This window comes from Mytilus edulis, chromosome 4, assembly GCF_963676685.1.
Source record: "Mytilus edulis chromosome 4, xbMytEdul2.2, whole genome shotgun sequence".
In the NCBI taxonomy this organism is placed as follows: Eukaryota; Metazoa; Mollusca; class Bivalvia; order Mytilida; family Mytilidae; genus Mytilus; species Mytilus edulis.
Window position 1 is genome coordinate 55,348,381 of NC_092347.1, and position 72,089 is coordinate 55,420,469.

At 31.1% G+C, this 72,089-nt stretch overlaps 2 protein-coding genes and 1 long non-coding RNA gene across 3 annotated transcripts in view; 2 read left to right on the forward strand and 1 right to left on the reverse strand.

The window, feature by feature from the left end:
- Positions 1–1,607: 1,607 nt before the first annotated feature.
- LOC139519976 (uncharacterized) lies at positions 1,608–59,006 on the reverse strand. The gene is made up of 17 exons (XM_071312304.1): positions 58,989–59,006; positions 57,861–58,084; positions 56,551–56,657; positions 54,660–54,845; positions 41,429–41,534; positions 30,620–30,733; positions 25,824–25,944; positions 23,071–23,139; positions 20,274–20,336; positions 17,600–17,732; positions 16,767–16,925; positions 14,643–14,836; positions 13,660–13,786; positions 8,240–8,462; positions 5,070–5,257; positions 3,862–3,996; positions 1,608–2,448 (listed from the first exon to the last, which is right to left on the reverse strand). Exons 2-17 carry the CDS (start codon positions 58,075–58,077, stop codon positions 1,693–1,695), a joined length of 2,898 nt encoding a protein of 965 aa, XP_071168405.1. The 5' UTR covers positions 58,078–58,084; positions 58,989–59,006; the 3' UTR covers positions 1,608–1,692.
- Positions 44,303–46,933, forward strand: LOC139518608 (transcription intermediary factor 1-beta-like). Its single transcript, XM_071310084.1, has one exon. It carries the CDS (start codon positions 44,303–44,305, stop codon positions 45,974–45,976), a length of 1,674 nt encoding a protein of 557 aa, XP_071166185.1. The 3' UTR covers positions 45,977–46,933.
- Positions 59,007–68,537: 9,531 nt separating the features above from the next.
- Positions 68,538–72,089, forward strand: part of LOC139519977 (uncharacterized) — a 4,188-nt gene continuing 636 nt past the window's right edge. Inside the window, exons 1-2 of the long non-coding RNA XR_011663777.1 lie at positions 68,538–68,673; positions 69,717–69,835. This is a non-coding gene — a long non-coding RNA (uncharacterized lncRNA). The remainder of the gene's footprint in view (positions 68,674–69,716; positions 69,836–72,089) is intronic.

The following is a 72,089-nucleotide window of genomic DNA, read 5'->3' on the forward strand; positions in this document are numbered from 1 at the left end:
GCTCTATAGTCGTGCTCATTGTCATTATCACATAAAGATATAAAAGCTCTCCAGGTTTTGTTTGTATGTATTTTGGACCTCGTGTCTCTTTTTTCCAACGGGCCAACCATGCATGACACATATCATTGTGTCAACTCCACTATCTTTCATTAAAACATCGTTATTTGATCTACATTGACCAGCAATATGTTGTGATTCCAATTGGATTGGTCGGTCTAACATTTTTACTGGATCAGGATAACGCCCGAGGACCTCTGTCTCTACCACTATATATATATATATATATATATTACTACTACTTCTACGTAGTAAAATTGTGATAATCAGGCTGAAATCACATATTACTATCACACATTTATGACAAACCACTGGAGTTGCTTGCAATTTTTGTGATCAAATCTTTACGAGAAGGGAGTCCAGAATTCACCATGAAAACACACAACATATGGGGGAAACCAAACACGAGTGTCAGTATTGTTATTTGAAATTTAAAACAAAAGTTCAGCTTAACGCTCATTGCAGAAGATCACACATCGAGCTTGGTAATCAATTAAAGTGTGATAATTGTTGTAAAACATTTATTTGGTTGAGGACATACCAGGAGCACAAATTAGGCTGTGGAAACACACAAGAAAAAAACTTCAAGTGTTCAAAATGCACATCTGAATATACACATCAGAGAAATTTGCATAGACACGAACAAATTAAACACAATACCCAACAAACACGTCTGTGTACTGTATGTGGAAAAGAGTACAAATACGAGTCACGGTCAGTCACCTCTGACTAGACACATGTCAACCAAACACAAAGAAAGTACATAGATTTAGTATCCCTCATGTTACATAAAAAAAACCAAATAAAAAATGAAATTTACACTTACTAGGTAGGATCTTGAATTTCTGATAGTAGATTTAGTGAGACAAAATGTATTTTTCCACTGATTACTTCAAGGAGGCTTTTCCTGGTAACCATTATAGGTCTTTATAATACAACTATGCTATTGGTGCATGATGTTTACTATGCCCGTGTTTTCAGTGGCGGATCCAGAAATTTTCATAAGTGGGGGCCCACTGACTGACCGAAGAGGGACCCCCTGCCCCCCCTTAATTTGCCTCTGGTTTTGAATAAATAAATAAATTTAAAGAATGACATTTACATGTATACTAGTATATCAAAAAGATTAATAAGCAATTTTGCTTGATTTTTTGCTCAGGAATTGGAAATATACATTTTGTCCAATAAGTGCAAGTTTTATTTAGTTTGATTGTTTTGTCAGTTTATGGCCGGGTTGCACAAAATGAAAAACTGGCTTATATAGTTGGCCGAGGACGCCCATACTGTATAATGAACCATAATAATTGATTTCAGTAGACCATGACTAAGGGGGCAGGGCCAAATAATCACCATGAAAATAAGATGTGTTAATGATAATACAACAACATTGACCTTACTCAATTTTCTCACCATAAACTAGACCTAATTACAAACTAATACAATTGTTGATGCCAGACGCCCTGGAAACAGCATACTTATGTGTCGCTTTTTGACTCTGTCTAGTCAAGTCAAAAATCAAGGTCTAAATAAAGAAAATCGATTTAGTAAGAATGAGTTTAAAAGGATGTTTTTTATTTACATATTTAAATAAAACATATAATTTAAATTTATATATTCTGTTAAAATCAATTAGTTTTAAAACCCTGATACAAATTTCTTTTTCACTCTGTTCTTTTTCTGTGGTGACATGGACGGTGTTAATTGTGATATATTTGGACTATTAGGTAATGAATCAATTCTGACACGTTTTGAAGCAGAGTCAATTTGTCGATCAGATAGATCTTGAAAACTTGGCTTCACTGTCACATTTGAAAACATTTGTATAGTTTGTCTGGATTCCTGAGATAAAAATTCCTCATCCAAAAAATCTGCACTTGATATATCGGAATCATGTTCAGATTTTATGACCGTCTGCCTTTTCACAGGTGATTGATATTTCCTTGTTGGTGTTCTCATAAAACCAGGAAGAGAATTTGATCTTGTTGATCCCAAACTCTGAATACTAGAAAAACTTGATATAGAAGAATGTCTCTTTCTCTGATCTGACAAGTCTTTCATTACTTTTTCCTTTGTTAATACATTAATAGTTCCTTGTTTTAGAGTATCCCTTGCTGTTTCCAAAATTTCTTGTTCAGTACTTCTTATTGTTGATTTATCTCCCTTTTCAATGCTCTCGTTATTATCCTGAGAATCTTCATCAGTAAATAGGTCCATGCTATCATCTCCTGCAGTCATAAGTCCACCAGTTTCAATGTCATCCATAAAATTGTTGTCATCTGTATCTACCATCATCTCTATAAGGGCTGGAGGGAGTCCATCAATATTTATTTCTTTAGCTGGTCTTTTCTTTTTTTCTTTAGGCTTTTCAAGCTTCTTCTTTACTTCTTCATCCTGAGAAAGACATACAAGTGTAAATGAACATTTAAGAAAGTCATGTTGAACCCACTAATCCTTTATTCAAAGAGGGTAAAAATGTCCTGGAACAAAATTCTAACTCAATCATGGTGTGAAATAAATTTAAAATATCAAGTCAATATCTTCAAGCATGAATAAAAAGTGCTGGAAAAATATTACTTAAGTGAATTTTCTAAAGTCTAAGGACCATAACGCCGCACAAAATATTCAGACTGGAACAACATTCAAACTTGATTTGTAACTTGTCATGATAAGACTATATATCGCAATTTTTAAACAATACTAGTATCTAAAAGCATGACCAACCAGATGCTCCGCAGGGCACAGCTTTATACGACTGCAGGGGTCGAAACCTGAACAGTTGGGGACAGTATGGACACAACATTTAAGCTTGATACAGCTCTGAATTTGGATTGTGATTAAATAGTTGACACATAATAGGTTTCTGACACAGAATGAATGTGGTCTTAGAACATAAACTTAAAACCTTAAAATTTTAATTTGGACATTTACCTATTATGGTCCAATATCCAAAATCTAAATACATGGTTAGATTCAGCATTTCATAGAACCCCAAGAAATCAATTTTTGATGAAATCAAATAATGTTCAATTTAAGACCCTTTAGACCTCAATGTGGACCAATTTGATAACCAAGCCCAAATATAAAAAATCTAAATACATGGTTAGATTCAGCATATTGAAGAACCCCAAATATTCAATTTTTGTTGAAATTAAACAAAGTTTAATTTTGAACCTGTGCTGCCCAAGTGTTGTTACTTTGTAGCTGATCCATCATCCAAGATGGCCGCCAGCAGGGGACTTATTTTAACATTGGAACCTATGGGAAATGCATACAAATGACTTCTTCTAGAGAATCTTTGAATGGAATGAAACCAAACATGGCATGAATGTTCCTTATGGGGTGCTGACCAAGTGTTGTTACTTTGTAGCTGATCCATCATCCAAGATGGCTGCCATCAGGGATATGGAATAATCATGTTTCTGGTAAAATAATTTATTGTATCCCTTACCCATTTTCTCAAATTTTTGGCTAAAAAGACTGACTTGATCGGTAATAAAATTTGAAAAATTGATTACTCAAAAACTACTCCTTGTAAGTACACAATTTTTCACAGAGTTAAGTTTGATTATAACATTTTTTAAATTCATTGATATTTTCCACTTTATCCCATATTTTGGAAATAATTCCAGATTTTAACAAGACTGAAATGTCAGAGGAATACATCCTAAATTTATCATGACAGCCTGAAAAGTATATGCAAATAAAGCTTATCTCAATTTGGTGTTTAATATATCTCTTATTTTAGTACTCTTGTTCTCTTATAGAATTCTTAGCCTACATTGAAAAATAAAATCCATTAATTACCCTTAGAGGCAGTAAGTCATCAACAGGTTCCTCCTTCCATAACCTTGTTATCATCTGACTGAGGACATCTGTAGGGAGGGAGGCAACATTAGGGAGAGACCTCAGTTCCTCTGAAGAAATACTACAAACTCTATCCTGCAAAAAGATAAGTCAGATTATATTATTAAAGTCTTAGGCCAAAAAAAATATATGTCTGTTTACGGTTACACAACCTACCCTATTTTGAGTGGTGACCCTAAGCCATTTTATTTCCGTGGTAAAGTGAAAAATATTCTGAACTCGTGTTCAAAGTGAAGATAGTGATGCCTGATACATCCCAATGTTCATAATCATGAATATGATAGCTGTTTTAAGAAAATTTGCGACTCGTGTGATGAAATAAACATTTTGCCGCCATTTTTTTCCCAGTCAATAACAAAGGGAAATAATCCAATCCTTAAAAATACCAGTAAACTCGACCCGTGGACAACTCAGTCCACTGCAAGATGGACTGCACAACTCAAAATCATGGTGCAAAAATTAAAATGGAAAAAAATAATAAAAAAGAAATACCGACCTACCTACCCTATTTATTTTGATGATGTAACCTTAAACAGACATATATTTTTTTTTGGCCTTATTAGTTTTACTCATCATTGAAGGCTGTACAGGCCCTGTAGTTTGCATCCTTTTCCTCTGGTCCTTGGTGAATGATTGTTATAAATTTCATCTCCTTGGTTTATTTTTCAGGGGTTATATATTGTTGATTTTAGAGGTATTTTCCTTTTTTCTTGAATCAAAGGTACATCACAAAAATATCATACCATATGAGATTTTTTTTTAAATCATTTCTTTTCACTATAAATATGATAGTGTAGACAGTTGTTACCTGTAACAGAGAAAGAATACAAATCTTCTCTAATTTCTCAAAAACACTTAGAATAGCTAACTATTCCATATGTGTTTTGCTCATTGTTGAAGGTCATACAGTGACCTATGCTTGTCAACTTCTATGTCATTTGATCACTGGTGGAGAGTTATCTCATTAGCAATCATACCACATCCTCTTATTCTCTTATTAACTAAAAGAACAATAATTGATTTCTTTGGTAAAGACAGTAAGTAATGAAAATGTTAATTTTATCAACAACACAAAACAGGATACTTTAAAAACTGGAGATAAAACAAATACGATCAGAAATCGTACTTTTGTTCAATTCCTAGCTTACTTTTGCTGCATTATCAGCAATCAGTTTTCCTGTCCTTAAGTACTGTCTACAGGCATGACAAAATTCATAAGAATTATCTCCCTTGTCCTGTTTGCTTCCATCCATATTTTCATCACCAGCATCATTAGTATCCATGTCTCCATTACAAAGCTGACACATAATGTGGGATGGTTTCTCCAGGACTATCTCTAAAAACATAAAATAAGACTGGAAATACTCAATGACCAACTTCTCTAGTTCAGCTAAAATTCATTTATTCAAATTCAATTCTCAGTTATTTTATTGATTTATGAAGTTAATGAAACAACTATCCACTTGAGTTAAAATGAAGTGGTAGTATGCAATTATAGGCTATTGTACAGCCTTCAACAATGAAAAAAAACTAATATGTTTAGTTGTCTATATAAGGCCCCAACATGAAAAATGATAACAGTTTTCAAAAATTTCTTCTTAAAATAGTATAAGGATCTTCTGAACTCCAAAATTCAACTGAACAATACTTGTTTAATGGTTTCTTTAAAAGTGTTTGCTTGCTTAATAAAGGGAAAGCACCTTTTTAACCCTGACTACCCATAAACATTTATTTAATTCTGAAACAACCACTTGTATTGATGTAAAGAACAACAACAATCCATGGAAATGAAAATAAAATAAATAATCCACCAGCCCACAATGTCTTTTATTAAGGCTATAATTTTCTTGGGCTACCTGAGATAGAGAGACAAAATGACATAAAAAGGCAGTTTTTTTAGAATAAAATATTAACATAAAATTTAAATTATTTTCTTTTTATATCAATATAACATGCTTATTCTACTAATTTTTTGTAAGTTTCAATAATTGTATTTATGATAATAAAATAAAAACCAATCCAGTGTGTTACTATGGATTCATTTATTTTCATGGGTATCAATTTTCGTGGATTGCTGAAAACTTGCACATTTGTCAATATATGATTTCATGGTTTTGACAATATCTAAAGGAGTCAGACATTTTTTGAAGAGGGGTTTCAACACATGGACGTCATATAAAAAGGAGGTGTTCCACCCATATGTCTTCATAAATGAGCATTAACTGTCAAACAAAAAGGGGATGTTTTAACCCCCAGACCTAACCTTCCTTTTCCCCAAAAAAATATTTCAAAACTTATTTGCTTTCTTTGTTTCACATGAAAGCACTTCAGTTTTATAAATATCAAAGTATTTTCTGAGGATTATTGCAAATCATTTTACTTTCAATAAATTACTTTATTGGCAATTCATATATTTTCCCTTTGATCTTACTGCCTAATATTTTCGAATATCAACGTACTGGCTGTATCACTGAAAATATTAGGCAATACCTTGTGTGACATCATAATTACCGATAAACAGAATAATAGGTAGTGTCATTTTTGATACTGACTATATCATGTGGAATTTAATTATCTAAAATTTGCCCTTCAGGCTAGTCTAGATATACCACATGATAAGTCAGTATCAAAAACGACACTACCTATTATTCTATATATATTAATCATACTCAATGGATTTCAATTTTCAAAGAAATATATTTGCAACTGCAAAAGGAAAGAAATGTATTTTTTACTTCAAAAGGAAAGAAATATATTTGCAACTTCAAAAGGAAAGAAATACATTTGCCACTTTGATATGCTATGACACATATATATATATATTGCATTATAAAATTTCAATAACCCTTCTGTCTGGAATGGTTGTTACCTGTGTAAGTACATGTGTGATTCTTGTCACAACTACATTTACAAAACTAATAATACAATAGATATAGACCCAAACTGTCTGGAATTCATACACTGATATAACAACAATATGGTGTATGGTTTCGTGCATGTTATATCAATGGATATGCCTTACACTTATCATTTTCATTATTGATTTTGTCAATGGTATGCTTTGGAACAGCCTTTTACTTTATTATTTAAGAATTGAATGCTTCTTTTTGTAAATTCATTGGGTTGTAAAAGCGTTGACCGAAGTACATTTTATATGCTTCATTCTAAAAATGTGTGCACGGTCAACGCTTTTACAACCCTATGAAGTTACAAAAAGAAGCATTCAATACTTATAATTACATTTTTTAGAAAACAAGAATTTTATATTGTTTTTATTTAATTCACCTGTGAATTTTATTGTGGGACCACATGTTATCATGAATGAAAAGTTTTATTGAGTGATGCAATTGCTTACGGAATAACACGTTAGCCAATCAGAATAAAGTATTATAATGAAACATACATCTGATGTAATTATAATGAGCCAATCAGAATAAAGTATTATAATGAAACATACATCTAATGTAATTATAATGAGATAAATAGAGAATATCATATGACGTCATACAGATAAAAGGTGTGATAAAGCTTTTGCAACCGTGCTGATATCGATATAATCACGGGTGGCTGATACAGCACACTTGCCATTGGTTGTATTACACATACAATTTATTTGTATTTACTACTAAGTATATAATAACAATGCTTATATATATATCAATTATAGATGCAGAAAAATCCTCAGGAAGAGAATAAAAATGTTGATCACATGGAATTCAAATACATTTGGATATTCAAATAAATATTTCATAAATATTAGAGATGATAACTTATCCTTTGCATATTAATTGTTTTGGTATATTATACAGTAGAACTCATAAAATTAAAATAAGAACATGGAATTATTGCCAAGTAGACAACTTTCTACTAGAGACCAAACAATTTAGAATAAAAGATAAAGAATATGGGCCTTTAACTGTACACCAATGGCACTAAACTACATAAAATTGTAATCTATTATATTTTTTTATCTTTGAAAACAAAACCCCGCATGTTTTTTATTAAATTTCTCGCAATATAGATTTTAGTATCTCTAAATAATGCACATTTTTTTTTAGTGTGAAATGTACAACTTGTGTAACAAACTGTACATTTTGAACTTTTAAGTATGATAACTCTTAAATACTCTAGTTTTACATGACAGTTTTCACTTTGAATGGTTGCAGGTATTTCTTTCTTTTTTTTATGTTATAAAACAGTTGTATATAGTGTTCATGATTGTACCCTAAAATAGTGCTCAACTTTTAATGAAGGAAAATATATGAAACTGAACTGAACTGGACTGAACTGTTTAATAAAATTTACACCATAATCATACCCTCAAAAAAACTTGTGACATCTGAAGAATGTACAAATCTGGTCTCATCATCATTCCATTCATCCCAAGCCTTATTAACTCCCTTTATCCATTTTCTTCCTTTCTCTATTGTGACTTCATCAAGAACAAGGTCATTCATGCCTGGTCCTGCAGCATATGTTTTATCAGTATTTTGATTGGTTGGCTGAAATACTTGGTAGTAAATGTCCCCATGAACATCCAACTGAAATTAAAAGTGAATTCATCTTGTTGTTAAACTACTTCTTCCTTAAATCAATTCTGCATCAAAGATATTTGTCATTTCACTTTTATTAGGACGGTCAAAAGCATAAACTCATCCAATTTATTGATCCTTTATCTCATGATCTATGGAGTTCTGTGAAAAACATATTATGGTATGCTCTGATAAACTATATTCCATGGAGACAACCATCTTTGATTTCTAAGTTGCTAAGAAGTAATAATTTTCATAGCATTGAGCATGCAATAAAAGTACCACAATCTTTTTTTATTTTTACATAATGACCCTTTGAGGTTCTTTCCTGGTCTTTCATAGGATCTTTGGTATTTTTGTATAATTGCCAACTTTTCAGAATCTCAATGGGTGGTTTTAAGTGCAAGAGGACATAATGCTCCACTGATAGTGTCATAAGTGATTTTAAAGGGGCATAAGCTACAAGACTTCACTTTTAAATGTACAGGTATAAAACATTCCCCGGTATAGAATCAGAAATAAACAATAGTGTTGTTACCCACTGTCCAAGGTTAGGAATGTTTGAGTGCTCACAAACATGTTTATAAGTTCATCTCGTTCAATGTATGTTCACTTGCGTTTATATGTCTTTTGATTGAGTTAAGCCATTTCAATTGATATTTTATAGTGTGTCTTTCTATGTTGTGTTGTTACACTTTTGTTTCAGATAAGTGTGAAGGTTTGGTACCATTAAAACGTTTAAACAATTGCTGTGTGGTAGGAGCCAAGGCTCTGTGTTGAAGGCTGTATTTTGACCTATAATGGTTTACTTTTATAAATTGTGACTTGAATGGAGTTGTTTCATTGGCACTCATACCACATATTCTTATATTTATGATATTAGAACTTTCTTTATGTGTTTGTCCCAAGTCAGGAGCCTCAGTGCTTGGTTGCAGCTGTCTATCATATTTGTTATTGGTTTTGTCATAAATCACAGACTGTTGATTTTTTTTATTCTATTGTTTCATATTTCATCATGTAGGGTAGCTGGCTATACTCTATTGCTTTTCCTTATATTTGAAGGCCTATTGATGCTTAAATCCCCTTCATTTGGACTGTTGAATAATTTTCTCATAGGCAAACATACATCTTCTTATTTTACAATGAATACACCATGTAGAATATATTGTCAATGAAATATCTGACTAAAAACTCAATTATGCCAGAAAAGAAATTTAAGCAAACATACCTTTAATTCTTAAAAAATATACAAAGGTTAAAACCATATATCATGCTATAAATGGTTCAAGGTATAAACATAAACAACCTCAGATGAGGAACCTACTTAAGGTGGCTTGTGGGTACAAAAATTTCAGCAAAAAATTAAACCTTTATTATTTTTCATTACAAGTTTTATTCATTACACTATTAGTTATTCAGGGTTTCCGCTGGCGGTCGCCATTTTCGCAATTTGCGAAAAAATAATAATTGTGGCGATAAAAATTCATCATTTGCGAAAGAATTTGGCGAAAGAAATATATAGAACGATTTATTTTCCTCCATCTTGTTTATTTACTTTTTTCGAGTTTCTCGGACTCTACCCGATTAGACAATACTCGGAATTCACCTTGACCTCATTAAGATTTGGACAGAAAATCATTAATCAGCTGATTGCATTTTATAGCTATCGACAACAGTGGACTAATTAATAAAGGTGTTGATTGAATTGTTCGATAAAATGATATGGTTAAATGTCTTCCGCTAAATGTCACATACAGAATTTATTTACCACTTTGCGACGCACGTGTTTGAAGCAAACTTTTGACGTCTCCTCTCCTTTTAAAGAAACAAGAAAGCTGTTGTTGTGACAAAAAAATTTCAAAAGCAAGAAAAATCGCCGATTTAAAACTTTAATTATCCTTTGACTTTAATATAGGTAATTGATTAGGAAGACTACTTTAAAGTCTTTTGAGTGACACATGTGTTTCAAGCATAGTTTTACGTCTCAACATTTTCATTTACGATGGTCAAGAAAGGAAAACTGTAGTTATGAAGAAATCTATCCACAAAGTTGGGAACAACACCTCGAATGAGAGTAGCCCTTCAATGTTATGACTAAACATGAAATGAGGGATCAATTTCATGTGATAAAAGCTTTTGTTTTGTTGTAAAAACCACTTCTTAGTACAAAAGGGCACATCAGTATTTTTCTTTTAAAGAAACTTTCCCTACGAACTATACTGGTATTATCAGAGACATATAATACATTATTATTATATGTCTCTGGTATTATGTAATCAAAACATGTCCATTAATTTTGTTATAAGTAAATGATAAGGGTTTATTCATTAAATGTAGACTCTAAAATAAGTTTGAGAGAATAATCATAGACACAATGGGGCAAAATCACACCTTATTTAAGGAGAAAAAAAGGGGGGGGGGGTAAATTTTAAACGAAAAATATAGTTACGGTATGTTACTTGGCGAAAAAAATAATAAAGTGGCGAAAAATATAATGTTTTGGCGAAAGAGGTGGCGAAACAAATAATTGACCCAGGGGAAACCCTGGTTATTACTTTATGATATGGTACAAAAAATTGATTTGGTTTGGCTCCAGATGAATTTTAAAATGTTTATATCACTGAAAAAGCTCCAAATTATCTCCCTTTTGTGCAAAAATGCCATTTTTTGGCATTAAATTTGAAATATCTTTTTTAACTCATAGGTGACCTATATTTCTTATTATTGTTTTCAAATAAGCTGTAAATAAACTAAATAATTGTAAAATTTAAGCTATTTCTGTAATTAGGTTATTTTTTTATTTCGATATTAACTTTATTTCTCCTATCAGTTCAACAGAAACTAGAGGCTCTAAAGAGCCTGTGTTGCTCACCTTGGTCTATGTGAATATTAACAAATGAAGCAGATGGATTCATGACAAAATTGTGTTTTGGTGATGGTGATGTGTTTGTACGTCTTACTTTACTGAACATTCTTGCTTTTTACAGTTATCTCTAACTATAATGAACTTGGCCCAGTAGTTTCAGTGGAAAATGTTAGTAAAAATTTACAAATTTTATGAAAATTGTTAAAAATTGACTATAAAGGACAATAACTCCTTAGGGGGTCAATTGACCATTCAGTCATGTCTGACTTATTTGTAAATCTTACTTTGCTGTACATTATTGCTGTTTAAAGTTTATCTCTATCTATAATAATATTCAAGATAATAACCAAAAACAGCAAAATTTCCTTAAAATCACCAATTCAGGGGCAGCAACCTAACAACTGGTTGTCTGATTCATCTGAAAATGTCAGGGCAGATAGATCTTGACATGATAAACAATTTTACCCATGCAAGATTTGCTCTAAATACTTTGGTTTTTGAGTTATAAGCCAAAAACTGCATTTTACCCCTATGTCCTATTTTTAGCCATGGCGGCCATCTTGGTTGGATTGCCGGGTCACCGGACACAATTTTTAAACTAGATATCCCAAAGATGATTGTGGCCAATTTTAGATTAATTTGGCCCAGTAGTGTCAGAGGAGAAGATTTTTGTAAAAGATTACTAAGATTTACGAAAAATGGTTAAAAATTGACTATAAAGGGCAATAACTCCTAAAGGGGTCAACTGACCATTTCGGTCATGTTGACTTATTTGTAAATCTTACTTTGCTGAACATTTTTGCTGCTTACAGTTTATCTCTATCTATAATAATATTCATGATAATAACCAAAAACAGCAAAATTTCCTTAAAATTACCAATTCAGGGGCAGCAACCTAACAACTGGTTGTCCGATTCATCTGAAAATGTCAGGGCAGATAGATCTTGACCTGATAAACAATTTTACCCCCCATGTCAGATTTGCTCTAAATGCTTTGGTTTTTGAGTAATAAGCTAAAAACTGCATTTTACCCCTATGTTCTATTTTTAGCCATGGCGGCCATGTTTTTTGATGAAATGGGAATTAAAACACAAACTTTATTCTAGATACCCTAGGAATCAATCAGATGAAGTTTGGTTTGAATTGGTTCATTAGTTTCAGAGGAGAAGATCTTTGAAATAGTTTACGACAACAGACGGACGACGACGGACGCCAAGTGATGGCAAAAGCTCACATTTCCTTCTAGGAAAGGTGAGCTAATAAAGGACATGAACAAAACTGTAATGCTTCTTCCGGAGGCAGATTGTGAGCTAAAATGAACGGTGACCCCATTTTTTTATTTCATTGTTCTTTTAAGTATATGATAAAGTTGATTTATGAAAAAATATAGCAAAATCCTATATCAGAAAAAAAAAAATGATTTATACCCAGGAGCCCCCTTGAGTTATATAAACACCTTCTTTTGATGATCATTACTATTAATAGAGTATTCATGACTTTGCTAGGTATCAGCAATGATTATATAAAGTATTGACATGCTCTCTATAGTTAACATTAAATAATTTTTATAAACATAATTGGAATCAATAACGTAAAGGTATCAGAAATTAATTCCTGTTACTGACAATCTTAACAAGTTCAATAACTAAGCTCCTTAAGTTGATTAAACTAGAAGAACATGTAATTTTATAATTAATTATCAGAAGCTATGATTTTATCTCAAGGTTAAGTATAAGTAATATAATTGGATGGTATTTAGGATTTATGTAAGAATCAAAATTTAGGACAGATTTTCGAAAAATCACAATTTAATGTCAACAAATACACTTTAAGGATATTACATTCATTGTTTACATCTATGGAACTTTCACAATTTTTTTAATTGATTGCATCTCTGAACATATAAAGGCTACACATATCATTTCATTTAAATTGAGATCCAGTTTGATAAGTTCTAATGGGAGAGATTGTGAGGGGTTGTGCCTGATATTCATATGATGAAGACATAATATTTCAATCAGCTGAAGCACCCCTCCGGTAGTTGGATTTTCATGTTAAATTGAAGACCCATTGGTGGCCTTCAACTGTTATCTGCTCTTTGGTCGGGTTGTTGTCTTTCTGACACATTCCCCATTTCCATTCTCAATTTTCATCTAAAAAGCATATAACATTTTATCTAAATACAAAATATTGCCCAAATACATATAGATTGTCTTAATACGTTGAGCATTTTAAGATAACGAAAATCAATTCTGCAGCATGTGTCAAGTGTTCATTAACACCTATTTACACACTTATTATACTTGTGAGTTGAGAACGAGGTGATTTTTGTATGTTTACCTGATAAGCTACCAATCCATCTTTAAATGGTACACACTGTAAGCCTAATAAAGAATCTCTCTTGTACTTGTGTTCCACAGAAATTTTATCTGTTGTTTTACATATCTCATCAAATTTGGTGAAATCACTGAAAAATTTAATCATCATAATACATCAATTTAGGGCCTATAATTTGAAGCATGATAAGATCATATGCATTGTACAAGAGCTGCATCAGATAGATATCAACCTTATGCAAGTGCCATATACATATACATATATAAGACTGTGACTAATTTTGGAGCATTCAAATACGAAATTAAAATTGAATTCGAGTCTGCTTTGTAGGGTTATAATATTAACAGTAACAGACTTTGCATAGAAATTTTTATCCACCTGAAACAGGTTAACAGAAGTATTGATATTCATTTGCATAAAGTCGATTTCGATCTCACACAACTCATCTTTAAACACAGCTTGAAATTAGGTCGCTACTGCTGCTAGTGTGTGTTAATCGTGGAATCAACTATTCACCCAGTTTTATTATAAGATAATATTGCAAGATAATGGGCATAAATTGATATGTCATTAATGTCATTTATAGATAATTAATACTCTAAGTGGTCAAATGACAGATTCTGTCATATAGGAAGTTTTGTAAATCTGGTATACTGTAGTTGATCATTTTTGCTGTAAATGGTTTCTGTCTATCTATTAAATCATCAAGCTAATATGTCAAATCCTGAAAACAACAGAAGGTACCCACCAAGATCAAGAGATATTAGACAGTTAGTTTTCCTGTTTTAATGCTATTCACTAGTAATTTTTGGGGTCTTTTATAGCTTGCTGTTTTTTGGTGTGAGTAGAGGCTCTGTGTTGAAGACCTATCATGGTTTACTTTTACATATATACTTGGATGGAGAGTTGTCTCATTGGCAATCATACCACATCTTTCTATATCTAATTACCTTGAGGGAGAGCCACTTCAAATACTGTCAACTTACTCAATCCTTGTCAATTGCCAGGGTGATCCAATTCCTTGGAGTGTTTTGTGAGCTCCGCCTTGAAACATATAACAATAAGTTTCCATAGGATTCTGACTTGCAATGGAAATGAGGCTCTGCTTTTCCTTGCCTATATCAGCCAGAACAGACATATACTGAGGAGGATTTCTTAATAAATGTTGCCACTGTAAAAGCTAAAATTATGGTATACATTTTTAAATTTTTTCCCTGAGATTTTTTTACCACCTCATTTTTATTTCTGTGTATTCAATCTTTGCAAGCATTTTCAAATTAGAGATTTCAGGACATGGAAACCAAGTCTAAAATGCATACATGCCTAGTATACATGAAAGTGTTATTAATATATGTTTTTGTGGACCTGGTATACATTATGTAAGTGTTATTAAGTTACTTATATATGTTTTTGTGGGTGTTATATACATCATGTAAGTGTTATTAAGTTACTAATATATATGTTTTTATGAACGTGGTATACATCATGTAAGTGTTATTTAGTTACTTATATATGTTTTAGATACACCTGAATAAAAGATATCTTATAGTTTACATGGGTTAATCACCCAACCAATTATTCTTAATTTCCTATCTGAGGTGAAAAACTAAAGAGGATGATATATAACACTAGTAATTTCAAACAATTGACCAAAGGCCTGAGGGTGGTGAGACTAGGTAGTGTCAGACAAATGTTTAGCATTATTTTGTTTGACATAATTTATTATTGTTTATTGATATAATGTATGTGTACTCCCCTCATATTGTATATCAGATTAAAATGAGTAATAGTTGAAAATATTCTCCAAAATGCAGTAGAATTTTTATATGGTATCTTTTTTAAGATATATATTTATTAAAAATACACTGAACATTTATTGAATCCAAGAACTATATAGATAAGTGCATGTATCAATTTTGTGTCATCAATCAATGCAACAAATTTTAATTCCTTTTTCTCTTATCTCATTAAAATTTTTTTATTAATATATCTTATTTAATAAAAGTTTTATTTACTTTTCTTTGCGTTATAAGAAGTAATTCCATTCAAGATCTTTATACAATTCTTATTATTATACCTTAAATATATTTTAAACAATTCAATTGGGTGAAACGTTATCACGTGACATGGAATAATTCAGTTGTTTTTCATTCAATTGCAAGGAAGGACGAATAACCCTAAAAATTTGCACCAGCGGTGAATAACCTTTTCAGTTTGTTGATTTGTACTTGAGTTACCTCCCATCAAAATGACGTCACAGACGTAAATAAACAAAATGGCAGCGTTCACGTTACACTGGAAGCCCACCGAGAGAAATGGAAATAAGGCAGAGGACATGAAAAGAGTGCCAGCAGCCGATGAAGTCTCTTATAAACGGTCATTTTCAGGGCCATCAATATTTAACAAAAAGATTCTACCTTTGTTGTACATTTGAAAAATTCTAAAACACTGTTAAAGGTATTTTCAACTTGTGTGTTTGTGTTGACTGTTGTGTAAAGTCCAAAGAAGCATTTGGAAAGCCTTTCCAATGTTAGTTCGGTATAATAAAACAATTGTGGCCCCTTAGAGTCGATGAATATCCAAAATTGTCAACCCTTAAACGTTATTTCACTTCGGGCTGCGCCCTCAATGAAATAACCTTCTCGTGTTGACAATTTTGGATATTCACCTCTTCAACGGGCAATAATTGTATATTGTACTTTTTTCTAATTATCCAAAAAACACCAAAGCAAGTTCGACAGTTATATTTAGATATTATTTATTATAATGATTTTATATGAATTATTATTTGTATTTGTAGATTGAAATTCTAGGATTGTGCCAATGATTTGGAATTAAAAATGAGTAAATAACATATTGTTGTAATACTTCACATGTTTAATAAAACTGATAAAGTGTGTCTAGCAATACATACCTGTCTCCAGTTGTCTTAATTTGAAGTAATCAGAAAAGTTTTATGGTCCGATGAGCAAAGTGAAGGAGAACATAACTAGAAATATCTTTTAAATACTAAAAGTTTTGTGAAAATCTTGGTTATTGAAATCACTTTGGAAGAATGCAGAAGTTAACAGATGAGGAAATTTCATTGACCTAAATAAAGCATATCTTACAGGATGCCCAGGAAAACGTTCGTCTATAAGAATCAGCATGTAGTCTGTTGCTATAACATACAAAAATGGTGAATGTTGTTTAATTATCCGTATTCTCTCATTTGGATGTAGAAATTTACTTGGTAAGGCAAACAAGTCCACTCCATCATTGGATTTTTTCTGAAATGAAAATGTTCCCTGGTGATAAAAATTTTCAACTTTGTTAAAGAAGATAACTTTAGGACATAAAAACTACAATTGGAGGGTGTAAATCACTGAACTTTTATCTTTATTATATTTTTGTAACTGTTATATTCTTTAACTTTATTAAGTAGTGGCTCTTTTAAGATCCTGTGTCGCTCACCTTGGTCTATATGTGCATATTTAACAAAGGACACACATTATAGACAAAGAATAAAATTTATGAAAATTTTCTGTTTGGATGATGATGACTTGTTTAAAGATATTACTTTACTTAACATTCTTGCTATTTATAATTATCTCTATCTATAATGAACTTGGCCCAATAGTTTCAGAGGAAAATATTTTTGTAAAAATTTACAAAAACTTGTTAAAAAGTTGTTAGAAATTGACTCTAAAGGGCAAAACTGTTTATGGGATGAATTGATAATTTTGGTCATGCTGACTTATTTGTAGATCTCACTGTGTGACGTCAAAATTTATGGGGAACTTTTGTGATGTCCAGTAATATTTTTTTTCAAATGTGCCAGAGTGCTTTCATTAAAATTCAATATCTTTTTCATATAAAAATAACTAAAGCAACTCATGTATTCAAAAATATGTCTTTCAGAATTTTGCATTGGTAAATGTGCAATCTTCTTTCCTAAGCTTACCCTCAAATCAAGCAATTCTACTTTAGTACAGTCAGCTGACAAAAGCTGCCTTGGATGGCTGCTAAATATTGCTTGTCGCCACTGGTCTCGACAGGAAAATCTGTGCTCATTTGGTTTTAACATTTCTTCTTTTCTGAAATTGCATAATACTTTCATGAATGAAATAAATTCTACTTCTGCTTAGATTTCAAGCAAGAATGTTGGCAATTACATTTTGTGTTAGTACAATTTCACATAGGTACATGGGAACAGAGAAAAAAGAAGGTGTTTCCTCTAGTTCATTAAAATATTTGTCTTCATTTCTGATGACCTTTTCTACTCATTTTGTTATTTAACTTGTTTTAACAAAACAACAATGGCAGATGACAACAAACGTCCCATGATGGTAGCCCATGTGATGCACAACACTAAAAGATTAGTACAGTAATACTCAGTGACATGAATGATGTGGGGCTAGGCCATTTAAAAGTCAGTCACCTGTAAGAATGTAATCATGACGCCATTGTGACCAAATACTTTTTGCATGTCTCTGTACATCTCATATAAGTTTATCTCTGACTTGATACCTCCAAATTTTGTTTGACATTGATTTTTTCTGCAATTGCACCACATCTATCAGTTTACGTTTTAATATATTCAACTAAATTTTCTATATAAATCAACTTTCTCTAATTCTTATGCTATTTTCACATTTCTTGATCAGTGTGAGAAAAATATTTCTCCTCACAAGTGAAAAATCTGTTCTATGCATATCATTGGTCGAAGTTCAATTGTGACGTTAAGTTTTCTTGTGATGTCATGAAAAAAGGCGATCATGTCTGATGACGTTACATAAAAAGTACACAACTTTCTTCAAATCTTTGAAAAGAAGGACAAAAATCATTAGAGAAACAGATTTCACCACTATAACTTGTGTATTACAATATTTCTCCATTCTGGACAGTTAAATTTTAATTATTTAAAAAGCTTGGCAAGCTTCACGCTTTAAATATTAAAACTGTCTCGAGTGGGGAAATATCGTAACACACTTGTTGCAGTTGTGGAATCTATATGTCTTTTATATTTACCAAGATATTAATATCATAGCATATATTGTTTTCAAGCTGTCACTTCAGGACACTTAAAATCAGTTATTAAAGTTCTACAAATAGTTTAATACTTCAAGGCTTATGATCTATTATTGTGTAATGGTTTGTTCAATACAATATTTTCAAGGTTCCAAAGTTGAAAAGGTGAATTTATTATTCAATTATAAAAGAATTATAGTCATAGAGTTTGTTAACAATTTCCTTTAACAGGAAAGTAATGTCAGCTAAAGGAATAATACATTACTTCCTGTTTGTCAGACATCTTTTTCTATTCATGTTTAATGTCTAAATCCTGACGGCCTTATCCGAAACATAATTAATGAAATACTGAAAGACAGTATGTCAGGATTTAATATGGATTTCTTTTGCAAGATACCCTAAGTATTAATAATATAGATAATAACTGAAATATAAATACCATAAGAAGATTTATATGAGGATTATAAGCAGTACAAATGCAAAGATTAATTACACATAAACTATTTGAGTACGTTATTTAAGTGAGACTTTATTGATAAAAATAAGATGTGGTATAATTGCCAATGAGACAACTCTCAACAAGAGTCCAGAAATTTTAAATAGTAGTACAGAAAGGGTACAGTTCTGCAGCTGTCCATTCAATTTTCTTACTCTCTTTCACTGATAGTCATGAACTAACATGAAGGTCGTATACCATATGTTACAAGTCTGAAATTATATGGACCCTAGATTTCAATGATATCAATGCATGTCTCAAATGGTACTTTCTTGTTAATTTGACCTGTTGATACTATTTGTGACGCATTTTTGTTGTTTACTGTTTAGTAATCTATATATTTTGTTGCACTATTTTATAATATCCACTGTTTTTATGAGGGAAAAAATACAACTACCAAAAAAAAAAAATTTACAGTTTTCTTGTATTTTTTTCAATTTAAAAACACCATGCACAACCAAGGAACAACAAAATAATTTGAGAGAAGTTCAATGGAAATATTAAAATATTCTCACCATAATAAAGTTGTTTATCAGGTACACACATACTTTCCCATTCTTGTATATATACGTAAAAGTTCTTATAAAAAGAGGAAAATCATGACAATTTACAAAATATACAGTTTTGTCATGGTTTGTTGCCATGGTGACTTGTTAAATGTTAGATTAATTTTTATTTATAAATTCCTAAGCATAGTTAGGCAATTTCAAGAAATGTATGGTAACTTTTCAATTTACACTAACATTTAAGCTAAATAAGGCCCTCCTCCATTGTGCTTTGTCTGTCATTTAATTTTGGGATAAACTACAACCATGAAATCTATGAATATACCTACCAAGAGCCCATGTCACAACCTCAGTGTTGACAAGCTAGTAGTTACTGCAGAAGAAACCACTTAGCCGCTTAGCCAGCAACATCCTCTAGCGAACATTGATAGTGGCAACAAATACCCACAACTTTATAATTTGGGATGTACATTAACTAAGATGGCCGTAATCGTTTTATCAATTAGAACAAATATTACATGGAATTAAGAAAATCAAGTAATCAACATGAAGTGTGACAGCTATCAATTCCTTATAATTATTGACTTCAATCTGACTTAGATTACCTGAATTGATTTATGAAAACCACCAAAAATGTCATCACAATATACGTAACAACTATAACACATCTGCAATATGAGAATTTCATAATAATTAGTAACATTAATTGAGTGACAATGAATTATCAATCAAATGAAGACAAACTCTGCTAATAACCTGACGGAGCAAATTCTATGTTCAACTTTGTCACAAGGGTAATAATACTATTGCTACTATCAGTAGGTGGATTTTGTGTTGATATCAAAGAAAACCCTACACTTGTTGACACTTTATGATCAAGATAAAGACCAGTCAGAAACCTTTGTAAATAGAAGGATAGAAAAGGCACTAATGTCTCAGAATTTTTTCCCCCTATAAACCTTAATAATAATTGTTATATTTATAGATTATCGTTGATCATCCCAACAAGATTGATTTTCTTACTTGAGCTGTAAAGGCGAAAGTGAGAAAAGCAATTGAGTTCAGATGAAAAATGATAATCTGTTTATCGCTATTTTACCTATGCTGACGTTAACGCCACATGCCCCCTTAGTTTCTAGCGATAATTTCCATATCACGCGACTCCCTTGAGAAAGAAAATTGTCAGTAAGCAAGATCAAAGGAAAATTTCGTAAAATAGCGATATTAAGGTATTCATAATATAGGATTTTTTTTGTCTGAGACAAGTGCCTGTGAAGGGTAAAGTGTACTTTTTTTAAAAGATGTGGAATATTTCAGTATAAATGCTTATTCTATTCTTCCTAATTGAACAGTAATTTCTTTCATTTGACTTCTATTCTACCTTAAATATTTAACTTATAACAATAGTAAGAGAATGTGGTATGATTGCCAATGATACAACTCTACATCAGAGACCAATTTGAAGTCAATTATTTGAGCTGTCATTGTGTCATTCGAAACAAAGATTTTTCGTTTATCTGATAAACAAAAGAACCTTTAAAAAAATCTGCTAATTTCATCCATCCAGATTCCTTGCATTCTGAGTTATTTATATTTACTAAACATTAACAAGAACAGGCTTCTGATACAGTCATTAGAGCTATCTTCCTTTGCTCAAATCCAGTTTAGACTGGTTGGAAATCAATAGTTTTGATTTTCAAAAAAATATATGGACATAATAAACAGCCAATAAAAAAAGTATACATGGTTTCAAATTACAAAGGCTTTTGTGTATATTCTTCCCTCCTTCCTTTATATATAGATTTAATTTATCAAGACTTATGCTATGTTTCAAAAGACAATGTCCCTTTGAAATTTTACTCTATCAAAGAAATAAGAATATAAGCAAGCATCATAATTTCTTCACATGACATCCTTGATATGGTTTGAATAGTGATTTATGTATTTGCTTTATGATTTCAAAATTCATAAATTTAAATACAAATTTGCACAAAAGCTGACAACATCAAATTCTCAAATCTCAGAAAAAGTTAAAAAATTATGTTAAATTTTCTACAATATTAATTTGTTTACAAATTTTCTATGGAAAAGGAGGTCTTTTTATCTTGAAAAATATAATAGGTAGAGAAAATCTTTTATACTATCATTTCAGTTCTGAAGTGTTCAAATCCAGTATGCTTATACTCTTTTATTAACAGAAAAATAGGATTGAAGAATTGTATTATTTATGGAAATTCAGTGACAGATTTTCTCAATTTTCAACATCAAACCCAATTTATTTATTTTTTATGGTACAATTTCACAAGAGTGCACACGCTGAAATGTATCGCCTTCTTAACTAATCATTGATATTATGTTGATAGTCCTAAATGTAAAGCTTTATTACAACTGCACAATAACTTAACATTAACCAAGAAAACTAAACATTGACCAATGAACAATGAAAATGAGGTCAAGGTCAGAGGAAACAAGCCAGGCAGACATGTACAGCTTACAATTCACCTTGCATTTATTTTGAATGTATGCGTTTTGTGAGCGGTTTTGCATAACTTTAAAATGCAAATAAAAAGTCAAGAATGTACTTCAATTTCTAAATCGTTATTATTACTTCAGACTTTCATGAAAACATAGAATATAACAATCAATCTAATAATCAAATAATCTGCATTAAATATGCTTAAATAGTAATAAATATCAATAGAATATCAATAGATTGCCAAATAAAAATGTGGAAACCCCCTAGTTTAAAATAACATTGACTCAGATTCCAGAAAATATCAGTCATGGATTTCACCGTTTTATGACGAAATAGTTACTGGAAATCTGTAAATAAAATACAAATATGTTATTCCGAAAAACATCCGATCAGCTGGGCATTTAAGTTTTAGCTTCCCAAGATTGTTTTCCAAAGTCCCGGCTGACGTCAAAACATGCCATTTTTCGTGTAAAACAAAATGACTCGCAGAATTTAAAGTAACTAAAATAATACACAGACTAACGTAATCATTTCATATCATTTATCATACAATATTTACAATATTCAATCAACAATGAACACACACTTAACCGGTTTATTCATGAAATATTTACCATTCAAGAAAGGAGAACTCAAAACATCGGGATTTATCTAAATACCTAACCATGTACCGAAATATGATCACAACACACTCATACCACATCTTCTTATATCTATTGACTGTGTTGATCTACCAAAAAATTCAATTCGATCAGAAAAACTTGCCTTTTCATGGATATGTGATTTTGAGGTTTTGTCATTCATTGAACATTTTTATTTGCCATTCATCTGTACCCACGAAACCATTGAAAATTTGTATGCAATAATAATGATCCAACAAACAGTATTTGATCAAGATTTTCTATAATCTAAGTTTTCAAATTTACCTTTCTTGAGACCACAGGTAAACAGACCCTATATTAGTTGCTGTCAAACATTCTCCAGGTATATATGGACTGAAAAAAAAAAAATAAGTTGTGATAGCAGAGACAACAATTCTGCTTAAAAATATTTTGCAAGGTCATATTAAAATTTTAATTCTATTTTTTAAGTAAATGGCTGTAAAGAAGGATCAAGATACACTTCAGCTTCTGAATCTTTCCTTTTTTTGACTTTTACCATTCATCAACACTGTACAACCTTAAATTCACTCTATTATCATTAATGTCTAAAAATATTAAATAATTATTTATTGGACAACATGGACAGCATTTTTACAGTAGGACAGTCTGACTTAATCCTTTGACTACTACCACAAAGGTTAAGTAAAACTAGAGGAAATGTAAATAAAATCAGAAAATAGTGTACCAAAGGGAGATAATTTGGAGCTTTTTCAATTTTATGTACATTTTAAAAGTCATCTGGGGCCAAACGAATTGATTTTTTTTATTGATTTTTGTACATGTACCATATTTTAAAGTAACAACTACTAAAATAAATAAATAAAATTTGTAATGAAAAAAAAATGTTTAAATTTTTACTGAAATTTTTGTACCCTCGAGCCTCCTTAAATTGTAATAGTTAAGATTCTGAGAAAGTTTCAGTAGTACTAAAAAGTAGTGAAGGAGTTATGATTTTAAATAAATTTGAATTATTCAAGGATATATTCAAAATATCATTTTTGACCTTTCATTTATTCTTTTATTCAAATTCTACTAACAAAAATACATGTGACAAAAAAGAATATATTTTTACCATCACCTGGCTACCTTCATTAATTTTTTATTATGAATATGAATGTACTTAATTGAAATAAAACAAGAGGCTCTCAAGAGCCTGAATCGCTCACCTGAATTTTTTTGGTTTAATCTCTCATCAATGATTATTTTGGCTTTTCAATTTATTTAAATGTTCTTTGAATCGTCCTATTTTCTTCAAAAGCAAAAAAAAAATCATTTTCTCCTATGTTCTATTTTAGCCATAGGAGCTATGTTTCTTGACATACATGTCAGATTTGCTCTTAATGCTTTCGTTTTTGAGATATAAGCCAAAAACTGCATTTGACCCCTGTGTTCTATTTTAAGTAACTGCGGCCATGTTTTTTGACGGATCAAAAATCAAAGCACACACTTTGTGCAGGATAATCTAAGGAACAACCATGCTAAGTTTTAACCAAATCCATTCAGTAGTTTCAGAGGAGAAGATTTTTTAAAGTTAGCAAATATGATGAACAAATTGTGAAAAATTGTCATTAAAGGACAATAACCCTTAAGGGGTCAATTGACAATTTTGGTCATATTAACTTATTTGTAGATCTTACTTTGCTGATCTTTTTTGCTGTTTACAGTTTATCTTTATCTATAATAATATTCAAGAAAATGACCAAAAACTGCAAAATTTCCTTAAAATTACCAATTAAGTGGCAGCAACCCAACAATGGTTTGTTTGATTCATCTGAAAATTTCAGGGCTAATAGATCTTGACCTAATGAACATTTTTACTCCATGTCAGATTTGCTCTAAATGCTTTCGTTTTTGAGATATAAGCCAAAAACTGCATTTGACCCCTATGTTCTATTTTAAGTAACGGCGGCCATGTTTTTTGACGGATCAAAAATCAAAGCACACACTTTGTGCAGGATAATCTAAGGAACAATCATGCTAAGTTTTAACCAAATCCATTCAGTAGTTTCAGAGAAGAAGATTTTTTAAAGTTAGCAAATATGATGAACAAATTGTGAAAAATTGTCATTAAAGGACAATAACCCCTTAAGGGGTCAATTGACAATTTTGGTCGTATTAACTTATTTGTAGATCTTACTTTGCTGATCTTTTTTGCTGTTTACAGTTTATCTTTATCTATAATAATATTCAAGATAATGACCAAAAACTGCAAAATTTCCTTAAAATTACCAATTAAGTGGCAGCAACCCAACAATGGTTTGTTTGATTCATCTGAAAATTTCAGGGCTGATAGATCTTGACCTAATGAACATTTTTACCCCAGTCAGATTTGCTCTAAATGCTTTCGTTTTTGAGATATAAGCCAAAAACTGCATTTGACCCCTATGTTCTATTTTAAGTAACGGCGGCCATGTTTTTTGACGGATCAAAAATCGAAGCGCACATTTTGTGCAGGATATACTAAGGAACAATCATGTTAAGTTTCATTCAAATCCATTCAGTAGTTTCAGAGGAGAAGATGTTTGAAAAATTGTTAACGACGACAGACGACGACGACGACGGACGCCAAGTGATGAGAAAAGCTCACATGGCCTTTTAGGCCAGGTGAGCTAAAAAGCTCTAGAATTTTAAATTGAACTTAAAGTCAGAAGAGCATTAGTTTAGGAACAAAATAAGCTTCAAATATTAATAGGTTACATAGCTATTTTTTGAGATTATTTTACTTAAAAGGGGAGGGGTGGTGAATGGGTTCAGATTCATTTCAAAAGATAAATATCTAGAATCTGCTTAAATTTTGGTAAATGACCTTTTATAAGATATTATATGAAAAAAGAAATAGATATTGGGCAAAATATTTTATCTTGTATCATAGGGGGTTGGGAGGGGGGATCTGACAAAAAGTCCTAAACCTGACATTTGTACATCCTTAACTTCTAAATCCGTTTTTTTCTTTTCAAATATGGAATCAAATAAAATAAATGACAGTTTCGTGCCTGATTTAGAAAATAAATACTAACCTAAGACACTGTGATGTTGGATGACAACTCTCTAACTGTAATTCACCTACAAGTGGTATATTCAAATCATCTGCATAACTATACATCTTGCATTTTGTTAAATGCCTGGATACAATAAAACCTTGAAGAGAAAACAGAAAAAATCTCAATTATGAAAACTTTTCAATTATGACTAAGTCATTAAATAAACTCTTCATAGATACCCGTATTAAATTTTGTATATATGCCAGATGTTCGTTTCGTCTACAAAAGACTCATCAGTGACGCTCAAATCCAAAAAAGTTAAAAAGGCCAAATAAATTACGAAGTTTATCTATTTTAAGGTGTCCGATCTTCTTTGTTTCTGATAGACATCCCTGAATTGTTTTATTATTATTGATTGGGTACTAAATTACTTGTGTATCTTGTGTATCAGGGACCTAGTGTACCACAAATTAAAGTGTACAAACACTTTCAAATTTTCTATATGTTTGTATAATACAAAATTTGACGAAACAACAGGTATTTAAAAAGATTTCAATTTTTCCCCCTCAAGTCTCAAAAATTTTCAGACATTTTACACTTAAAATTTATCCTCTTCTGTTTTTCACCTTGATGAAAAGAATAAAAAAGTTCACCAAAACCCTGAGTTTACTTCTCTGATTTCATTAAGCAATTATCAGGTATTTACCTAGATACTGAGGATACATTTATTTTTGTGGGTACAAACTCTCAAGGATTTAAAAAAAAAATTCTTTTTGGTGGATATTTGATTTCATGCTTTTGCCAATGTCTGCATGCAGCCTTCTAAAAAATGTGTTAACGTTGATAATTTTAATTTGTGATATACCCACGAAATCCTAGAGAATTGGTACCCCACAAATAATAATGAATCAACAGTATCCAATGTTTAACTATAGTTGGTGTTTTAAAAATAAGGAGATGTGGTATGATTGCTTATGAGACAATTATCTACCAGAGTCTACATCACATGGTTGTAAACAACTATAGGTCAAAGTTCAGCTGTCAAAAGTGAGCAAAACTCATACTGTATAGTCACCCTCAAAAGGCACCAACATTACAAAATGTAAAACTTTTCAAGCTGAGAGAACAAGCAGCCTGATTTAAGACAAAACTTACTAAAGAAAAAACAAATATGACAAAAAAAGCTTCTTTTGTGATGACAAACCCTAAATTAGGTCTGGACCTGGGATAGGCACATAAAGAATGTGGCAGGTTAAGACTTGCTTGTGAACGTTCAACCTTCCCTTAACCTAGAAGAGCAGTTTAAGAGCACAAAAAAAGAACACACTGTAATTGGCATTGACTCATCAGATTTGCATTAAGCAATGTCCTTGTTGTTAATGACACTGAAAATTCTCTAGTCCTAAAAATTATGATTGATTTTCATGCTGAATTAACTCTAATTACAGGTATCAGAAAAACACGAAAATGTCATTTCTTATTTCATAAAGATGTGAACATTAAATGAACTCTGTAAGATGGACAAGAAAACTTATTTCACAATTCTAAATAACAAACATAGATCAATTAACCAAAGTACAAAGACATTAACATCTTACATTGATTCTATATAGGAAACCAGATATAATTAAATCAAATTTCAAACCATTGACATTTTATATAGGATTATTCCTTAGCTTCTGTCAAAATGGAATAACTGGAGACTTTTAATAATATATATGTCAGTTAAGAAATTATTGCTAGGTTTTAATCGAGGCAAATAATGTCGTCAAGTATCGCAATAATATTTCTAATATTGGATACACATATGTATGTGTGAATTTGATCCCGAAATTGCAATAATTAGTGTGACATTTTTACGCAATTTTTAAAAATCTCAAAAATAAAAAATAAATCTTCAGTATAAGTCTATGCCTTGGATGTAGCATCCCATGAAAGATTTAAAATCATATTTTAATCTAGAAATTTTCATATTGAAAGTACTTATAGTAAATGAACAAAATGTATTGAAAGTGTTTAAAGTAAATGAACAAAATGTATTGAAAGTGTTTATAGTAATAAACAGAATATAGAGTGCTTATTTTGGGAAGCTTTATCATTCTAGGGACTATATAGTATAAGCACTAAAAATTTGGTTACTGTAATCATTCATGATTTTTTACATTTTTTTTTCCTTCAATATGCAGCAAAGATTAAATATTTTTAAATTTCACTGTAAATTTCTAATGCAGTTATCCTATTAATGTTGATAATAAGATATATCAAATTGAGAATGGAGAAATGAATGTGTCAAACAGACAACAAACCGACAATAGAGCTGAAAAGAACCCAAGGAAACAAATGTAAAATGAAATTGAGAATAGAAACGGGGGGATATGTCAAAGAGACAACAACCCGATCATAGAATAGACAACAGCAGGTCACCAACAGGTCTTAAATGCAGCGAGAATGTTTGTTTTGATGTTTCAAATAGCTCAGTTTAACAGATATTTTGTTATTAAATGTAGTATTATGGTTTAGAAATAACTTTTAATCAGCATGAATACCTAATTAACCATCTATCATTTTTCTATTTTCAGGTGTAATCTATTTTTCCACTTATTTAAAAAAACTTATCACTGAAATAGAACCTTTGGTTTCTAAAGTGTTCATATTGGCCAAGGTGACAAAATATATCTAATTTGTATCGATGAAAATAAAACCAGTTAGCATTCACAATGTCTTTTTTATCATAACAATCTCTATTGGTCTAATCTGAACCAGTGCGTTCACACTACAATTAAAAATGCAATTGATCTGACCTATTTATCTGGAAAACTGTAAACACTGTGTATAAATTGAACTAATTTATCCAATTTTTGTGTTTATACACACACTTGAAAACTAGAGACTCTCAAGAGCCTGTGTCGCTCACCTGTTACTGTATTTACTGATGTCGGCCATCTTGGTTGGTAACTTGGTAGGCAAGGTCATTAGACACTTTTTTAAAATAGATACCCTAGTAATGATTGTGACCAAGTTTGGTTAAATTTGGCCAATAGTTTTAGAAAAGAAGATTTTTGTACAAGTTACAAAAATGACGAAATGGCGGCCATCTAGGTTTGATGGCCAGGTCATCGGACACATTTTTTAAACTTAAAAACCCAAGGGTGATTGTGGCCAAGTTAGTTTAAATTTAGCCCAGTAGTTTTAGAGAAGAAGATTTTTGTACAAGTTACAAAAAATGACAAATTGACTATAAAGGGCAATAACTCCTTAAGGGGTTAACTGACAATTTTGGTCATGTTGACTTATTTGTAGGTCTTATTTTGCTGAACATTATTGCTGTTTACAGTTTATTTCTAATAGTATTCAAGATAATATCCAAAAACTGCCAAATTTCCTTAAAATTACCAATTCAGGGGCAGCAACCCAACAACAGGTTGTCCGATTTGTCTGAAAATTTCAGGGCAGATAGATCTTGACCTGATGAACAATTTTACCCCCTGTCAGATTTGCTCTAAATGCTTTGGTTTTAAAGATATAAGCCAAAATATATATTTTACCCCTTGTTCTATTTTTAGCAATGGTGGCCATCTTGGTTTGATGGCCAGGTCATCGGACACATTTTTTAAACTAGATATCCTAAGGATGATTGTAGCAAAGTTTGGTTAAATTTGGCCCAGTAGTTTCAGGAGAAGATTTTTGTAAAACTTTACTAACAACGGACACAGGAAGACAGATGCCGGACGACGGACGCCAAGTGATGAAAAATGCATACTTGACCTTTCAGGTCAGGTGAGCTAAAAATTGGATGAAGTTATTGTTTCTCTTGAATCACAAGTTTAAATTTTGATACTGGTGTTTTCTTTAATTTTGAAACAATATCTGTAGCAACCAAGTTACAACATAACAAAATAATTGTGGTTCATAAAAAGCAAAATCAACAAATGAAAAGAAGACATTGATTTCGCAAATTTATGCTATGGTCAAGACAACATGTTTTCAGTTTGTTTTCATATGCATGTACACAAAGATCATTAAATAGAGAAATAAAGGTTAAACAATGAAAAACTGATAATATATATACAGGGATGTGTAGGTTTGCCGCTGTAAATGCGCATAAATTATTTCTATGCAATGGTAATCATTCACATTTGAAGTGAGATTGGTTCACTTTAGATCGATTCAAACTAAACTACCAATATAACACACTTATATAAAAATGATACATTTTGTATTCTTAATGTTTCTACAAATATTTGCATGTTTCTATCTTTTGAAACAAAAATGTTGGCTATCTGCCATAAGAATATACAAAGTGTGCATGAAAAACAGAAATTTTAAATAAATGTTAAAATTTACACTTCATCTGTAAAAGTAGCACATGAAGGTATTATTTTTATTAAATATTTGAATTTACTAAGTAAAAAAATTGCTTGTATAAAAATTAACATTAAGAAACAAGGTTATGTTTTCTCTCACTGTTACACTAAATCTGTTGGATGTCAGATGTGTACTGATTGATATTTTATGTATGATTTTTTTTCTATTAGTTGTTATAGGTCAGAAACTGCAAATACTCTCAGATCTAATGTACAGATGAGAGGTTGGGATTGGGTCTCTATTTGAGGGTAAATTTGGTATTTATATCGAATTAAAAATTATTTTTTAAGTTCTTGGGACAGTATGCTTTATTTTTTCAGGAATTCAGGATTCAGCTTAATTTTCTGTGAACTCAAGGGATGACATCCCCTCTTACCCCCACACAGACATATGGTTTGACAATATATGCCACACCTCCAAAATGCTGGATCATTTAAAACTATAACAGTTAAAAATATTATACCCACCTTTACCTCTGGTACAGCCAGCAGTGGTTCCATATATTTCATCACCAGTATCTATATATCCAATGTTTTTTACAGTCACACATTCCATTTCATCATAATCCAAATATGATATTTCTTACAGTTAAAGAAGAAATAATCTTCATATATAGTGTAACAGATAAAGTATGTAGGTTTTATACAAGCCCGCACTTGCATATAATGTTATACAAGGGCATAACTCAAGAAGGATAACAGTGACGTCACCCAAATAAAAACTTGATATGTGCTTTAAGTTTATAAGCATTGTGTATCAGTTTCATAAAATGAAGTGAGGTAAACTCAAGTTAAAGTACAGAAACCAATTATGTGACATACCGGTACATACAGTCTAACAGACAAGCAGGTAACACTTAATGCCCTCAGGTGACAGAGAGAGGGAAAATTCTGTGTTTTTATAGGGTTCATAATATTTCTAACTTTAAGAGTAGAAACATTTATAGAGATTACCTATGTAGATTTCTGTTTTAGAATTAGTTATTTAGACATTATGACACACCTTGACATTCTTTCTGGTAACATGCAAAGAACTTGTAATTATTTCATTGGGAAATGGTAAACTTTTAAATGTTGTAAAAATGGAAAATAAAGAGCAAAACAAAGAAAATGAAAGTTAGGTTTTTATATAAACTAATGACAACAGGGTATAAGTTATCTGACCCAAAGGCAGTTTTGTACTCTTATAATAAGTATTTTTCTATACTTTCAGAGAGATTCCTTTTCTTTTGTTACTGTAAATTCAGAAATTATTGCAATGTTTTATTATTGTGAAAAATGCAACATGTATATTCGCAATAACTTAAACTTACATTTTGATTGTTTCATATGAATTAAACAGGATTTGTCTCTGTATTCAAAAATTAAAATCGCATTTTGAGTCTTAAATAACAAAATTGCAATAATAAATGCACATATTAATTTTTGAATTTACAATATTTCAAAATTCAGACATGTTTCTTCCACTTAAAACAACATCATTTCTGTGTGCAGATTTAAAGTTTAAACCAAGAACATTCATGAACTTTCTTAATGTATTGATTATGGACTCACATTTTTGAAGCAACTAGTACAGTGACATACCAATCTAAGACCAGGTGCTCTGCAGGGCGCAGCTTTATACGACCGCAGAGGTCGAACCCTGAACAGTTGGGGCAAGTATGGACAAAACATTCAAGCGTGATACAGCTCTGAATTTGGATTGTGATCAAATTTTTGACATTACATGTTTTTTTTTACACAAAACAAATGTCAAGATTTTACAAATCAATTAAAGATTTCTTCTTCAAACTTATTTAAATCTAAAATTAAATAGTTGACACAGCATAGGTTGCTGACACAGAATGAATGTGGTCTAATGAACTTAAAAATTATTTTTTGCCTTTGAGCAATTCACTATGCTGTTGAATATTAATCCTCTCAAAAAAATGTTTGAAGAAAAATTTTCTTTTTATTTATGAAATCTGAAATGAGAAAAATTTAACCCCCCCCCCCCCCATTTTTTTTTCACATCCCTGTTTCCCTTTTTCCAAAACTGATATCAATTCAAATTTCTAATGGAGTTTGCAACAATAACTACTCTTTTAAATACATCATAAAATATTAAAATGTAAAATAAAGTGCTTGTTATGACTGAATGGTAAAGATTGGTTGGTAGTAAAAGTGAATATACATTGTTTATTGTATAAAACAATAAAAAAAAACTTCATCAGCAACATTTTATATTGGCAAATTTCCAATGAAGTTATTTACATAAAGTTATTGGCAAATAAAAATAGAAAATGACATCATAGTCATGTCTGGCAAATGTCCAACATTCATTATCTAAAAACATTTTAGATAAGATAAGGAAAAAAAGCTTCATCAGCAACATTTTATATTGGCAAATTTCCAATGAAGTTATTCACATAAAGTTATTGGCAAATAAAAATAGAAAATGACATCATAGTCATGTCTGGCAAATTTCCAACATATATTATCAACTACTATTCTATACAAAGAAAGATAACTCCAATTGAAAATAAATTGCTATTGCACAATATTGTGCAATTAGATATTTCTTGCTATTGTGCAATACTGTGCAATTGAAAATTTCTTGCTATTGCACAATACTTGATATGGAATCCTGATTTGGACCAACTTGAAAACTGGGCCCATAATCAAAAATCAAAGTACATGTTTAGATAAAGCATATCAAATAAGCCCAAGAATTTAATTTTTGTTAAAATCAAACTTAGTTTAATTTTGGACCCTTTGGACCTTAATGTAGACCAATTTGAAAACTGGACCAAAAATTAAGAATCTACATACACAGTTAGATTTGGCATATCAAAGAACCCATTTATTCAATTTTTGATGAAATCAAACAAAGTTTAATTTTAGACCCCCACTTGGACCAACTTGAAAACTAGGCCAATAATTAAAAATCTAAGTACATTTTTAAATTCAGCATATCAAAGAACCCCAAGAATTAAATTTTTGTTAAAATCAAACAAAGTTTAATTTTGGACCCTTTCAGACTTGACCTTAATGTAGACCAATTTGAAAACGGGACCAAAAATTAAGAATCTACATACATAGTTAGATTCGGCATATCAAAGAACCGCAATTATTCAATTTTTGATGAAATCACACAAAGTTCAATTTTGGACCCTTTGGGCACCTTATTCCTAAACTGTTGGGACCAAACCTCCCAAAATCAAACCCAACCTTCCTTTTATGGTCATAAACCTTGTGTTTAAATTTCATAGATTTCTATTTACTTATACTAAAGTTATGGTGCAAAAACCAAGAATAATGCTTATTTGGGCCCTTTTTTGGCCCTTAATTCCTAAACTGTTGGAACCAAAACTCCCAAAATCAATCCCAACCGTCCTTTTGTTGTCATAAACCTTGTGTCAAAATTTCATAGATTTCTATTCACTTAAACTAAAGTTATAGTGCGAAAAAAAAGAATAATGCTTATTTGGGCCCTTTTTTGGCCCTTAATTCCTAAACTGTTGGAACCAAAACTCCCAAAATCAATCCCAACCGTCCTTTTGTTGTCATAAACCTTGTGTCAAAATTTCATAGATTTCTATTCACTTAAACTAAAGTTATAGTGCGAAAAAAAAAGAAAATGTTTATTTGGGCCCTTTTTGGCCCCTAATTCCTAAAATGTTGGGATCAAAACTCCCAAAATCAATCCCAACCTTCCTTTTGTGGTCATAAACCTTGTGTTAAAATTTCATTGATTTCTATTCATTTTTACTAAAGTTAGAGTGTGAAAACTAAAAGTATTCGGACGACGACGACGACGAAGACGCCAACGTGATAGCAATATACGACCAAAAAATTAAAATTTTTGCGGTCGTATAATAATTAAGATCAAGAAAAAACAGATTGTTATAACAGCCCTGGTTTCCTTTAACCCTTTCTTCCATAATGACGCCTTTTGACGACTGTGTAGTGCCTCAGTTGAAAAAAATTTATCAGATTTAATAAAACTTGTATCTATTATAAAAAGGATATTTATGAGAATATCTGACTGGAATTTCATTGATGAAATAATAGTTTTCACAATGGATTAATACTTTAATCATGATCATTTTTTTGTATTGAAAAAATCCTATGCTAATCAAGTATTTAAAAAAAATCCATGGAGGCAAGGGTTGATGTTCATTATACTCATTGAGGCTCAATGTCTTCAATAAATTATAACATTTTTAAATATGCAAATGCAATTACAACTGCATGCCAAACATCTTGACTTAACATTAATCATTCATCTAAAGTCATCTAATTACAAACATTAAGGTGGTACCCAACACTTACACTAAAATCAATTTGGCTCCTTTAATTTTCATAAAATTTTGACAAAGTATTTACTTTGACCCTTTTACAAAAATATAAAAAATTCAAAAAATTTGAACCAAGCGTTTTATCATTTCCATTCTCAATTTTATTGTTTTATCAGAAAAATTACACTGGTTATATAGCAGTTTGACAAACACTAATTTTGATCATTCAGAAGCTTTATATTGCCTTCAAAACACAACGTAATTAAAACATTTAGCTGATATTACAGAGTTATCTCCCTGTAGTGTTAGGTACCACCTTAACATGCAAATAATGCAACACATTCAAAGTCAATAGACCATGACTGAAGGGGCAGTGCAAAATAAATCTTCAAGGAAATGAATGCCAATGCTGATACAACTGCGCATCTTATAACATTGATCTACTACTAATAGTTCCCCTCAAATTGACCAAATCACAAGTTAATACATGTAAACTAAGCGAAAGTTTCAAAGTCGAAAGACCATAACTCCAAATTATCACCCAAGTCCTAATCAGCATTTTTAAAACTAATATTTGCACTGTTTTATTAGAGAGGAAGAAGGAAGAGACAAGTAAGATTACAACATAGATATTACAAATTGATATTAATTATTCTATTTGTTTTTTTTAATTTGCTATATAGTTAAACATATGACATAGTATTTTTTAATTGATTAGAAGTAGCATCTCTCAGATGACTGTCTCGTATATCTACAGTAAATACTTCTGTTCGACTGGTGCCCAGCAAAAATCCATGTATTGACATGTTTTCGTCCATTAGCTCTTCCTCTTTAGAATCAGTTGGACTAACAAAATTAGTTTTCATAGCATTTCTGATAGGTTTATAACATAGTCGAATCATGACTGGGTTTACCATGGCAACAAAGCAGTGATACAAAATGGCAGCAATTCTTCCTAGCATTTCATTGTTTTCAGAATTGTTCATTAGTGAGATAAACACCCACTGCGTACCCCAAAAACAAGTCAATGATAAATTAATGGCTATATTTCGTAGCATGCCATGAAAAAACTCTTTCTGAACACTCTTGGTCATATTTTTTATTGTTCGTTTCTCTTTACGATTAAAATAAGCTGCAAACACAGCCACAAAGAAGAGACATAGCATGCAAATGAAGAAAAGAATTCCTCTTACGATTATTCCTATTGTAAGATAAGGACTATTATTACTAGAAAATATTCCATTTACACATGTTAACGGTCCACTTAAAAATTTCACTGGTTCAAAAAAACTTGTCACACACAACAAACTGGTTAAAGTATAAATTCCAAAAGCAATAATATTTGGTATTTTTGTATCAAAAATAACTTCATACTTATACGGTAATATAATAAATAGTGCCTTTTCCACAGCAATTAATGTAAAGTTGCCGATTTGGAATCCTCGAAAAAGTCGCATGAAAAAATAAAGCAAATGACATTCAGTATCACTTATCCATATGCCACCATTTGACAATATAATGAATGACGAAAGTGAAAATATCAATAACATTACGCTGTCCCACGTCAGGAGCATGACAACTAAGAAATGAGCTGGTGTCTGGAGGTTCTTTTTCGCACAAATTAGACGTATTATCAGAAAATCTTGAATAAGAACAACAAAATTCACTATGGATAATGTAACAAACTGCGTAATTAGTTCAATCTGTGTAGATTTCACTGAGTAAAAGGAGCGTTGAAATATTTCAGTTAGATTTAAATCCTCCTCGAATGTCTTTGATAAATTGTCTTTAACTGAGACCATTTTTCCAATTTTCAAAGATAATTTGTATGTAGTATAAAATGTTCACAATCTATTAAAATAAAAACATATTAAAAAAATCGAACTGATGCATATTCTTAACAGTTTTCTGTTGTTAAACCCTTTTCTGTAATTTTATAGTATACATTCATAACTTCTATTCTATCTGATAAATCTTTAATGAATATATTTTTATATGGTCTTAGCAAGGCTGTCAATCTTACCAATACAGAAAGCCCACAATCAGTGATTGGACAATAATTAACTATCAAGTTCAATTATGGCAAGTGATATATAATATAGATTTATATATACATTCTTTTTATTGTATTAACACATATATATAATATCATCATTTAATCCAAAATCAATAGCATTAATAATGAAAAATCCTATTAAATATCTCAATTACTAATTTGGAAACTGACACAAACTATAACTCAATAACTAATGAATTAGTCTATTCTTGAAAACAAGGATATCAAATTAGGATCAATTAAGTTGTTATCATGGTTATAGTTATCCCAAGTGGCAATGGGGTTATTTCAAGGAAGACATTTTTAAGGGAAAACAAATGACAAAAGAGAAATGTCTAATATTCAATCTCTAATAGTCAATAACTTATATCTGTCCTAAAAGACTCCTATATTAAAGGCCCCCCCTTTTCCTGGAAATATTTTGTTGATTATTTAGGGAATCACTGAAGCATGACTGGAGCGGGGCCACCTCTTAGGAAGTCAGTGGGCCCCAACTTATGAATATTTCTGGATCTGCCACTGAATGGGTAGAGATAAAAGAAACCAATATATTTTTAAATGAGAAATTTGGGAACCTAATTCAAGTTTATGTTACTGTTTTCAAATTATTGCTCCAAATTCTGAACACATTAAGCATAAACTTGAGAAAAACAGCTTAAATCTTTATGCATGGTGCCTTCTTGAATGCTCTGGTTATTGATAGCTTAGCTTTGGTTTTGCAAATTTAGAAACTAAGTAGAGTGGGTGTTAGATTTGATCAGTTCAAAAAGACTTGAAGAAAATTAAAAAAAGTATCAGAGAAATTATAATTACCTAGAAATAAGCAATTTAATTGATTAATCAATTGTTTTTGGTGTTAAGTTTAGGGGAAAATATAATGCAACTTCAGGATAATGAGGTGAAGAAATATAAGACTGTCATTTAAAAACAATCAATTTAAACTTTCATGACTTTTGTATACACTAGAAAGCTGTGATGATTTTTGTTTGTTTTAAAAAAAAGAGATTAAAAGGCATTCACTTAAATCAATTTTTGAAAGAGAAGCACTGAAATTTTCTCTTTACAATGACATGTTTTTGTCATATATGCTGAAATAAACAAGAATGTGTCCATAGTACAAGGATGTCCCACTCGCTCTATCATTTTCTATGTTCAGTGGGCCCTAATATTGGGGTCAAAAATCTAATTTGACATTAAAATTTGAAAGATTATATCATAAGGAACATGTATATTAAGTTTTAAGTTAATTGAACTCCAACTTTATCAAAAACTACCTCGTCTAAAAACTTTAACCTGAAGCGGAACAGATGGACAGACAAATGAACGAAGGAATGAAAGAACGGACAAATGAACGGACGTACAGATGCACAGACCAGAAAACATTATGCCCCTCTACTATCGTAACAAAAGTTAAAATCTCTTCAAGTGAACAAATTGCATGCAATATACTCTTTAAATATCACCACATAAGTTATGTGATAGAAAAGGGACCAAATTGTAACAGGGACAGGAAAGGTAACTTGCTTAGTTTTCAGATTTACCACATGGTTGTGTGACAGACAATTATTCATTAGGCATATAAACAGGGAAGCACTTATAAATCCACACTGTACTTACTAATGTAGTGAAGCAAACCTTTACCATAGAGAAATTCAAATCAATTTGAGTATTGAAATAATACATTATAACAGTCATCTGAATTATAAATGACAATGAACATAACTGTTGTCTCACTATCATACTAAAATAAGTAGCAGAAAGGATCACTGCCTGGCTAGCAATAAATTAATATACTGTGGATATACTGTGGGTTCATAATTATTTGTTGGATATCAACTTTCATGGACTTTGTGGGTACATGTGAACCATAAAATTAAATGTTCAACAAATGAAATTTTTTATATAGGCTTGTATGCAGGTTTTGAATAACCCATGAAATCAAATTTCCAGGATCATGCAAGTTTTCTTTAGTCCAATAAGAAAATTAGTACCCACGAAAATAAATGCCTCCTGCTTAAATTTTCTGTACACTGCTTGCATGAAAAAAATAGTTAGTATTCACTCAGTGCACACCATCCTGATAAAAGTATAGTTCTTCCATGATGTAATTACTATGAACTCAGAATTGTGAAAATAACAAAATAATTAGACATAGTTGTCAAAAATAACTTCCGGCTAAAACTGACATGAATTGTTCCTTATTATAATGGATGTCTTGATTACAAATAAATTAGTGTCTAAAAACAATTTTGGTATTGATATATTACATTGGTTATGATATATTTTTTTAAGTTACAAATTAATTGATCCTGTTTTTATGGTATTGAAGGCCATATTGCTTTTTATGGACTGTATACAATCAGCTTAATTGGACTTCATCATATCACATAACATAAACATATCTATATATATAGTATATATTGAGTATTGTCAATGCTTTTAGAATGATAAGAAATTCAAGTTAAAATAAGTTCATTGAACTGTTTTAATTTTCTCAAATACATGTATAATTAGATATGTAAATTAAAGTTGGTGAAAAGCATTCTTTTAATTTAACTAGTACATGGATGCCATACATGAATGCCCATCACTCACACTATCATTGGACCGTGACAATGGGGTCAAAACACTAACTTGGCATTAAAATTAGAAAGATCCTATCATAAGGAACATGTGTACTTAGTTTCAAGTTGATTAAATTTCATAAAAAAAATACTTGACCAAAAAATTAAACCTGACCAGGACAGATAGACAAATGACAGATGAACAGACAGACACACAGACCAAAAATCATAATGCCCCTCTACTATCGTAGGTGAGGCATAAAAAGCCATATCATATATACTTTATTATATACCTCAAGTCATTATTTTTCACATGAAATGACATAGTATAAATGAGGTTTGATAAAGCATTTGCGACAGTGACTGATAGAGACAACATGATGTCATACAGATAAGGAGTTTTATAAAAATTTTAGCAATGGTGACTGATAGAGATGACATAAGGTCATACAGATAAGGAGTTTGACAAAACTAAAGCAATGGTGACTGAGAGATGACATGATTTAGCAATTGTGACTGATATCAATATCATATTGGATGGCTGATGCAGCATAATAAACATTGATTGTTTTATATATGTATTTTAAAATTTCTTATTTTAGTAAGAGGTAACAAGGGCCAAGGCTAGTTGTATTTGTAAAATGGTATTAAATATTAAGAATACATATATAATAACCATAGCCTGCATAGGTACATTGTCTAGGAATATAAAATCTATTTACAGAAATCTCAGAACCTGGTAGATTGCAAGGCTGTGTGCAGACAAGGATGATGAAAGATGGCTGCTTAACATTCAGCAGCAAATTAATATGCATATTCAGGACAAGAACATGTTCATATCATATGAATATTGACCATGCATTGTATAGGACCCACCTGCAGAGCCAGATTTTAAGATGCTAGTTCACAGGGTAACAGTCTGCAGGAAGAAAAGTTACATCACATAGACACATTAATCTGATTCTAGGATGACCAGTCTTTGCTCTTACACCTTAATGCCCCCTACATAGCGGAGAAGCAGCAAATACCAATTTTAATGTCTTTGGTTTGACCAGGCTGTGGTTTGAACCCATGACCTCTTGCAATTGAGGAAAATATGCTACCTAGAGTCCAATAAGGCGGTCTTCAAGACAATGCATGGTTTTAGTAATACTGGCACTCAAACAACTGTTGAATAACTTATGTAAAAGCCATCTGTTTTAAATGAAAAGAGGACTTCTGTGAATGTGTATTCATCCTTTACGTCATAAATAAAACTCTATGGAAACAAAATACAAACATTACAAACAAGGTGATATAGTAACAGTTTATCACAAATGAATACCCTCAATGCAATTTGACTGTGCACAATTGCAGTATAAATATTTATAGGACATCATGTCCCTTTTACACAATCACATTTTTTAAAAGTTCTGTGAACAACAAAATCTGGGTCAAAATCCTAAATTAACATATTTTTTCAAAAGTTCACATCATAATGTACATGTGCAGCAGTAATTTGTTTAAATCTGATGTGACTTCCGCTTCATGGTAAATTACATTAAACAAAAACTCTAACCTGGTACGGACTGACGAGCAGGATAATGTTAGGATGAACAGGCCAAGAGATGAAAAATCAGACAGACAAGAAAACCTAATGCCCTCTATTATACTTTCATTTGTCCTGTAAGGCTTTTCAGTGACTGCTATGTTAACAAATGACTGGACAATTGTGGATAATTCAGTATTATAAATTTAAAGCAAAAAAATAAATTCCAGTAAAAATACCATTTTTTACCAAACAAAATCTGAAATTGATATGTTGACAGTAACTTGGAACAACCTGCATCTAAAAACTGTAAATCAATGATATTGTAGCAAAGGTGTCGTTTCAGATAATAATAAATGAAATATGAGAAAATAATAAATCAATCTATGATGGTAGTGAATATAGGATGGCGCCTACAAGACTGAAGTAAGAACACTCTACAGGTCTTTAAAAGTACTCCTCAAATTGTACAAAAAAACATATTTTTAAACTTTTGAATATAAAAGGTCACACAGTATCATCAATAGTATCATGTTGTATTCTTATGATGTTCACAAAACTTTAGTGAGTCAGATATCAGTAATTGTATATATAATCATAATTTTGTCATAATTTTGTATATATAACATGTATAATCATAATTTAATCATAATTTTGTATATTCTTTTAGCCTTCAAAATTCTTGCACCTTTCAGAAAAATTACAAAATTGATTAAGTTGTCTCCTTAACTGATATTTAGATAAATGTATATGCAACAGCCCTACAAAAAATAAATGGCAATAATGAAAATAACAATATATAGTTTTTTTTCTCTCAAACCTGACAGGTATATTAATGACAAAGGATACTGAATTCTTGAAAACTTCCACATGGTCTAATTAAACATCCAGATGACCCTGATGAACTTGAAGGCAGGTAACCCAGACAACCATCTGCATAATAAGAATTCACTTTCTGCAACAAAAAAAAGAAGTTTTAATGGTATTCTGTAAATATCTTAAAACAAGTATATCGCACAAAAGTAAAGAGCAGCATGTAAGTTTCAATATAGTATATACATAGACAATAGTATATAGTATATACATAGACAATACATATTGTAGGCAAATATAAAATTTAATTTTTTCCAGCTTTAGAAGAAAGGAAAGCTTGCTGAGCCTTTTTTTTCCATTGTTTGGTAGTGAGAACAAATACATTTTGTATTTTCCTACAAGTATTGTCAAAAGTGTTTTACAGATGAATGTGTTTTTGAATGAAATCAATACAACTTATAAGTGAACTGAAATGAGGGCCCCAAATTAAACTGTGAAGTAGACAGTAATTAGTATATATTACCATGAGCTTACATAACAGAAGCAGGATACCAGCAGAATAAGTTTATGGCTTTAAGTTATTTGTCAACCTGTAATTGTATAGTAGATAGGTCCATTGCAAGATAAAGTATTAAACATGATACTTTTTTTAGTGCTCATCCTGATCAATTTTAACCTTGTATTCAACAATACCAAAATATCTTGAATTGAAGAAGACTAGCTCAATATGTATACATTTTTATTACAATCACATGGCAAAAAAGAAAAGGACCATAAGACAAACAATAGTATATACAAAACACAACATAGAAAAGAAAAGACTGAGCAACACAAACCCCACTAAAACCCAAGGATTTATCTTGTGTGCTCAGAAAAGATTAGCAGATCCTGCTCGACAAGTGCTTACAAACCTGCCGATACGTCTCATTTTCCAATTTGTAGATCAAATTCCGGAAAAAAAGGAGGGTGGGATTGAGATTACTATGATTGGAACATATCTGCCATCATATGTGAAACAGATATTCTGTAATGATCAACCGACTTGTAATGGCATCAGTAAAATTTCTGAAGGGATGATTTCAACCTCACCACTTAAAACTCATGGCTTAATAGCTTCCTTACAAGATTGAAAATTCTCTCTTTTCCTCTTTAAATCAATAAGCTCATTTTTGTCTTCAATCAATTATCATGAGTTCTTTAAAACCATAATTAGCATGGTACCCTTATATTTCCACTGGTATACTCATATCGGTTAACACAGCTTATTATCAAAAGTTGGTGATCTTCAAAATTCATTTTCTCATTTCTTACTCTACTTCAGGTGTAGTATTCAGACTTCTCCTTTATAAATAAAGGTCAGATGGGGATACATTTCTAAGGATAACACATGAATATGATTGTTAAAGAATCATTTTAAAACTTATTTCTGGTGACTTGATTGTAAGTGTTGCTGATTTGACTTTTTTTTTCTACAGTAGTTGGTTACAATTTTTTTAACCAGTTGAACAAAACATTTTCAACGCAATTTGGTCAGAATTTTGAAGAACTGTGATAGGTGGACAGCACATAATTTGGACAGTCCTCATGATAAACCTATTGTCCAAATGGCTGAACCATCTTTTTAAAATTTATTTTAGATAGAGTCATTCGGGCCTCAATGTGATAATCCAAAAGATAATGGCATTTTTAAAAGCCTTAATAATTATTAAATATAATGTAAATATGACAATACACATAGCATTATTTAAATTAAATGTTAACATAATTAATTAAATGAGTTAAAATCATCATTATCAAATACAATAAAGAACGTCTAATCTGTATATTCAAAGCATAATATGAATCAGTATGAGGAACATATATTCTCAATGCAGCATTAACATTTTTAGTGACCCTTAAAGGGGCACTAGCTGTCACATTCATGGTCACCGATTTGACTCAAACTCTCATATTTGATTTATAACAACGTAAAACATGTATCCAAACTATCATAAGCCTAAAATAAACAGTTTACAAAGCATGGGGTAGATAATATATAGGTTCGTTTCGTGTGTATTTTAGTCCAGACGCCATCTAATTAACTATCGATTTGACCTCAGATGACCATATAAGCAATGTAAACATAAATAAAGATATGAATAGATAAAACCAACGCGTGCAATTGGATTTTTATAGGTCTGTTTAGATTTTATTTTATAGATTAAAAATAGATGTTTCTCATTGTTTTTAACCATAGAAGAATGATTTTATGTGCATCGAATTAGTAATCAAATGATTTACCGTAGTTTCACTTTCATTGTTGACATTCTTTTTCTTTAAATAACCAGTACACGTACAATGCATGCGTTGTCAATCTCTAGTTAGGGGTTAAATTGAAGTTCACATGAATATGGATTTAAAGAGGTCAACTCATTCACTTGCAAGTGAATAACTAATTATTAATGTCTCTTAGCGTAATTTGACAAAATTGAACCTTTTTGGCTGCAAAAAGCGAATTGTTATTTCACTATTTCACTTTCATTATTAATGAACAGAAAAAAAATCAAACTTTAGATGTTTTATATATCTCATAGCTAGCTATATGTATATGTAATTCACACATGCTATATAAGTTTGTATATTGTTAATATGTATATGTTCTCTGTAAAAATTGTTTTAAGAGAATAAAGTATTCATTCATTCAGTGCCCCTTTAAACTTTTAAATCACCCATATCATTGTAAAAATCTACAACTTAACTTATTTAAAAATCTTTGGCTACCTATTCAATTGAACATATTTGTTTTCCATGTCATTTAAATGTACATTTCATATAACATTTCAAACATGTACAGCTTTAAACTTTAACTATCTAACCCTGTAACCAAGGTCAAATCAAAGAAGTAAAATACCTGTGTTATAAGTAACAATTATGGAACTCTCTCATCAGGTTCATGTTAGTTGTGGTCTATGTGAAACTGATAGACCAATTAAGTGGAAATGTATGGACTGCAGTCTACTTATGTGTAATCATTGCAAGGAAAAAGTACATTCAAAATTTAAAAATGCTCAGGATCATAAGATCATTGATATCAAAGAGGTAGGATTGCAATCTGTAGAATTAGATTTAAAAAATATAAAGTGCAAAGAACATGATGAACAAAACTGCTGTCTCTTCTGTAAAACCTGTGACAAATTAGTCTGTCCAACTTGTGTGGCGAAAGTTCACAAGACACATGACTTTATCGAAATAAGGGAAGTATATGATATAAAAATAGGCAAACTGAAAAAAGGAAAAACTAATATTCAAATGGAAAAATCAAACATGGCAGCTAAAATGGATCATCTCAACAAATTAACAATTGCTGAGAAGTCAAAATTCACAAAAGTAAGTCAAGATATTCTTGATCACGAAAAATCTGTCAGAGTTAAAATTGATAATTATTTCAAAAACCTTAGAAACCAATTAGATCAAGGCCACAAAATTGTTATGAAGTCCATTGAATCTGATCAAAATACTATCTCAGTATTAATGAAGCTGGCAGATTATAAGGTCAATGAAGTACAGGACTTAATACAAATTTCCAATGCTTCAAAGTTCTTCACAGATGTTAAATTGATGGAGGAATCCATGACAGTCCAAACACCACAAACCAAGTCAAGTTATGGCTCTTCCCCAATATTTATACCAGGGGAGATACATCAGTCTAATGTTGGAGTAATAGAAAGCGATCAAATTTCATCAGATGAACAAAATGTTGTGTTCAATATCAATAAACAATATCAAACAGAACTCAGTATGATTTTTTTTTTATCTCCTTCCCCTGACAATTCATTGTGGATAAGTTCTGGATCAACTGGAGAGTTAAAAAATGTAAAATCAGAAGGTAACAAGCTAAGTGTCTTATCTGACTTTAATGTCAAGGTCTATGGCATGGCAACACTTCCGTCTAATGATGTCCTCCTGTCCACGGGGAAAACCACACTACAGAAGTTAGATATAAAAACTGGTGAATTAACAGACACTGTATATAATATAGATCCATTACCTTCTACAAGCATTCACATAACCACTGGTAATAAATTTATTGTAGGAGGTTATCATAGCACACTAGGAAAAAGTGCTGTTTTTGTCATAGATGAAAATGGATGCCATGAGACTGTGTATGAACATGACCAACATAATCAACCCTTATTCACCTTTCCTGACTGTATTACCAGTACCAGTAATGGGAATATACATGTGGTAGATCGAAATCTAGATAGTGACCGAGGTAAAGTGGTGGTTTTAGGACAGGGAGGTAATATAATCAATACATATCCAGGAAAAACAATTCTCAGCCAGGACAAAATATTCATTCCAAGTAGAATAGTAACAACACCAAGAGACAATGTCATTGTACTGGATAAAAATGCTTTCTGTCTGCATATTCTAACCAATGCAGGTCAGCTAGTTACATTATACAACACAAAAGACATAGGAATAGTATATCCACATTCCCTTGCCTTTACACCAACAGGACAGCTGTTCATTGGATGTAGCAAACCTGAAGGCAGTAAAATCAAGGATGCCAAGCTTTATGAAGTCGAAATATCAGGTTGTTAAAATTAATTTACATAAAAATAAATATAAATAGATAAAGACCATGTGAACTTGGATTTTTCTTGATATGTTTGATTTCATATTATACATTAAAAATATACGTAAATCATGGTTTTTAAATGCATAAGAATGAGTTTTTGTGGATCGAATCGTTTAATAAAATGGTTTACCCTTGTTTCACTTTCTAAGTGTAATTAGAACTTGATAATTACAGCTAATAAATTATAGACTTTGTAACAAGCAAAAAATATAACATTATGCCAAGTTCAGTATGTTCCTCGGTTATTCTGAATTAATCCAGACTATGACCAATGATAACTTTTCTATTTAATAATAGATCCTATGATTGTTAAAACGACCTGGATAAAAGTTGAAAAGCAGTGTAATTTTTGTAATCATCTTTTATTAGATTATCTATCTATTCATTTATGAAAAATCAAGTTTTTTATCAACAATTTGTCATAATTCTTATATGATTTGCATATCTATAAATACTTGAACGGGATTGGTCAATCACATTTTCCCCCCTTGGTTTACACTTCGATAAACCATGTTTCAAAAACTACTTTCATAAACTTCACTGTGATCTATTCGTGCGCAATACACATAAAAGCAGGGATCCTCGAATTTTCAGCAATGAGATTGAAAAACAAAAAACATTATAGTTGACCTTTTTCTATTATAATGCATATAAAACATAAAAAAAATAATGCATTAAAGCTTTGAAAATGTATAAATTTTAAATTCCTATGAAATTCCGGGAAATTTCACGAATGATTATTGCGTTACTTGTTCGCTTCAAATTCGGATAATATTTAATTAAAATGAAGTTTTTGAGGTAGGTGATATTTCATTTTAGTTTCTGTTGTATTTATCAGACATTTATGGTTTTTAACATTGTAAATGTTTGGCTGAAGAATTATAAGGATTAAACACATTTTTTCTAGAGGTAATTGATGTGTAAACCAGGGCTCTTACTCACAAACTTAACATAAAAGTCATTCGAACTTTTCATCAGTTTGTGAGTTAATGGCCCGGTTTACACATCAATAACCTCTAGAAAAAATGTGTTTAATCCTATATTAACTGTATGTATTATTTTGGGTTGAGAATATGAAGCAATATATAGCAAAACTACTTTAAAGCATACAAAATGTTTGCCTAATTGTTTGGTTATTAGATTAATTGATGACATGGAGTATGTATGACCTTTCAATTATAAGTCATTTAAGTAAGATATCTAACGCCATAATGTATGTTTTTGTTTTATACATTCAAGAAAAGTTTGTTTTACTAAATCATTATTCAGACATTTTTGTTGAACATGTTATATCCATGTGTATAATGCAGATTCAGTGATATTCTATCTTAAATCATGCATATAGCTTGCTGTTTGGTGTGAGCCAAGGCTCTATGTTGAAGGCTGTACCTTGACCTATAATGGTTTACTTTTTGTAAATTTTTACTTTGATGGAGAGTCGTCTCATTGGCACTCATACCACATCTTCCTATATCTATAAACATGCAATTAGCTGTATCACAACTTATGCACTGTTCTAACTAGAATCTGTGCAGAGTAGCACAGTCCAATAAAATTGAAACTTTTGTGCACTTTGATTTCAATCTTTATAGAAATATAGGATTTGAATTATATATGGTGTATTGGTTTTCTTCCTTTTTCATTTTTACAGTAAATGTATATATGTTACGTATGGAATTTGTTGTTGTCATATGCTTATCAAAGTTTGATCATAATTTATCATTTATCATTTAACATAGTGAAGCTTTTTTGGAGTAAATAAACCATCAATGGTTATAATTCATTGAATCATTTTATGAAACCAAATTATACAAATCTAAAATCAAACATTCACAAAATGGCTAAATTTCAACCGAATCTATATTTTTATACCTTTTCTTAAAAAAATAACTTTTGATCATTCATAGAACTGAAAAGTTTTTGTCATGCAATTAATATTTAAAAAAATGTTTTTTTGGTTAATAGTGGTAAAAAGAAAAATCATTTTTTCTGTCAAAACCTTGCCAGGGGTTGATAAGTTAAGAATTATTCAAAAAAAGAAATTCAGAATTGATGGTCATGACAGTAGATATTTGACTACTAGTCTTTACTTTGTAAGTTAAGCCCTCTAAATTGTGAGCTATTGTGGACACTTTGATGTAAATTGATTTATATCAATGCTTATGTGCTATGCTTGTTAGGTGCACCTGTTTCATATGTAATTAAATAATAAAATAGATTAATAAACTTAAAATAAAGCTTTTATATTGCCTTATGTCTTTATCATTATCCCTTTACATGATATAGTAATTATTCTTTTCAACTCCAATATTTAATGACTCAGCTAGTTGAGTTCTACTATCAAAGGTTGGTGGTTCTCTCTGGGCACTCCAGCTCCCTCCACAGAGAACTAAAAAAGGGGATGGTCACTACCGAAGTTCAATAGCTGAGATGAAAGACCATCCCTAAGTCAGAGAGCAAGCATCATGACTTCAAAAGAGAGGCAAAAGATACCAAAGGGATATTCAAACTCACAACTCTAATTTAAACTGGCAATGCCATGGCAAAAAATAAGAAAAAAACAGTACACAAAAACATAACAAACAAAACTAAGGACTGAGCAACACCAAACCCTGAAAATACTTAAGTTAACAAAACCAAAGGAGGAAAACAAAGCTTATTGATTCAAAATGTTAGAGGATAAGATGAGAAGAAAGATCCAAATAAAACAATTTTGATACAACACAGACATACAAAAAATACAAAAAATACTACTAGAATGTGGACTGTTCAGGTTTCTTTTACTTTGTGCTTTACTTTTACAATATGATCTAGAGCGTTAAATGTAGAAATGTGCACATATGTTTAACCAGGAACATATATATATTGATAGATATACTGTCCCAGGTTAAACTACAGGGTTAGTTGAACTGACCACATTTTTGCCTGTGCTATGGTCAGGTTTCTGGACGATATGTTATTTGTTGTTTATTGTTTAAAAATAAAGAAATGTGTTATGATTGCCAATGAGACCATATATCCACCATAGTTCAAATGAAATGGATGCAAGCAATTTTAGGCAACCATATGGTAAAATAACAATGACAAAAACTCATAATGTATAGTCAGCTATAAAAGGCACCGACAAGAAAAATATGAATTATTCAATTACGAAAACTAAAGTAATTAGGAAAACAAATGGCCTAATTCATAACAAAACAATTCACAAAAAAAACCAAATATGACACATATGAACCAACAACAACCACTGAACTACAGGCTACTGATTTGGAACAGGCACATAAAGAATATGGCAGAGTTAAACACATTAAAATGCGCCAACCCTCCTCCTAACCTGGGACAGTAGTGTAACGACACAACACACAAATATTAACTATGCTTAACAATAACGGAAAAACAAATATGAGAGACAGTAACAAAGGACAACCACTCTAATACAGGCTCCTGATTTGGGACAGGCACAAACAGAATGTGGCAGTATAAGACATGTTTAAAGGCAACAACTCTCCACCCAGTCTCGGACAGTAGTGTAATTGCACAACATAAGAACAAATGTCTTTAGTTTCTCAGAGGAGTTACAAGTTCTTGTGGTTGTTGTGGTTAATGTTTTGGTAGTTCATGTACTCTTTTTATGCATTATTCAGAGATCGAGGTAAAGGAAACATAGAACTATAAAGTCATCCTCATTTCTATCAAAATAAGTCAGAGAAGGATAGAGAACGGTCAATTGGATGTTGAACACTTATTAAGGGGAACTCACTAGTAAGATAATACAATATTAAAATTCATGACACAAATCACTTGACTAATTTGACAACACAAAAAGCGAAGAAACAGCCCTATTAAATGCTGCTATTCATTTGAAAATTATAGAGAGGTCTTTAACACACAGCAAACATATTCAACTCATTGTTTATTTGATATGGGTTATAGCAGCATTAGCATTGTTTTTTGAGTAATTCTTTGCTCTAATTATAATCTTTGCTAGATGCAACCAGATGCTCCGCAGGGCGTAGCTTTATACGACCGCAGAGGTTGAACCCTGAACGGTTGGGGCAAGTATGGACACAACATTCAAGCTGGATTCAGCTCTAAATTTGGATTGTGATTAAATAGTTGACACAGCATAGGTTTCTGACACAGAATGAATGTGTTCTAATGAACTTAAAATTTTTGTTTTCTCTTAGAGCAATTCACTATGCTGTTAAATATTAATCCTCTCAAAAAATGTTTGAAGAAATTTTCTTTTTTATTTATGAAATTTCAAATGAGAAAAATTGAACCCAATTTTTTTAATCACATCCCCCTTTCCCTTATTCCAAAACTAATCTCAATTAAAATTTCTAATGGAGTTTGCAACAATAACTTCTCATTTAAATACATCATAAAATATTAAGATGTAAAAAAACTGCTTGTTATCACTGAATGGTAAAGATTATTTTAATTTATCAGTTGGTAGTAAAAAGTGAATATACATTGTATATTGTATATAACAAAGATTTAAGTTGATTCTGGACAAAGAAAGATAACTCCAATTAAAAAAAAATCTTGCTATTGCACAATATTTTGCAATTAGATATTTCTTGCTTACTATTCTGGACAAAGAAAGATAACTCTAATTAAAAAAAAATTTGCTATTTCACAATATTGTGCAATTAGATATTTCTTGCCATTGCGCAATACTGTGCAATTGAAAAGACTTGCTATTGCACAATACTTAATATAATAATTTTAGATCCTGATTTGGACCAACTTGAAAACTGGGCCCATAATAAAAAATCTAAGTACATTTTTGGATTCAGCATATCAAAGAACCCCAAGATTTCAATTTTTGTTACAATCAGACTAAGTTTAATTTTGGACCCTTTGGACTTTAGTGTAGACCAATTTGAAAACAGGACCAAAAATGAAGAATCTACATACACAGTTAGATTTGGTATATCAAAGAACCCCATTTATTCAATTTTTGATGAAATCAAACAAAGTTTAATTTTGGACCCCGATTTGGACCAACTTGAAAACTGGGCCAATAATCAAGAATCTAAGTACATTTTTAGATTCAGCATATCAAAGAACCTAACTGATTCATTTTTTGTCAAAATCAAACTAAGTTTAATTTTGGACCCTTTGGACCTTAATGTAGACCAATTTGAAAACGGGACCAAAAGTTAAGAATCTACATACACAGTCATGACAGTTAGATTCGGCATATCAAAGAACCCCAATTATTCAATTTTGATGAAATCAAACAAAGTTTAATTTTGGACCCTTTGGGCCCCTTATTCTGTTGGGACCAAAACTCCCAAAATCAATACCAACCTTCCTTTTATGGTCATAAACCTTGTGTTTAAATTTCATAGATTTCTATTTACTTATACTAACGTTATGGTGCGAAAACCAAGAAAAATTCTTATTTGGGTCCCTTTTTGGCCCCTAATTCCTAAACTGTTGGGACCTAAACTCCCAAAATCAATACCAACCTTCCTTTTGTAGTCATTAACATTGTGTTTAAATTTCATTGATTTCTATTTACTTAAACTAAAGTTATTGTGCGAAAACCAAGAATAATGCTTATTTGGGCCCTTTTCTGGCCCCTAATTCCTAAACTGTTGAAACCAAAACTCCCAAAATCAATCCCAACTGTTCTTTTGTGGTCATAAACCTTGTGTCAAAATTTCATAGATTTCTATTAACTTAAACTAAAGTTATAGTGCGAAAACCAAGAAAATGCTTATTTGGGCCCTTTTTGGCCCCTAATTCCTAAAATGTTGGGACCAAAACTCCCAAAATCAATACCAACCTTCCTTTTGTGGTCATAAACCTTGTGTTAAAATTTCATAGATTTCCATTCACTTTTACAAAAGTTAGAGTGCGAAAACTAAAAGTATTCGGACGACGACGATGACGACGACGACGCAGACGACGACGCCAACGTGATAGCAATATACGACGAAAAATTTTTCAAATTTTGCGGTCGTATAAAAACACAACACATTTTCATCAATTCTTTGATAGATGCAAAAACACAACATCTGTTCACTGAAGTTCAAGATGACCTCAAATACAATAATACAAGAAGATTTTCCATATATATCTATGAAAAAAGCACTCAAACAGTCCGTTTCAGTTTCACCACTGAGGAAGACCACTACAAATGTATTACCAAAAGCAAAACTACCTATTTTAAAGTTGGAAACAAACAAAGTACTGTAAATTCAGAAATTTTGCATGCATTTATTTAATTGCCATTTTTTAAAGTATAAACAAAAATGCATTATTAGTACATTAAGATTCAAGAAAGTCAGAATCTGATATATATATATATATATATACCGGTATGTATCAGATATCTGAATGCCATACGGTAATCATCAAAGTGCATATTAAAAACCTTGGAATAATTTCTGAATATACAGTCATGACAGTAGTTAATTTCTGTGTTATTTTGGTCTCTTGTGGAGAGTTGTCTCATTGGCAATCATACCACATCTTCTTTTTTATAGTATATCTTTTTGTGCCTGCTCAAAAGTCAAGAGCTTGTAACTCTTCACTCTTTATTCTTTTATTTTGCTGTCTGCCATATTTGGTTCTTGTTTATTGTTTGTAGCATTCTTCACCCTTTAGGTTGTATCTTATATATGGTGTTATCATTAGTCATGCATGGTCTTCTAAAGCTTACTACACTGTATGGGGTTTTATCATTGTTGAAGGAGATACAGTGACCAATATTTGTGTCCATGCATGTCTGTTGTCATGTCTCTTGTTGATAATTATCTCAATTGCATCCCTATTTCTATAATAGTAACTAGTTTGATCAGGTATCAGCAAAAAAAACCCAGATCATACTTCCATGATCAGTGGCGGATCCAGAACTTTTCCTAAGGGGGGTCCGCTGACTGACCTAAGGGGGGCCCGCTCCAGTCATGCTTCAATGATTCCCTATATAATCAACCAAATTTTTCCCACGAAAGGGGGGGTCGGGCCCCCAGGCCCCCCTGGATCCGCCTATGATGATTTGTCACAAGAAAAGAGTAAAGAAATAATCACTTGGACTTAATTACAAACTTGATCAGGTGTAAACGCAATTGTTCAAATGTTTTGATAACATCTATATTACATACTGGATGAAAAATGTTTTCGGGAGAAGTTATCAGCAACATCACAATGAGTGAGAAGACATTATCAAGTTTACTAATATCCATTTCACGAGTAATATTGTCCAACAGGCAAGAAACAGTATGATTAACAGATTAATGGGTTTTCTGCCTTTGGAAATAATAATATATCAGCCGCTCAATGCAATCTAAAGCTTGTTTGCTAGTTAGTTGGGTGTTCATACACATAACATGATCATCAAACCAAAGGAACTTCTCTTTTATAGCTGTTGTACAAAATAATAAAGAATTAGTTGGATAGAAAAAAATTATTGTGAAAGATTCACTTTCTCTTGGAAAAGGTATTTAAACTTTTGTCAGTTTACTTGTTTCAGTGAATACATACAATAGCTATTGTTCTCTGTGTAGATATTTTGTGGGACTTTCAGATATAGATTTTGTATTTATATAAAGGGACAAGTGAACTGACAAAGATTTAAATACCTTGACCAAGAGAAAGTGATTACGGTATGTGGGAAAGTGTCATTTGAGTGGTTGATTGTTCATCTATTGCTTTATGTCCAGTGGCAAATATGTATATGTATTCAGGATGAGGAAATGAATGGTAAGTAAAAATCTATCAATGCTCTAGCCATAAGTTCTTTGTGTTATCACAGTTTCCGCTGATTATACATAACATAATCATCCTCACAAAGAAAATTTTGGCTAGGAGTGAAATAATTCTAACAACTCAAATACAGCTCAAATACATTTTATATCTACTCCTGGAAGTTAACTTAAATAGTAATGGTAAATTTGTCAGAGGACCTTGTGTTACATTAGAGAATGTGCTATGTGATGAGCTTTTTATTTCTAAAAATGTGTCCTAATATTTCAATAAATATTAAGTAATACCATTATAAATAGAATAATTATGACAAATTATTTATAGTTTTAATCTTATCAAACTGATTTGCCTATTGTTTTCACCAATAGATGCTGTTACAAGACAATAAATGATTATTTGTTTTTTATGTAACATGATAGCTTGTTGCCACATTATTTGTTGCATAATGTAGTCAATAGAAAAACACATATTATATCAATTATTGACAAAATGTTATTAGGTATTGAAAGGTCAAAGGGTCATGGTGACCTAAAGTAATTAATTCCATTCATTATTTATCTGTTTATCAGAAATAAGACATTAAATCAGATAATTAGATAATAATATTAACATTACCCATTTTTATTACATCTGACTCCGTTATTACAATTAATGTTTCTTCATAGTTTCTTAATGAGAGGAATAAAAAAAATAGAAAAGTTTTAATTTGTAAAGAGTTCAATATAAGCCTGATTTTTTTTACATTATAAACATTAATATTTTCTATTTAAAAATTACTTCCACTATCAATTTCCTCAAACAGACAAGTAATAAGTCATTTTTAAAAAAAATATAAATTTTCCATAATTGGGCTCACCACGACAATTTATAATAAATATTTGGAGAGAAGCTTTTCTCTTTGTATGGGATTATAAAACAATATACCTGTATTTCTGTAATATCTTTGTACTTGTGGTATAGATGCACTAAATGGTGAAACTGTTTTGGCAAAAAATCATTGACCATAATATCATCTCTATTCTCATCCTCAACATTGACCTCTTCAAGTTTTGTCTTTAAACCATTGAAGCATTTGAAGTTTGCTGATTTTCTTGAGGTGTTTCCAGGTTTCTGTAAATAAAAATTGAAAGTATATGAGAATAATTATTTAAATTGGACAGCTGATATTTTATAGTATTTAAAAAAAAATTACAACAAAATAGAATTATCACTCTTAAAATTAAAGAGCTTATAAAGTGGTTTTTTTTCATATATTGGAATTAATAAACAAGAGTTGTACATACTATATACAAAACTTATTATTCAAAATTTGGAATTGCTTTGTTTCTGGAGGTCAGACTTACGAGACTTCCCAGAGAATTGAGCATTTTATTTTTAAATATTACTCTTTCAAAAGCTCTACTATCAATGTTTTATTTCAGTAGCTACAAAAATGTTGTTGAAATGTCACAATAACTTTAAGAATCTTAAGAACCAGTACTCATAAACATAAAAAAACAAGAGTAATTCTGTCTTGTCAATTTTCTGTGATAGTTGTAATTAAAGTCAAAAGAAAACTCAAATTAAAAAAAAAATATGCATATGTTTTTTTATAATTAATTGGATAGTTTTCATTATACAACTTATGTACATATACTTTTTTCTGAGGAAAATTCTTTAATTTGTCCACATTTAGAAGTAGTTTACTTATTTTTAATTGCTTCCTTCCAGGAAGCAATTTGCCGACATATTTTCCATATACATAGTGACCTGAGGGCTATTCCAGAAAAAAATGTATGGGGGGGGGGTTGGAAGGCACATTGTATTAATAATACATGGGTGATGGGTATCGGAGCAATTTTCACACTATAATGCACTATAATTCTCAATTACAATTGTCTGGGTGGCGGGTGCTGACAAAAACTGCCTTCCAACCCCCCCATACATTTTTTTATGGAATAGCCCTGAGCGTAACCCACCTCGTAAAAATCCGATGGTCGCAATACGAATGGATCTGTCATTTAAAAAACAATTCTCTGATTGTACATGTTAAACACGTGCTCAATACCCATGCTTTTTGTTATTTGTTTACTATAAGGTGACAATCGGTAAACTTTGGCTTCAAAACACAGCATTTAATGAGCAGCCATATTTGTTAAATCATAACAGACAGAAAGAAAACAAATTGACGATTATACGTTATATTTGCGTAAAAAATGAGAAAATCGTGCACAGAGGACTAAGTTTATGATATATACATGGATTGGTAAAAGAATTGGATAAACATTTTTTTTTTCACCACTCACTCGTTTCATATGACTTTAAGAATATGCAAACCACCTCATAGCAAAAATCATGTCAAATTTTGAAATAAATTCATTCTGAAATCAGATCATTTGATTAATTGTTGTTTTTTACGGCATCACAATAAGTCTATATATATATATCAAGGCAATAAACATGGATGATATAAAATGAATATGAAATGAAAACGAATAAGATTGATATACTGTTGCACATTAATATTGGTTAAAAATCCTGTGTGTTGTTATCAATTCTGGTTTTTATTTGTATGAGTTAATTGTGGCTATTGCATGCATTATCCTGAACTAGTTTACATTATTAATAAGCAGAACCCTGGCTTTTGTGTGTCGGAATTTCTTACTGTGTTGAAGGTCCATTGGTGGCATGGAACTGTTTTCTGCTCTTTGGTCAGGTTGTTTTCTCTTCAACAAATTCCTGGTTTCCATTCACTATTCTAAATTGTAACTTAAAGTTTAGTACACTTGTTATAAATTTCCTGCATTCCATATGTAACAATTTTAGCATTTCTTACCACTCTAACTATTCCTCTGTTATATTTTAGATTATGAATCAGACTAACAATCTCCTTCCTTTCATCTGTTACTGGATCAGTTACTCTGTCCTTTAGAGGGTATTCAACTGTGAAAAAGAAAGAAAAAAATATAAGAAACAGACTTCTGTATTTTATTATTTGTTGGATATCAATTTTTTGTTGGTTTTGTTGGTACAGGTGAAACATGAATTCAAATAGTGAAAGAGTTACACATTTTCTATAGGTTTAATTTGTATGCAGAGATTGGGAAAACCAAGAATATATATTCAAAGCTGAAAATAAATTTAATTGAAAAAAACATATATAGTGGATTCATTGTTAAACATGGTGTGCATCCCCTATCAATGTATCAAGGCTGATGTAGCATGAGGCAACCAATATATTATACTAGATAATAACAAGTTTGCCTCATTAAACCAGGAATGGTTAACTTTTTGTATGAAAATCAATGTCACGAAGCAAAATCTCATCTTATAGGTTGCATTTCTGTAAATTTTGACAATGCAATTTCCCATAGGAACTCCTTTTACAGCTAAAACTATACCACTTTTACTATGAAGTTTTGAAAAAAATCTTATCCTGGAATTGAAAGTTCATATGCACTACTATTTTTTTCAAAGGTCAAAATATAGGGCTGTGCATCATATTTTCAATGTTTATATGCCCTGAACTTTTCAGAGTTTAAACTAACACTAATTTTCTTAACTACCCCTACCTTGAATGAAGGGTTACCACAGATTTTAATGTAAACAATATGCACATGTATATTTACTGGTAACATTCCAAAGTTATGTCTCTATGAGATGGAACACAGAGATCATAACTGGGAACCAGTATGTAAACAAAATTATTTTTTTATGAATATTCTAAATCTTCCCAAAAGAGGCGAGGTTTGAGAAACAACAACTGAATTTACAAAGTGCAACCTATAAGGATGTAGGAAAGCAAAATTGAAATATGTATATCTGATATATAGCAAGGTTTTCTTTTAATATTTTTAATATGAAAAATGGAATTAATTTTAATAAAACCACAGCAAAATTTCACCCAAAGTTATATTATTACAGGTATCATGCATATGGTTACATGTATATGTGCTGTAAGTTCAATTATCTACAAGTCTGACAAAAATCTGCCATAGTTAATGTGTGATGACTGGAAACATGGCTTATAATGTTAACCAAATGCCAGTTGTATTTCTACCTTTCTATTAAAAGGGGAGGGGAACAAGTTAAAGATTTTGGGTTTAGATCTAGCATAGGACATGGCAAAGAGATGGCAATGCTTACCAATTTGTGGTTCTTCATGCAATGGAAGTGTTGGTCTACAAGGCTTCAATGAGATCTTCTTGTTCAAAAAACCTTCAGGAATCTTCTGAGGATAAAACTGTTTTTCTGTTATGTTATAAACATCTATGTTGTCATGAGAACCATAGGAAAGGAATACTTCTCTTTTCTTACTTGGTTTGTACAGTTGGTACGGAAATGATTTGTCGGGAAAATCCATATCATATCTACAAAACAAGCATTTATTTCATTAATCATGTAATAGATGAAGTGGGAATGGTCTGTCTAATTCTAGTATATTTGTACCAATTTATGTTTAGGAAATAAAAATATATGATTGCTATTTGGAAATCTGTGTTACTAGCCCCTCTTGAACTATTGACGTCATACATTAACAATCACTTTTTCATTGAGGTGTCAGATATTTTCTAATATGTCGTCAAAACTTTATAGGAACCTTTGTGATGTCCAGTAATGGCAGACAAATAGCAATAAGGTGTGTTATAACTTTTTTCTAAACATTCAAAAACTCCATTTAATTATTTATTTCATAAATGTACATACTATATGAGAGTACCCAAATTACACATATTTATGGCAGTTTTTTTCACCTACATTTATTAATGATCCAGACAAAAGTTTTCATTCTGTGTTTATTTTGAAGATGTACATGTATCCTTATTTCATGTATTTACTATGTACATGTAGTTCCACCAGTTTAATTTTGAACCCATACCGAAATATAGTAAAATTGGTTTGAACCAACCTCCAAATGATCCATGATTCAGTATTATATGTATGTAATGAGGAGTACCGAAATTGCATCGATGCTGATCATGCTAATACATGTATTCACATCCGTAAAATTCGAATAATTAATGTTTTGTTTCAATTCTTTATTTAGAACAATTTGACAATAGTATTCATAACTGCCAACTTTTTAAAATGCCCATGGGGATTTTACATGCAAGGTGGCTCTTACAGTCCTACAGAACCCTCAAGGGGGCCTTCAAATATATCTTATTGGTTTTTTTTTTGGCTTCTTCATACCTTTTGAAGCCTAAGGCATTGTAAAATTAACTGTTTTGTTTAAAATGTGGACAAAATTACTCTTTAAAAATTTTCATTGACCTTTCATGGGGGAAATCCCCTGCAAATAGTGACAGTTGGCAGGTATGTCTGTGTTATTTTTTTTTAAATGAATTCCTGTAACATAATTGAATTACTCATTTTTAAAAGATGAAGTTTAGTTGATGTCGCATGGCAACGTTTCAATTAATTTTAATTTTAGGAGTGAACATGAAAACTAGATATCTTTTGACATATACAGTGAACTTTTTGTGTATACATATTTATTTAAATAAACTAAGCTTTACATGTTGAAAGACTTGCATAATGTCAAATCACATAAATACAAATTGTTTAGTCTAGATTTTTCTTGCAACTTTTGCCAAATGGTTGCAAATTGAGTACTTGGTGCAATTTTGGTTCTGTGATGTTTGTGACTTTTTATGTGCATTCCAACATACTGATGCTTCTTATTAATGACTTTATTTCCTGTAACCTTTTTTACAAGCAATTTTGTTATATTTTTTCCATTTACCTACTGGAAATGGTAAAGTACATGTATTCTAAAGGTTTCTGACTTCGTTCACTTTCGTTTACAGGTAAAAGGCTTAAGGGTTGTAATGTGAATACTTTCATATTGAATAACATTGAAAATTTTGCCTAATGGCGTTAACAGTAACTTTTGATGTATGATGATAAAATGTACACTTTCTTTCTAAAATAAAAAATCATTTGATTTTGACAAATCATGTTCATGATATTCATGATGTTAATTATTTTCCAAACATAACGGTGTAAACAATAATTGTTTGAGACCTGTGACGAAACATGATAAAGATATTGTGATGAATCAAGGTGAAATTTTAACCGATTTGACCCTAACAGAAGCGAAAAAATAAATGTTTGATATCGCTGCTGGATAACTCGAACTAAAACAAAATCAGCCTATCACAAAATCGGACTATAACAAACTCGGACTATAACAAACTCAGGCTATCACAAACTCAGCCTACCATTACTTATATGCAGAAATATATTGAACAAACTTGGACTACGATTAGTAAATTGGGATGTTAATGGATTTTTTTATGACTTTTAAAAAAAATTCTTTACTGTATAAAAAAGTGTATATAAATTTAACATAATGAGAATATGCTAAATATTTTTGAAAAATAATGAATAAAAATGTATTAAAATAAATTTATATCCATCATATTATATGTTTTATATGAGTTGAATTTGATATTTCTAAATGAGGATATATGGTTACCTTCTATTTGAAATGTTATTGTGATTTTCTCGTTTATTATGTTTATTGACAAAAGATGTTTTAATGATTGATGTGTGTGCGTGTTAAAGAATGTATTGAAGTTGCGTACGATGTTGGTACCAATTCCATTTTGCTATAGATTAGCATAAAAATAAATATATGTATCCTCGTCAGTTCGATAAAAATATAGTGATTTCTGATTGAATTTATTAAATTAGACATGAAAATAAAGAAAAAAGGAACCGCAATTAAAAAAAAACAGGAATTATAACACTTATTTATCCAATTTTTACGCAATAACTTAATGTCCTACGTAACTTTTTGTGTGAAAAAGATCATAGTTCTGTTTCTTTCATAAGGTATTTTTTCACAGATCATCGTAAAACTTCACAAGAGTATTGCTTTTGTTATAGTTATTTGCGTGTTAAAGCAAAATCAATATCACTTAAAACCGTAATCTGGAAAATGTTATTTTTGAAAACGTAAATGCAAGGTAAGCGTATTTTGGGTTTGCACATTTATATAAGCATAGTTAGGGAGCTACCATTTGATTTTTATGAGGGGGCTAGGATGAAAAATTTTGTCCTGCATTTTTTTTTAGTTGTAATCTCTGTCCTGCCTTTTTATTTTTCACTCTGTTCGGTCCTGCCTTTTTTTTTAAAGTTTATCCTGACTTTTTTTTTACCTAAATTGTCGTCCTGACTTTTTTTTTTTGCAAGTGTCTCATCCTGCCTTTTTTTTTACTCAAAACTCCTGTCCTGCCTATTTTTTTCAAATTTCATCCTAGCCCCCCCCCCATAAAAATCAAATGGTAGCTCCCTTAGATCATAGAAAGCAAAATTTGGAGGTAATCAAACTAAAAAAAAAGAACATGAAAACATCAGTTATAAACCTGGTTCTTTTGTAACTGTTACTAAGAAGATATTAGATATTTAGTTAATTACAATTTCATGTAATTACAGGTAGTTTTGATCTCACTTGGGTGATTAAAATTTATAGGTGTCATGCATGTGTTCAAAATTTCACCATAATTTCATAAAACGGACTCATTCTGAGATCTGTCTGTACCATAAAGAATTGCATGTGTGACGGATTAAAGTGGAAGAAGTTCAATCTTTTTCTATATTTCATTATCCTTACTCCGCTATTTTTATTTAAACCTGCAGAAAGTTTGGGAAATGTTTTTCATGGGCGGCGCCATTTTGCCGGGATCCCTTAGTTTTGAAATAACTGTTATATGTTAAAATTGCAATCATATGATATAAATGTCTAATTGGTTTTCTTAGAATACTTTAAATATTTCATTAAAATACATTGTCGTATTTACTGTCATGTTTTAAATGCAGATAACAAAAAGACAGTAACTGATAAATCTGGTATCATGAAGTCTCCCTGAACAGTCATAAGGGAGATAATACAATCCCCACAACTCAGACTGACAACAGACACAAGCTGTAATCATGAAAGTGACTGTAAAAAGCAAGTTTTTCAATACTTAATACAGAATACCGCATAATGCTCAGAGCAACCAATAAGGCCATAGAACTAGACAGTTTTAAGAGTGTCATAATCGGTTTATATGAGCCAAGGATGATTAAAGTCATTTTTCTAATACACATCAGAGGAACCAGTAATGACGCACCTAACGTTGTGTTTGTCTCTATATTTAATCTTCCATTTAAAAGAATTAGAAAAACGGAACAGAATGAAAGATTGATCACTTGTTAAAATATTTCAATCATTAAACAGTTTATTTTTGAAACAGTAATAGCAATAAAAATCATGTTTGCTAACATTACAAACGGACTGTCAACCTTATGATGGGCACCAGTAATGACGCACTGTAAACAAACCAGTAAAAACCACTTGCACATACCTGATGTTCGAAAAAATGCTTCAATCCGGATAATTTAAAGTTAACACTATTCAAAAAATTCAATTTTATTAACAAATTTTGACATTTAACGTAAGGGTACCCAAATTGCACCGAGTACCCAAATTGCACCTATTTAGAAAAAATAGCAACAAAAATCTTACAAGATTTCCTAGAGACTAAACAATTTGTATTTTTATGATTTGATACTATGCACGTCTTTCAACATAAGTAAACATATTTAGATATACACAAAACGTTCACAGTGTTTATCAACAAATGGACTGTTTACTAAAAAAGCAAAATGTACGAAAACGTCACCATGCGACGTCATCAAAACGTCATCTTTTTAAAATTAGCAAATACAATACATTATAAGTATCCATTTCGTAAAATATGAATAGTAAGCATGGAAAAATATCCAATTGTTCAAAATATTTGAAGAAATTAAACAAAAGCTCGGTTATTAGACTTTTGACGATGTGAATTTAAGCATGGATGCAATTTGGGTACTCCTCATTACAGAATCATGGATAGTATGGAGGTTGATTCAAACCCATTTTTGTATGACTCAATATGGATTAAAAATAGAATTGGTGTACCTATACAATAAAGAAGGATAGGGCTACAAAATAAACATAGTATGGACATTTTTTTCTTGATCATAAAAAAACGTAGGTGAAAAAACTGTCAAAATAGGTGCAATTTGGGTACCGTCACGTTACAGTCACTTTTATGATCATGTTGATAGCAACACAATTTTTTACATTAATTTAATTGTAAGTTGTATTTTATTTAAAATTTTATATTAAATTGTTCAAAATTTATCAAAGTGACATATATATTCCAAATACTTGAAAATATGAAGTAATTGCATTCATAAAACAACATTGACAATAATACATTTATCAATGTATACTTCATACAATGAATGAAAAAAATAGATAAACCAAAGAAAATTATATAAGCGATGATCATTTGTTCTACAGTGATTCCCGCTTAAATGTAAAACCATGTCACATGACAGTCACGTGATTTGAAAAACACAAACTGGGGAAGCATGCGCTTACATACTTTTGCCGATCAAAGTGGATTTAGGACTGATTATCATTTGGGGAAGGGTAGACTGTTTTTTACCTTAATAAAATGGCGGAAATTGCACTATCTTTAATAATTCAAGCAATAAGAACATTTCTGGACAGAGTTTTAGGCATCTATGTTGTAGTCATATGACCTTCACCATTATGTTATGAATTGTAATTATCAATGACGTCACGGCTTTTGTTTAGAAATATAAAACCCAAAACTAAATTGGTGCGTTATTTCTGGTCCGCGTCAAAACAGGTACCAAGACGATAATACATGTATTATATGTCTCTGTACACATGTACAAATGTTTGTACATATATAATTTGTAACAGATTTGAGAATGTGACTATGGAGGATGTTATCGTGTAAATATGGTTCCTTTATATGTGAAATTGCAAGTTTAGTGCATTTATCAGGTTGGAAAGCCATATAAAGCCAATTTGCTTCCCACTTTGCTGCAGCATTTAAATCTTCTTGTAATTTATCACAGTGAGATTTAATTTCTTTATATATGATGCTATCATCAGCAAAGAGTCTTAAAGGGAAACTTTGCAAAAAAATCAAAAATTGATATATTTATGTCCATTCTGTATAAAAATGCTCACATTCATAGATATTAAAGTTTATTCTGCTAGATAAGAGATCACCATCGATTTTAAATTTAGAGTGTCAATTCCCTGCTTGCTGCCATTTTGTCATCTCCTCCGTTAAGAGACCACATTATGTCTAAGGACCAAAACTATAGTAACCTGATGTAGACGTAATTGCGAGTCAATATCTTGTCAATCATACCGTTGTTTTATCCAACTACATGTAACTAACTCGATACAGAAAATGTTATTATTTTTTAAATAACCATGGTCTCTCATTTTAAAACTGTTTATATTGGAATTAGTTAAAAGTCAAAGATCATCATAAAAAAGTGTATCGTGAAAATTGTTTTCGAAAATCTAATTTATTCATTATGACATTTTTATATGTGATTTAAATAAATGCGGACCTTCGGACCTTCCCTCATCTGATCACCAGCATGGCTAAAGGTATTACCCCAAAGGTATTGTGAGGTGACACGTCCAGGTATTCAAACGATTTCCTGTCGGACATGTAAGTTCATGCATCGTTTCACTTCTGAGAGTATTGAGGAGTGTACAGGGCCGATAACTTTTAGCTTTCCATTTTTTACTATCAGGTGTATAATATACATCTCTGTCTTGCGTGTCCGAAAGTGATGAACCAGTCATTACTAAACTCACACGCTTGTTTATAAATAACATTTCTGGTGTAAAGAATATTATTTATAAAAATCTAAATAATACCAAATAAAAAAAAGATTTGAGTATATAAAAATCTATTTACACATTTTTTCCAAGGGTAAATTTGGGAAAATGTATGTATATACTCAGTGTCAATAGTGAAGGACAGATTGGAACATACCATAAATATTGATTTAAAAAAATGTACGCACTTGACGACCATTGGTTTATATGCCTGGATATAAAGTTACGGAACTATAGCGCAAATTAAAATATATACATGTATACATAAGAAAGAAACATACATTTTGTGTAAATTAGGGTAAAAGTTTTGTAAATAGACTAGTCCACGTATGACAACAGTATGTAATCATTGAATGTTGATAGACTATTGTATACCAAAATAAGAAAACGAAGAAGAAGAAGAAAAACCAATTTGATTTAAATACATGTAACTTGCTTTGGTTCATCAAAGTTATGGACATAGTAAAATCACAGATTTATTTTCAATTAGATTGTTCTTGAATAAAAGAATAAATTTGTTATCAGGCCTTAAATAAAATATTGTTTGTTTCCCCAATCCCGACCAACCCTGCAAAAATGGTGCTACTCATAAAATTTTATTGTCAAAACTAAGTCAAATATTATTTTATTCATTTCTGATTTTCAGGCTTGCTGGATTGTCCGATAATGTTCAAGCTTTTTGGAAAAATAAAATTATTTCCCTACCTACCTACCCACACCTGGCTAGGCAGGGTGGGGATTGAGGAAACAAACAATATATTAATCTAGGCCTCATCACAATTGTTCCGAAATGCATGTAATATTATATGCAACTGAATGTACACTAATTATCCCAAGGGATGAGAATATTTTAATTCCAGGAAAACTATTAAGTATCAAAGTTTCAAATCAATTTCGGGATTTTATTTTCTTTATTTTGATATTGAATAACAGAAATTTAAAGAATAAACTGCTTCAAGTTGTCCGCTTTAGGGGTATTCTTAAAACAGTTAAAACAGACTTATAATAACACTTAAAAATAGGGAAAGATGACATTAAATTCGTTCTGTCTTTTTTTTTTAAACATCGTTGGTCAAATAAATAAAGTATTATACGTTGTGAGACAAAGACTATTTTAATAAGGACATTCCCGATTATGTAGAAATTTTGTTGATGTTTTTCACACTTGAAAAGAATAGCTGTTCTTTATTTTTCGATTCCATTCTAAGAACATCCTTAAATTTCCTGTCAAATTTTTAAAATAGCTGAAGTATTTGTGCATTGTACATGTGAGATTTAAAATAATTTGATGAGAACATTAATTCCTGAATATGTAAATAAAGATATCATTAGGGCCCCGCCTTTAGGCGGGTCGCCCTATAGTGATCAGTCAGTCTGTCCGTCCGTCCGCAGTATATTCATCTTTATAGCCATTTAATTGTAGAGAAATTTGTTTCCTTCTTCTAATTTTCCTCAAATACTTATATCAACAGATATCTAATAATATTTGTTATTCAATATTTTCATTAGGGCCCCGCCCTATAGTGATCAGTTTGTCCGTCCGTCCGAAACACTTTAACTTTGTGTCCGCTCCATATCTAGAGAACCATTATGATTTCATACTTTATACTTTACATGTTTATTAACCACCACCAGAGGGCGTGTCATGATGTATGTACAACTTCCTAGGTCAAAGGTCAAGGTAAAAAAACTTTGGTTTCAGTTGACAACCCTGTGTCCTGTGGTGAAGATCGTGTCCGCTCTATATCTTGAGAACCATTATGATTTCAAAGTTTATACTTGACATGTATATGAACCAACACCAGAGGGTGTGTCATAATTTATGAACGACTGCCTAGGGCAAAGTTCAAGGTCAAAAACTTTGGTTTAAGTTGACAACCCCATGTCCTATGGTTAAGATTGTGTCCGCTCTATATCTTGAGAACCGTTATCATTTCAAAGTTTATACTTGACATGTTTATAAACCAACACCAAAGGGTGTGTCATAATTTATTAACAACTTCCTAGGTCAAAGGTCAAGGTCAAAAACTTTGATTTCAGTTGACAAACCCATGTCCTATGGTAAAGATCGTGTCCGCTCTATATCTTGAGAACCGTTATCATTTCAAAGTTTATACTTGACATGTATATAAACCAACACCAAAGGGTGTGTCATAATTTATGTTCAACTTCCTAGGTCAAAAGGTCAAGGTCAAAAACTTTGGTTTCAGTTGACAACCCCATGTCCTATGGTAAAGATTGTGTCCGCTCGATATCTTGAGAACCGTTATCATTTCAAAGTTTATACTTGACATGTTTATAAACCAACATCAAAGGGTGTGTCATAATTTATTTACAACTTCCTAGGTCAAAGGTCAAGGTCAAAAACTTTAATTTCAGTTGACAAACCCATGTCCTATGGTAAAGATACAATTTTTTAATGCACATTATTCACAGCGGGGCCCACAGAGATGGCTCCCATCTCAATGATATCTAGTTGCAATTGGTAATGATCTGTTTCAAATATTAAAGGTTACCGATTCTAATTCAAATATAAAATAGTACAATTTTAAGTTCATACGCTCGTGTTTAGAAGGCTATTATTATTTATAAATTTAATCAATTAAATTAATTAATTCATTGTTACAAAACTAATCAGAAGTCATAATTCATTTAAAATTGTATTTTTCCTTATACCATAGTATTGAAGTTTGTAAAGTAATGGTTGGTGAGGAACTTTATCAAACGCTTTAGCAAAGTCCATAATGATAAGGTCAATTTGTATGTTACTATTATTACTAGATGATAGTTCTTGAATAAAGTCAATTTATTGCGATTCACAAGATGGTTTTTTCTGAAGCCATGTTGTAGGTTATATAAAATGTTGTTTTGTTCTAAATGTGACGTTATGTTACTTGTAATGATATGTTCCATAATTTTACAGCATATATACATGTTAATGATATGGGTCTGTAATTTACAGGTTTATATTTTCCCCCTTTTTTTAAAGCTGGAGCAACGTTTGCATGCTTCCAATCTTTAGGTGTTTCCCCCCGACTCTAATGACTTACTGAATATTAATTTAAGTATTGGTGACACTTGCTCTTTTAATTCTTTCAGTACTCTACCGTTTGTATTGTCAGGTCCACATGTTTTGTGGGGGTTTAGATTTGATAGTAATTTTGTGACTCCTGTTTGGCTAATAGATATTTGTGGTATGAAATGGTTTTTGCAAGGGTATGAATTGGAGGGTACTACAAATGTATACGTACTAAATGATTATAATTCATTTACATAGTACATTTTTTAATTGAAAGAAACAATTTGCTTCAGTATACCCAGTACTGTACATCTATCTAATACAACTTGTTTGATTCCATGCTATCAAATATTTGGATTAAGATGACATTCTTTTATGTCATATGTGCTTTTGTTTGGCATCAAATTTAAATGTATGCCAGTTAGCTGAGCATAGAGATTCAATGCTGTACATGTATATCATGTAGATGTAAATAAGAATATATAGAGATGCTTGTACAATTTTGAACAGGTACAAGTCTCCCTGCTAGTTTAAGGAAGCAGGTTTAAATTCTAATTCGTAAACTTAAGCATGTTTATCTAATAACCACAAACTCTTACATGGGAGTCGCCACTTGCAAAGACAAGCACACATTTTATTAATTAATTATAAACATGATAAATATGAGTATGATATTGTGGAAAGTTCATATCAATTTACAGGTATTAAGCAGCTTGTACTGGTTTCCCCATACTTGTGGTCTTCAAATCAGAAAATAAATGATATAATTGATAATATTATTTATTTGGCAAAATTTTACTGTGCTACTGTGCACTTTGACTGCAATGGCTTGATTGACTGTAAACCACGGGAGTTCAATCGTGCATGATCTCAGTATCCCAATCGAACTGACCTTACTATAATTAACCAAACACATGTCAACTAAAAACAAACAACATTCTACATGTTCCATTTTGTACAACTTTGATAAATACATATCCAGTTTGAAGGAATATATTTTTGTTCAATTGTTTTAACTTCCATGGCTTGATGGAAGTTATAATTATTGCCATTCATTTTCATGATTTTGTCTATTTATATTTCAAAAGCTTCAAATTCTAAAGAGACAAAAACTGTAAACAGCTTTATAAATGTATATTATACAACCTTAATGTTATATCATGTTTATTGTATTTCTTTTTCATATTTGATTCTGCTTCATTTGACTGTTAACTTTCAGGGTAAGTATTTATGAGAATCTGAATATCAAGTTGAATAAAAAAAAATTTTTTTAAATATACATGTATATATATATGTGGGTTGACTATTATCATGATTATTATATTATATTATCTTAAATGGTTTTGCCACTGGATGCTAAGCAACCAACAATCAATCAATCAATCAATCAATCTTAAATAGTTGCTGTCAGACTTCTATTATTGACATATTCCAAACAGTTAATATTCATACATAATTTATATTAAAAAAAAAAAGGAGAAGTGGTATGACTGCCAATGAGATAACTTTCAAGCCTAGACCAATCGTGGTTGTTTTTTTATTCCCTCCCCCCCTTGTATACTAGAAGCATTCTAAAATTTGCATCAGGGTAACCTGATGTGAAATATCACAAAGAAAAAGCTCTGATTATTAACCCAAACAATTTTGTTAACAAATTCCCCTTAAGTTTTATAAATTAAAACCTTTTTAAACTGTTAATAATGAGATAAAGAAGCCATAAACCAATTGTATTCAACTCACAACATACAAATGTGGCTTCAAACCACAATACATTCCCTTTGTTTGTGGAATATAGTTCCAAATTATTATATGGGGTATTTTTTCTTAAGTATTCTGAATTTCTGACTATTATTTTCCTTGAAATGTTTACTATTTTTAAAAGTGGTCCTATCAGTCATGTCAGTTGCATATATATTGAAATAAGTAAAACATGTGGAGAAACTTTGTTGTTGAAAGTAAAATTAGTGATATGGCCAAAATGAAAGTAGGGTAAAAATTAGCCTTCACCATGTATTCAAGATTCAAATCCTACCATTGGCATGTTAATATGGCTCTTAAAAGAAAAAGCACTGATGGATTGTCCTGGGACATATAACAGTTAAATTTATTTCATGATTGATGCGGTGCAAATTTTTTAATTCAATTTGATTTTTATCAAAAAATGCATTGCAACCAATGGGGAAAATAATTGTGGTCTGAGCCCTGTAGGAATAAAAAAAAAATGTTTTTATAATAAATCAAGATCATATGTATTTATTGATAGTTGGACAGCTGTGGCTACATGGAGATGGGTTGCTAATGATGAGAATTGTGGAATATGTAGGATGGCTTTTGATGGTTGTTGTCCAGACTGCAAGCTACCTGGAGATGACTGTCCCTTAGGTAAATTAGTGATACATATATACTAGTATATATATGAAAATAAAGATCAACTAAAGTGCATTGCTAGGTGTCATGTTTACAAAAGTTGGGAAGAAAACTTCACTCTCTGGATAAAGTTAGCCTCAAACCATTAAGGTTGCTATGTTTATGACTATTTGATGTCAAGCTTACATGAGGAGGGTAATTCCAGAAACACATGTATAGGTGTCAGACCACCAATTACTCCCTCCTATCTAGAATGTATGTGAAAGTAGGCCTACTTTGACAAAAAATAGTGCATTTGATATCATTGTTTACCTAAACTAACCAACAAATTGGCAGATATGAAACTTTTGGTGAAAGAGAAATGTAGTAAGACCATTTTGAGCCAAAATTTACTTGTCTATGAGTTTTATACATTCAACATTGAAGATTTTAAAAATGCACTCCATAGTATACTAGATTTCCAGAAAACCAGGGGTTATTTTTAGTGGTCCCTCCATTCGGGAACCCTCTTCTTTCTTATATAATTTTAAAGGTATGTTGAAAATTGGCAAGTAGAAAGCTGATACATGTACAATTCAGGATGTATCTGGTTTCTATGAAGTTAAATTTAAGGTAAAAAAATTAGAAAGCTGTGAAAATTGCAAAATTTGGTTGGACAGATAGGGATTTTTAATTAGTGGTCTGACACCTGTTTAGCAATATATATGTAGGACTCGGAACCGCGATGGTACTCCGAACCGCGATGATCACGCTGAAGTGCGATGGTGTACGCTGAAGTGCGATGGTAACATTGTGACGTTAACTTGTTTATATCTACGCTGAAGTGCGATGGTGGTTACGCTGAATTACGATGGCGGCTCTGTCAGAGATGGTCTAACTATAAAGTTGACTTTAATGAAACTGTGTGATGGTTTATTCCAGCTAAATGCGATGGTCTGAAGTAAGAACTCTATTGAATGAGGTGTGGTGTAGTGGTTAGCGTTCTAGCGTCGCATTTGGGAGATTGGTTTTAATTTTTAGTCAGGTCTAATAAAAAATACATACAATTCTAATTTGCTAATCATCTGCTTAGCACGGAGAAGTATGGAGTCAACAAAAATGGGCTAGATGGAATTAATTTAGTATACGCGATTCGAGTTGGAGGAAATGTCATGTGCGCCAAAAAAAAAGGGTTCAGCGTGTCGGTCTATATAGTGCTACACAGGGTCCATCTCATTTTATCAAATATAACTTGTTCTCGTCATATCATAGCCGAGAAATTGCTCATAAGAACTTCCTTCATCCATTTATATAATATCGTAACAGTTTTTAACAAATAAAAGCCATCAAGTACATGTATATATGCTTGACTTATAGAGAAACGTGACGCGAGTTCTATGAAAACTTTAGAATAAGCTGATTTTCCGTTATTCCGCAGACTAACCTGTTGCAGAAGATTTATACTGTAAGAACAAAAAAATTAGACTTATATGTAGTGCGAGTTTTCTTACAAAGCAGAATCATCTCAATAATAAAGCAAAATTATATCGACTCGATCAATAAGATTGCTTTTAATAAAGACCCAGACATTTTATTGGTCGTACAAAATGTTTGCGGCATAACACCGAACACTAGATAACCAATCTGCAGACCAAGATCGTCTTTTAGCCGATTTGTTCCTTATGATTTGTAGCATGACTTAGTTATAAATTATTTTGTAACCTCAACCTCTAATGCTCAAAACTGTTCTGGACTTGAATTGTTCGTTACCTTGTTGTTGTTTTTTTAAATTCCTTTGTTCGCAATAAATCTTAATTTAAATAATCTTATCCACCTGCCTGCGAATCCATGTTGTTTATAAAAACGTCAAAACAACTAAAAGTCGTGCTAAACCATCGCACTTCAGCGAAAGGACCATCGCACTTCGGCGTAGACCATCGCACTTCAGCGTGACCATCGCACTTCAGGGTCCCCATCGCACCTCCGAGTCCTACATATATGTAAATTTAAATGTGTTACATTAAAAGGATTTTGATTGAAAGAAAAATTTTCAGTGTTAATTAGTAGATGGATAAAATTGAGAATGGAAATGGGGAATGTGTCAAAGAGACAACAACCCTGCTATAGATCTGATAACAGCAGAAGGTCACCAATAGGTCTTCAATGCAGCGAGAAACTCCCTCACATGGAGACGTCCTTTAGCTGGCCCCTAAACAAATATCTATAATGGTACAGTGATAATGGACACCAAACTAAACTCATGCATATTAGTCAAACAAATTATATGTTT

Bases quoted from the DNA above. Each gene is read 5' to 3' on its own strand.
- LOC139518608 (XM_071310084.1), top strand. From the start codon at position 44,303: ATGGAACTCTCTCATCAGGTTCATGTTAGTTGTGGTCTATGTGAAACT.
- LOC139519976 (XM_071312304.1), bottom strand. From the start codon at position 58,077: ATGGATTTTCCCGACAAATCATTTCCGTACCAACTGTACAAACCAAGT. The intron at 17,733-20,273 runs GTAATCTAAGTC...ATGCAATTTCAG, and splicing joins GTTTTCATAAATCAATTCAG to AAAAGAAGAAATGTTAAAAC. The intron at 13,787-14,642 runs GTAAGTTGACAG...TAAATTTTTCAG, and splicing joins TGGCAATTGACAAGGATTGA to TGATTTCACCAAATTTGATG.